The following is a 72,089-nucleotide window of genomic DNA, read 5'->3' as shown; positions in this document are numbered from 1 at the left end:
TCAGTTTTGATACGATTTATGATTTCAAAAAGTGAAAGCCACGAGCGCTATTCACCCCCCCCCCTCTAGCGCGTCTCGATCCAACACAAAGAGTACAAGGCTGATGTGGAGAAACATCTAGGAAAAAGTATCAAGACACTACGATCTGATCGTGATGGCGAATACCTCTTAGGAGAATTTAGGAATTACTTATCAGAGGCTGGGATTCAATCCCAATTGTCCACACCTAGTACACCCCAGCAGAATGATGTGGCAGAATGAAGGAATATGACTCTTATGGAAATTGTTAGATCGATGATGAGTTATTCAGAATTACCAAAATCATTTTGGGGATATGCACTGGAAATGACAGCACACATTCTGAACTTAGTACCTTCTAAATCAGTATCCTCTACTCCCACAGAATTGTGGAATGGGTGAAAGCTCAGTCTAAGACATATTCAGATTTGGGATAGTCCAACACATGTGCTAAATCTGGATGATGATAAGTTAGAATCTAGTACAGAAGTGCTCGTGTTTGTAGGTTATCCCAGAGGAATGAAAGGTGATTTATTTTATAATCCTAAAGACCAGAAGGTCATTGTTAGCACCAATGCCCAGTTTTTAGAAGAAGACTATATAATGGATCACAAACCTAGTAGCAAAATTGTTCTAGAAGAACTTAGAGAGGACACATCTACTTCAGTACCAACAGTACAAGATGAAGTATCATAAGAGACTGCAACACGCGTCACACATGATACACAACCACAGACGGTGCCTCGTCGTAGTGGGAGGGTTGTAAGGCAGCCTGAGATTCATGTTTTTGGGAGAATCTTCGGACTTAATCTCGGGTAAACATGAACCTGATCCCCGAACATATGATGAAGCACTCCAAGATATAGATGCAGTATCTTGGCAAAAGGCAATGAATTCTGAAATAGGGTCTATGTACTCTAATAAGGTATGGGAGCTTGTAGAACCACCTGATGGTGTAAAAGTCGTTGGATGCAAGTGGATCTACAAAAGGAAAAGAGGGGCAGACGGGAAGGTAGAAACCTTCAAAACAAGGCTTGTTGTGAAAGGGTACACTCAGAAAGAGGGAATCGATTATGAGGAGACTTTCTCACCGGTAGCTATGCTTAAGTCTATCCAGATACTCTTATCCATTACCGCTCATATGGATTATGAAATTTGGCAAATGGATGTCAAGAAAGCTTTCCTTAACGGAAGTCTTGAAGAAAACATCCATATGAAGCAACCAGAAGGGGTTAATTGAAAAGGGCAAATAGCATCTAGTGTGCAAGCTCAATCGGTCCATTTATGGACTGAAGCAAGCTTCAAGGTCTTGGAACATCCAGTTTAATGAAGTAATCTAGTAAGATGGATTTATTCAGTGTCCGGATGAGTCCTGTATATACAAGAAATATAACGGAAATGTGGTAGTATTTCTTGTACTATACGTAGATGATATTTTGTTAATTGGCAACAATGTCAAGGTATTATCGGACGTAAGGGTATAGTTATCCAAAAATTTTGATATGAAGGACTTAGGAGAATGTGCACACATTCTTGGGATCAAAGTCATAAGGGATCGCAAGAAAAGAATATTGTGCCTATCTCAAGCTTCATATATAGATACAGTATAAGATACCGCAAAATTAAATAATAAATGTTATTGGACGAAAAATTTTATTGGATTTTTTTGGAATTTTTAGAAATTTTTCAGGAATTAAACGGAGTACATATGACCCGTTTTGAGGGGATGGATTCGGGGTATAGTAGAGGCCTATTTGGAAATACCATTTAAGAGGAAGTTGACTGAGGAATTAACTTTAGGTTTAATTAAATTAACCTAAAGTTGAATTTAATATTTTATTTCTCTCTAATTCCTCTCCCGACCCCAACTTCCACCCGATTACCTCATCTTCACCGACTTCCATTGCTCCTTCCCTTCCCCAATTCTTTTCTTCTTCGCTTCTTCTCGTGCGATCGGAGCAGATGGCACCACAAGGGAATCGATCGCTGAAGCTTGATGCACTGCCGGTCGAGCCTCCATGCTCCCTCTTCCTCTCGAGGAGTGGAGTCTATCCCCTATCTCGCGATTGATCCATCGTTGGCCCTCGAATCTGAGCGGAGCAGCGGCGATTTCGTCAAGGAGGTTCATCATTTCTTCCTCTCCACCAGATCTCGGTTCTTTATCTTCGTCGGCATGGATCTGTCATCGATCCTCCTCTTGATTTCCTCCGCCCGAGCCCTAGCTGCCTCCTCACCAACGAATCTTGGATCATGGATATCCATTTGCCTATCCTGGGTTAACACAGTGGTGCTCTATATTGCCAGTGTTACCCTTGTTGGTGCGGGAAGCATCCGACGATCGAACTCGTGTTTTGATAATGACAAAGAATATAAAGTTAAGATGTTTTGTAGTCTAACAAGTCTACTTGAGGATTTCAGGAAAGTCCTAGCTGCGGTTAGGCAAAGGGTAAAACCCTAGGGGGTGGTAACCCTAGGTCATAGGGGGTGGTAACCCTATGCGGAAAGTCTTGGTAGGTCGATGTCTTCAGGCAAAAGTCCTAGGGGGTGGTAACCCTAAGTGGAAAGTCCTGGTGTCGCGAACCAGGTGAAAGACTGGACTAGCCGGGGAAGCGGATGTCCAGCAGAAAGCTCGGAAGCATCGAGTGCTGAGCAAAAGTCCAGTCGATCTGGAGGATCGCACTGGCAACAGGTAAATCTCCTGAGTGGAGTAGGTGAGGACGCGTTCCCCGTAGAGGGAACAGTAGGCGTCGGGTCGACCAGGGTTTCCGGTTGGAAACCCGAAGTCAGACTCGGACAGTCCGGAGACAGTCTATACTTCATTTATCATGTTTATTGTGCTAACTTTGTGTTGCAGGATAGTGTTTGGGACTAACGTATCTTGCAGGTGCAAAGGAGCAACCTAAAAGCCTCGGATGAACAGTGTCCGAGGCGCCTCCATGGAGCTTGGAGGCGCCTCGGGTGCAAAAGCAGAGCTGGCTGCAAAGCACCACTGGAGGCGCCTTGAAGCAGGCAGAAGGCGCCTTGAGAGGGCTATAAGGCGCCTTGAGAGGATGAAGTTCGACCAGATCAGATGTTATCCACGCGGAAGACCAGGCAGCATGGAGGCGCCTTGAACAGCCTTCAAGGCACCTTGAACACCCTTTATAAGGGGGTTTCGACCAGCACTTCAAAGAATCAAGTTCTGAGCTTTCCTTCGTCTACGTGCTGCTAACAAAGTCATTCCGAAGTGCTGCTGCAACATTCCGATGACCCGGAGCTTCGTTTTTCTCTTCTTTAAGTTGTCGGTACAAAGTTATTCTAATTGCTGTTACATTTGTAATTTGTAATTCTTATTGAGCTTATAGTTGTTGCCCACCAGAAGCGATCAAGGATCGCGGGCCTTCGAGTAGGAATCGCCTTAGGCTCCGAACGAAGTAAATCCCTTTGTGTCTTTGTCTTTATTTTATTCCGCTGCGTTTTAATTACTCCGATAATTTTCTGATAATCGTACAAAATAGCCACGAGCGCTATTCACCCCCCCTCTAGCGCAGTCTCGATCCAACAATTGGTATCAGAGCGGGGTCGTTTTGAATCAGTGCAACCACTGTTCAAAACAATTTTTTCGTGGTATTTTCATTTTTTTTCTCGATTAGAATCTAGCCTCATAACTATATTCTAATTTTTTTTTCGAAACGATTTTTTTCTCAAAGTTGGTCAATACCACTTGAGCTTGTCATTTCTTTTCTTCCTCCAGCACTACTAATCCAAGACACAGTCTTGGAATAGATTTGTTTGTTTTTGTTTATTTAGGTCTAAAATGACGCAACAAGAAGGATATAGCACCGTTCGTCCCCCACTATTTTCTGGAGAAGACTTCGAATATTGGAAGGGGCCAATGGAAATATATCTGAAGATCCAGTTCGACACCTGGATGATAGTCAAAACAGGACTGCAACTACCAATTGGGACAGACGGTAAGCCTACATCCTGTGAGAACTGGGAGCCAGCGTTTATCAAAAAGGTGGAAGCCGACGCTAGAGCCACCTGCACCATCCAGTGCGGACTTACCAAAGAAGAGCTCAACAGAGTCGGTCCATTCTCCTCCGCGAAGGAGCTTTGGGAGAAACTCATCTAACTTCACAAGGGCACCTCAGAAACCAAGGTAAGTAAGCGTGATTTGTTACTGAATAAACTATATAATTTAAAAATGCAGGAAGGCGAAACGTCAAGCTCGTTACACGCTCGAATTCAAGATATTCTGAATTCCCTTCATGGAATCGGGCAGAAGGTAGAAAACAGAGACATAATAAGGTATGCTCTTAACTCGTTTCCAAGGAGTACGTTGTGGGCATCAATGGTAGATGCCTACAAGGTCTCCAAAGACTTATCTTCTTTAAAATTAGATGAATTATTTTCTGAATTTGAACTTCATGAACAAACTAATGCACAGCCTTCCGAGAAGGGTATTGCTTTGGTTGCAGGTACGAGTCGAACACGGGAATCAAGAGTACGGCGAAAAATTGAATCGAAATCAGAAGACGAACCCGACTCAAAAGATTCAGAAGATGAACTGACCAGCGAACTAGTGAATCTCGTGAAGAAGCTCTACAAAAAGAAAAAGGGCTTCAACAAGAAAGATCTAAAGAAGGCAGTCCAATCCAAGGAGGCTCAACAGAACTCAAAGGTAAAGTTCGAAGTCACTTGCTACGGGTGCAACCAGAAGGGGCATATAAAAGCCAACTGCCCCAATCAAAAGGAGGCCAAAAAGCTAAGAAGAAAGAAGGCCCTGAAGGCAACCTGGGATGAATCTTCTTCGGAGGACGAAGACGACGAACTAGACCAAACGAGTTTACTCGCATTGATGGCCCGGGACCAAATCATCGAATCCGAGAGCGAGTCAGAAGCCGAGTCCGAGCAAAGCCACGGATCCGCATCCGTTTCCGAAGGTCCAGACTCCGCTGTAAGTATTCCGAGGCTTAATAATTTAGTCAATTATTTACTTTGCAAACTAGCTAAATCAAACCTTAGGATTAAATCACTTCTAAAGGAAGTAGCCGTCCTTAAAGAAGTAACAAACTCAAAATACTTACCTGATCAAGTTCAAACTGAAGATTCAACTCAAGTTCAACAACTTGAGGAAGAAAATTCAAGTTTAAAAAATCAGGTAAAAGACTTAAAAAAAACATTAGAACGATTTTCTTTGGGCTCCAAGAATCTGGACCTAATTCTTGGAACACAAAGAGCCGTCTACAATAGAACTGGGCTAGGATATAAAAGTAAAAAGAAATATAAATCTTATTTATCCCTAATAAACAAACAAAGTAGTAAATCAGTCCAAGCATGGGTCCCCAAGTCCAAATTGATCAATCAAGTTGGACTTGGCCAATACTGGGTTCCGAAGGATCAAATATACTACCTTGACAGACCATATCTAGGCCGTGATCCAGGGAAAGCTAAATTGAAAACGATCTTAAAAATTCAAAATTAAATTATAATTCAAAATTCAAAATTGGAAATTAAATTAAAAATCCAAAATTAAATTATAAATCTAAATTAAAAATTCGAAATTAAATTAAAAATCAAAAATTAAATTATAAATCTAAATTAAAAATTTGAAATTAAATTATAAATCTAAATTAAAAATTTGAAATTAAATTAAAAATCCAAAATTAAATTATAAATCTAAGTTAAAAATTCGAAATTAAATTAAAAATTCAAAATTAAATTATAAATCTAAATTCAAAATTCGAAATTAAATTAAAAATTAAAAATTAAATTAAAAATTAAAAATTCTAAATTCAAAATTCAAAATTAACAATTCAAAATTAAATTCTATATTCTAAAATTCTAAATTCAAAATTAACAATTCGAAATTAAGTTATAAATTCAAAATTGAAAAATAGATGGAGGATCCAAACTAGCTAGCACCTTCAACTGAACTACCCGACAGGGTAACTGAACCTAATTTACCCGGAATGGGTAAAACAAGAATAGATTACCCGGCAGGGTAATTAAGGTTAGATTAAAACGGGATAAGTTTAACTTGAACCACAGTACTGGTGAAGTTTTTGGATGATAGTACGTTAGGGAAACTTGGGCATCGCATGTCTAGGAAGATATGGATTCGACCTGGTGCATTTGGCGAAGTGGAACTGACCGAAGCTACCCTTAAATGAATCCTAACTAGTTAGACCAAGGATTAGTATTAAGTTTAATGGGTAGGACTATTTGGAAAACCTCGAAGGCATGGTTACTTTAATGAGTTCCTTGTGACTCACCATAGCCCAGAAGTTTATCCAAAGAATGCCTACTTGTTGAACCCAAAGCTAAACCTGAATCTAACACAAAAGTTAAATCATACCCTAAAATTCAACCATAATTCATCTCACAAAAATTATAGGATTCCCTGATTGAAAATTTAGATCGGGTGAGATGACTAAGTAATTAAAATCAAATAGATAATTATTTCAATTTTATTTTGAAAAACTTAAATTTCAAAATTATTTGAAAAACTTAAATTTCAAAATTGTTTGAAAAACTTAAATTTCAAAATTGTTTGAAAAACTTAAATTTCAAAATTGTTTGAAAAACTTAAATTTCAAAATTATTTGAAAAACTTAAATTTCAAAATTATTTGAAAAACTTAAATTTCAAAATTATTTGAAAAACTTAAATATCAAAATTGTTTGAAAAACTTAAATTTCAAAATTGTTAATTATTTTATTTGAAAAACTTAAATTTCAAAATTATTTGAAAAACTTAAATTTCAAAATTATTTTATTTGAAAAACTTAAATTTCAAAATTATTTGAAAAACTTAAATTTCAAAATTGTTTGAAAAAATTAAATTTCAAAATTATTTAAAAAAAACATTAAATTTCAAAATTATTTGAAAAACTTAAATTTCAAAATTATTTGAAAAACTTAAATTTCAAAATTGTTTTAAAAAAAAACTTAAATTTCAAAATTATTTGAAAAACTTAAATTTCAAAATTATTTGAAAAACTTAAATTTCAAAATTATTTGAAAAACTAAAATTTCAAAATTATTTGAAAAACTTAAATTTCAAAATTGTTTGAAAAACTTAAATTTCAAAATTATTTGAAAAACTTAAATTTCAAAATTATTTGAAAAACTTAAATTTCAAAATTATTTGAAAAACTTAAATTTCAAAATTGTTTTAAAAAACTTAAATTGTTTTAAAAACTTAAATTTCAAAATTATTTGAAAAACTTAAATTTCAAAATTGTTTTAAAAAAACTCAAAATTCAAAATTGTTTTAAAAACTTAAATTTCAAAATTGTTTTAAAAACTTAAATTTCAAAATTATTTTAAAAACTTAAATTGTTTTAAAAACTTAAAGTTCAAAATTATTTTTAAAAAAAGCTTAAATTTTAAAACTTTAAAATTATCTTTATCCTGATCAAAATTGCTGAATTACCTAGAAAATCTAAGTAGTCTACTTCAATTAAGCTATCTTTAAATCCATTAAGAACCAATTCAAACTACTTCATGTGTAGGAATTGGAACAATGAATGTTGGATAGTGGATGCTCTAGACATATGACTGGAGATAAGTTGAAGTTTACTAAACTCAAGTACAAGAAGTTAGGATCAGTTGCATTCGGCAACGACGGTAAACTTAAAGTAATCGGAAAAGGTAATATTGAACTTAGTTCCGATTTCATTATTCGAAATGTCTTATTGGTTGAAAATTTTAACTTTAATTTACTAAGTATAAGTCGATTATGTGACAGCGGATATCTAGTCAATTTTGACAAATTTGGATGTCTAGTTAAAAACATCGAAAACCCTGAAATTAGGCTTAAGGGACTTAGGAAGAATAACATCTACACAATAGACTTGTCATTATCCTCAATAAAGTGTCTATTGACACAACAAGAGGAAACTCAACTGTGGCACAGAAGGCTGGGTCACACTCACACCAGACTCATTTCAAAAATGAGTCACAATGGTCTAGTTAGAGGTTTGCCCAAATTAAAATTCATTGAACACTCAATCTGTGATGCATGTCAAAAAGGAAAACAAACCAAGTCAATCCACAAATCAACCAACCTAGAAAGAACCAACACCATACTCGAGCTCCTTCATATTGATTTATTTGACTCACATGGAGCCAAGTCACTAAACAAGAATCAATATTGCTTAGTAATAATTGATGACTACTCTAGGTACACATGGGTAAAATTCCTAAAAACAAAAGATGAAACCTATGAAATATTTAGTAACTTTTGCAAATTAACGAAAAATGAAAAAGATACTAAAATTAAAAGAATAAGAAGTGATCACGGGGGAGAATTTGAGAATCATAGGTTCACCCAATTTTGTAAAATAAATGGATACCAACATGAATTTTCATGTCCTAGAACACCCCAACAAAATAGATTAGTAGAACGTAAAAATAGAATACTACAAGAAGCTGCTAGGACAATGTTAAACGAATATGAGTTAAGTCATCAATTTTGGGCTGAAGCAATAAATACGGCAAATTATATTCAAAAAAGAATTCTAATAAACAAATCTCACAATAAAACACCGTATGAACTCTACTATCACAAAATTCCTAACCTAAACTATTTAAAAGTATTTGGTTGCAAAGTCCACATTTTAAATACTAAAGATTACTTAGGAAAATTTACACCCAAGTCTAACCAAGGAATATTTTTAGGATACTCCTTAACCAGTAGAGCCTTTAGAGTATATAATCAAAACACCTTGAAAGTTGAAGAAACAACTAATGTAATATTCGATGAAGAAAACAATTTACCTAATATAACTGACAATGTCGACATTCATCCAAGAGCTATAGAAGATGATGAAATCCAACCTAATCTTAATGAGGCAGAAGAACCAGTACCTGAACCACAACCAAGACCAACTAGAGTAAGTACTTCTCACCCACCTGACCAAATTCTGGGTGACCCAAACCTAGGAGTCAGAACTAGATCATCCCATAGAAACCTTAGTCAGATTGCCCTAATTTCCAAAATTGAACCTAAAACTATAGATGAAGCTCTTCCTGACCCAGACTGGATCATTGCAATGCAAGAAGAATTAGCACAATTTGAGAGAAACCAAGTCTGGGACCTTGTACCTAAACCCATAGATAAATCAATAATAGACACCAAATGGGTTTTTAGGAACAAGTTGGATGATCACGGTGATATAATAAGAAACAAAGCAAGGTTAGTAGCCAAAGGGTTTAGTCAAGTCGAAGGCTTAGACTATGATGAAACCTATGCTCCAGTAGCTAGACTCGAGTCCATTAGGATGTTATTAGCCTATGCAGCAAATAAAGGATTCAAATTGTACCAAATGGACGTTAAGTCAGCCTTTTTAAATTGTTTTATCAAGGAAGAGGTCTACGTAAGCCAACCTCCAGGGTTTGAAGACATAGACTACTCTAATCACGTATTTAAATTAAAAAAGGCACCATATGGACTAAAACAAGCCCCTAGAGCATGGTATGAAAGATTATCTAATTACTTAATATCCAAAGAATTTAACCAAGGACAAATCGATCCGACTTTGTTCGTGAAAACTATAGGAAAAGACATCTTTATAGCCCAAATCTATGTTGACGACATAATCTTTGGCTCAACTAATTCAAAATTCTTAAAAGAATTTGTCAAATTAATGGAAAGTGAATTTGAAATGAGCATAGTTGGAGAACTTAATTTCTTCTTAGGCTTAAAAATTAAACAAACTAAAGATGGAATCTACATTTATCAAACTAAATATGCTAAAGAATTAATTAAAAAATTCTGTATGGAAAATTCAAAAATTATAAATACCCCAATGGCGACCAACATAAACATTGACTCTGACCCTGAAGGAAAACCAGTTGACCCAAAATACTATAGGAGTGTCATAGGTAGCCTACTTTACCTAACTGCAAGTCGACCCGACATATTGTTTGCAGTAGGTATGTGCGCAAGATACCAATCCTGTGCAAAAGAGTCACACCTATCATACGTTAAAAGAATACTTCGATATATTAAAGGAACTCTAAACGTAGGACTTTGGTATCCAAGAACTTGCACCTTTGACCTTTACGGCTATTCTTATTCAGACTATGCCGGGTGCAAGCTAGACAGAAAAAGTACAAGTGGTAGCTGCCAGATTCTAGGTCAGTGCCTAGTAAGTTGGTCGAGCAGAAAGTAACATTGTGTTGCTCTATCCACCACAGAAGCTGAATACATAGCTCTAGGAGAATGTGCATCTCAACTACTGTGGATGATGCATACACTAAAAGACTATCAACTAGACTATAAAAATACTAAAATCTTTATTGATAATATCAGCTCGATTAATCTGACCAAAAATCCTATTCACCATTCTAGGACTAAACACATAGAGGTAAAACACCACTTTGTAAGGGACCATGTAGCTAAAGGTGAAATTGCACTCAATCATGTTGAGTCCAAATCAAACCTAGCTGACATCTTTACAAAACCCTTACCTGAACTCGAGTTCAGTGGACTTAGAAGGCAAATAGGAATGTGTTGGGTAGAGTAGATATCTTACCATTATTTCTATTACTGTGTTTCAAATTCTAGGAAAAATAGTTTTCAAAACTCCAATTTTTGTTAGATTGTTCAAAAATTGAAATAGCCTAGGTTTTCCCCTAGAAATCATGTTCCCCTAGAATTAAGCCAGAGCATCTCACAAACACCTAGGTTTACATTGATTGTGTTGAAAAATATAGAACGGCGTGAGATGCATAGGGTATAGCCTGGACTCAAGAATGCTTATATCTGTGCATCAATATGAGTCTGGACGTCAAATACGCAATATACATTAATCAAGTTAAGTCCTCCAGCTCTAGCTAAGTCTAACTGGACCAATATAACTTAACTTGACTAACCAAGTGAAAGCTATTGTCCTGTAGACAATGAGCAAGTAACTAAAGGTTAGACAGTTGGTAAAGGATACTCAATTTTCTAGTTAAGAATGTTTTGATCTTTAGGGCTCTGATACCTAGTAAATCAATCTAGTGAACATGACTTGTGCTTGGACTTAAGGATCAACTGAACTTGAATGAATAACCTTGTCCTAAAACTTAAAATATTATTGAAACTAAGTTCCAATTGTCATTAACTTTCAAACCCTGTTGAACTTAGCTAACCTATCGACCTTAGTAAAAACTTGTAACTCAATCAAATATCTATTATTGCCCATTTTTGATATATGGCAAAGGGGGAGAGTAGCAAAAATGTAAACAAAAAGTTAAGGGGGAGCAAAAGTTAAGGGGGAGCATATAAGGCAAATTTGCTTTAGTTACTTTGTACATCTATACTTAGCAGATTTGCCTGTGTTAAAAATGTCTATCTATTCGTTTGTTTACTTAACTTTGAATTTGAGTTGCCATAATCAAAAAGGGGGAGAAATAGTAGCAAAAATGTAAACAAAAAGTAAAGGGGGAGCAAAAGTTAAGGGGGAGCATATAAGGCAAATTTGCTTTAGTTACTTTGTACATCTATACTTAGCAGATTTGCCTGTGTTAAAAATGTCTATCTATTCGTTTGTTTACTTAACTTTGAATTTGAGTTGGCATAATCAAAAAGGGGGAGATTGTTGGTGCGGGAAGCATCCGACGATCGAACTCGTGTTTTGATAATGGCAAAGAATTCAAAGTTAAGATGTTTTGTAGTCTAACAAGTCTACATGAGGATTTCAGGAAAGTCCTAGCTGCGGTTAGGTAAAGGGTAAAACCCTAGGGGGTGGTAACCCTAGGTCATAGGGGGTGGTAACCCTATGCGAAAAGTCTTGGTAGGTCGATGTCTTCAGGCAAAAGTCCTAGGGGGTGGTAACCCTAGGTGGAAAGTCCTGGTGTCACGAACCAGGTGAAAGACTGGACTAACCGGGGAAGCAGATGTCCAGCAGAAAGTCCGGAAGCATCGAGTGCTGAGCAAAAGTCCAGTCGATCTGGAGGATTGCACTGGCAACAGGTAAATCTCCTGAGTGGAGTAGGTGAGGACGCGTTCCCCGTAGAAGGAACAGTAAGCTTCGGGTCGACCTAGGGTTTCCGGTTGGAAACCCGAAGTCAGACTCGGACAGTCCGGAGACTGTCTATACTTCATTTATCATGTTTATTGTGCTAACTTTGTGTTGCAGGATAGTGTTTGGGACTAACGTATCTTGCAGGTGCAAAGGAGCAACCTAAAGCCTCGGATGAACAGTGTCCGAGGCGCCTCCATGGAGCTTGGAGGCGCCTCGGGTGCAAAAGCTGAGCAGGCAGAAGGCGCCTTGGAAGGCGCCTTGAGAGGGCTATAAGGCGCCTTGAGAGGATGAAGTTCGACCAGATCAGATGTTATCCAGGCGGAAGACCAGGCAATATGGAGGCGCCTTGAACAGCCTTCAAGGCGCCTTGAACACCCTTTATAAGGGGGTTTCGACCAGCACTTCAAAGAATCAAGTTCTGAGCTTTCCTTCTTCAACGTGCTGCTAACAAAGTCATTCCGAAGTGCTGCTGCAACATTCCGACGACCCGGAGCTTCGTTTTTCTCTTCTTTAAGTTGTCGGTACAAAGTTATTCTAATTACTGTTACATTTGTAATTTGTAATTCTTATTGAGCTTATAGTTGTTGCCCACCGAAAGCGATCAAGGATCGCGGGCCTTCGAGTAGGAGTCGCCTTAGGCTCCGAATGAAGTAAATCCCTTTGTGTCTTTGTCTTTATTTTATTCCGCTGCGTTTTAATTACTCCGATAATTTTCTGATAAGCGTACGAAATAGCCACGAGCGCTATTCACCCCCCCTCTAGCGCGGTCTTGATCCAACAACCCTACCTTCTGCCTTTACTCATAATCACAGCAGCAGCATTCATTCGAGATGAGTTTATGGAATGGGATTGATTCTTGAAGGTTAGTGATTAAACCTAGCATTTGATTCGGGCATTTGATCCCTTACTTAGTACTGATTTAGGGTGTTTTGTTTGAATGGGAGTAACCAAATGATTCGGTTGATGATGATGAGGTGTTCTTGAGTTTTTGGACAAAAGCTAGCAGGATTGTTGCTGGATTAGTGAGCTGCTTGCTTGATTCCTCTACTTGATCCGATTGATTCCAGTGAGGTGCTGGAACTGTGATCGTGAGGTGAATCCATCAGTGAGGATCTATTGAAGGTGATCTTGGTTCCAGTGGTGTTTCCTTGCCGGCAGCACTCCAACCAGCAGCCTGATCGGCTGTGAATCGAGGTAAATTGTAGGGTAATGGTTATGGATGAATTATTGGGTTTAATCTTAATTGAGAATGTATTGATTGTGGATTGAGTATTGGATTTATGCTAGGTGTTGATTTTGGGCATCTGTTTGTGTTGGACCAGCTGTAAATGGGTGGAGAAGCTCTATTTTTCTCCACAACAAACTTTGGATTTCTTCATCAAATGGTGTGAATTTGTTATGGATCAAGGTGAGTTAGGTATGGAGTTTTGGTTGCATTTATGTGATAGATGGATGAATAAAGATTTAAATCATATTATGTTGGGGATAATGAGATGTTTTGGATAATTGGATTTGATTAGTGTATATTGATTTTAGAACATGATCATGATTAAATTGATTTACTCATGAGTAGGATTGAAGTGAAGGAAATTATGGATTTAGTTAAACCTAATTGGATTAAGAAATTAGGTTAATTTTTTTGATTATGGTTCTTCCCTAATTAGATTGGGAAGTTTATTTAGCTATTTGCTACCTATGTAATTAGCTAAATATATTATCTGATCGCAGGACTTGGATTCGAGATGAGCATCTCGACGTGGGATTTGTGGACACGATCTATGTATTAAGGCGGGTATTTCTTCCTTAGCTCTATGTAGATTTTTATTGAGCTTAGTGCATGATTTTATGTGATGGATTAGGTTGCTTTTCCTTATATCATATTTGTTGGTTGCCTTCCTGCTTGATACTTATGCTTGATCTTTGAGATGTCCTAGTTATATCATATACAGTCTCTACTCTTGATTTCTACTCTGCTGTGATTACGCGTGTAGAGTATGTATTGTAGGGATTGTCGAGTGGTTGGATTTATCATGCAAATTTATGCATATAATGTGGATTGTATGTAGCTTGGTATGTGTTTTAGGAGTCATCATGTTGACCCTACATTTGCATGTTGTATGTACACACGTGTTTGGTTATGTACTTTTGGAGGAGTTGTGTTGATTGTATGTTTGTGGTTTATACACGTGTTTGATGTGTTTATTATTAGAGGATACATGTTGATTGTACTTACGTTCTGTGCATATGTGTCCAGTGGGATTATTGGAGATTTTTGGTTGATTATACGTGTGTAGTTGTGTACATGTGTTTGGTGGGATGTGTGGATTTGTCATGACGATTATATTCATGTTGTGGAGTGCTTATGTGGAGTTAGAGTTTGCATGGATGATGAAGGTGTCTGTATCATGATTATATATATATATATATCATGTTCATCATTCATTGCATACTGACGACTATCGTCTCCTTTGTAGTTGAGAGGGTTGTTAGTTTTTATAGTTGTCCACTCTACCACTGATAGAGAGTGGTATCTGGGAGTGGAGCTATGTCCTGTCGCGCTTACTCAGCTGCTTAGTGTTGTCACTCTGTCAGCCTCGACCACTCTGGAGTAGTGGGTCTTGAGGGTACAGTAGTCGGAGAGCTTGAGTTGTGAGTGGTCAGGGACCCTTAGCTATGTAGTTAGATAACTACATAGTATACTGTCGCCTCAGTCGCTTTATAGTGGTTACGTGCGTGAGGCTTGTACGGTTTGTCACGGACCCAAGTCTCTCGGCCATTCTGGGGTCGTGGTGTCTGGAGAGGTGGCGGGGGTGACCATGGAGCATGCATACGCATTTGCATATGATGCGCGGTGCATCTTGTGGATTTATATTTGCATACATGCCTAGTAGATACTAGTTGCATGTGATTGTGGTTGTTGCACTGTTTGGGATATGCTTGTTGCATATGGTTGTCATGCTGCATACATGTCATTTATTTTAAATGTATATGCAGTCGTATTTATATTGCACAGGTGTCATGGGTATATCTGTTGCAGATCCAGTGAGTTTACTGATCTTTGTACCTTGCGACTATTCCAGATTGGGTATGTATCTATCATTGTGTTAGTTGTGGTTTGTACAGTTTATATGTCAGGTTATTATGTCAGATGTGTTTAGGTGCATTGATTATGATAGTATGATCATGTTCTTTATTCCCTACTGAGACTGTATACTTGTGATCTTCATGTTTGATTATGGACCATGCACTATCTTGTCTATTACCCACTGAGTTACATATACTCACCACCGCATATATACATTTATGTTTTCTGGTAGCTTGTAGATGGTTGGTGTGTCGCTTGGAGTATCCTCTCTGTCGGGTCCTACGTCACATCCGAAGACGATTTCACCTAGTGTTTGTTTTCTTTTGTATATTATTTTCTTATTTTTGGCATTGTATTTGTGTTTAGCCATGTGGCTATCTTATACTTTTGGTGTTGTATTTGTGTTTAAGTCGTGCCGGCATGCATTGTATTTATTTGGTTTGTGTGGGCTTTCATTCATTTTTTCGCTGTGTTTTTAGTACAGCCGTGTGGGCTGTTTTATATATAACTGCGTGGTTGTGATTGTTTCATTCCAGCCGAGTGGGCTGTGATTATAACTGCGTGGTTGTGTATATAAATATTCCAGCCGCATGTGGATGATGTATTTTGTTTGTATTAATGCTTCAGATTGTCACCGGTACAGGGGAGATGCTGCCTGATTTTTGTCTGGCAGAGACTCCTTTGGGGGCGTGACAATTTAGTGGTATCAGAGCAGGTATGATGCTTGTTTTGTTTTGTGCTTTATTTTTGAGTTAATATGATACCAATTTTTGGTATAAGAGCGGGTACGATACCTATTTTGCTATGTGTTCTGGATTTTTTATATTTATCTGATACCAATTTTTGGTATCAGAGCAGGTACAATGCTTGTTGTTCGTGTTTTCGGATTTCGTGTTTTCGATTTTCGTGATGTGACTTTTCGAGTTTTGGGACCAGGCAGCAGCAGGACATCTCCAAGCAATAGGAGGTATGTTTGCATATTGTTATCTTACATTTCTGTTAGTTCATGCATAGTTGTGATGTGCGTTAGTTCTCTCTTGTTAGTACTTGCCTAGTTGATTGCATCATGCATTTCATGTGTTGGGTCAATCACTGATCACGGTTGACCCTATTGGAGATCAAGGATTATAGTCTTAGGGGAATCATCATATCATACTACTTATAGTTTTGGTGTCTGTTACTATTAGTTGATTGAGAGTTAGAGTCATATACCAGTCTCTGTTATTGTTATTATTAGCTGGGTAGTGGAGGACATTTGTATACTCATATTGACTCAGTTAGTAGAGTACCGGTTTACTCCTGTTGAGGATTGATTTATTTGGTTGACTTGTGTAGTTATGGTTTGACTTATTATCCTTGTTGACTTGGACAGTTGAGAATTGACTTATCTTAGTTGGTTTTGTCAGTGACGTACTGATTACTCTTGTTGGATCAGATAGTAGTTGATCGATTTATTTTGCTAGTCCGACCAGTAGGGGACTGACTTACTCTGTTTTTAGAGATTCCTATCTATGGGTTATTCGTGCTTGGTTAGATATTTTGAGAGACATATTTGAGTACATGACTTGTACCGTCATGGAAAGGACTGATTTAGCCGCATACCATTGTTGACTTAGTCAGTCTATAGAGGATTGTTGTATCCTATTCCATGGGGACTTTGACCATGGATTGTCTGTACTTGGTTGATTGACTTAGAAGGTACATTCGGATAGGATACCTCCACTGATGTGGAACAGTGTAAATCTGTTGGATTTTTCGGGCCGCGAAAACCGCTTTTCGCGTCGCGGAAACCCCGAATCACCCAAGCCACGGATCTCGTGCAAGGTAAAACTTTCAAAAAATACGAGTACGAGTTTAAAACATGATCGACTCTTAGATCTATGAGGGAAAAACATTTACCCTTGATGCGTGCCCTTCGTAATCCCGCAACGTCCAAAGGTAGCCGGATCTCGAGACCGTCAAGCGAACGGTCCTCTAGCGGTATCCACACGAACAAGGAGTGGTCTTCTACCACTCAAAGATGGAGAGGAGAACCTGTTGGTGCAACCTTAGGTCAAGGTTGACCTGGTTGACCCGACTCGAGTTGACTTGACTCGAGTTGTATTTTGATGTTTGACTTGGGAAGATTGTCGGTGCAACCTTAGGTCAAGATTGACCTAGTTAAGTTGCATGTTGATGTTTGACACTCGTGAGAGAATTCTATTCTTGATATGGGACAAGAATAGATGTTTGGGAGATTATTAGTGCAACCGTAGGTCAAGGTTGACCTGGTTGACTGATTCGGAAAAAGTCCAAGTATGGAGACTTGGCATGGAAAAGTCCAAGCAGGGAGCTTGGCAGCGAAAAGTCCAAGTATGGAGACTTGAGGGAAAAGTCCAAGTATGGAGACTTGGCCTTGGAAAAGTCAAGTATGGAGACTTGGCACGGAAGTCCAAGCAGGAGCTTGGCACGAGGAAAAGTCCTAACTGGGATGTTAGGCGGTGTGGAAAGTCCCGTGAGTAAAGCCGAGGCGGTGGAAAAGTCCTAAGCGGGATGTTAGGCAATGAGAAAGTCCTAAGCGGGATGTTAGGCGGTGTGGAAAGTCCCGGTGAGTGAAGCCAGGCGGTGGGAAAGTCCTAACTGGGATGTTAGGCGGTTGGAAAGTCTGGTGAGTGAAACCGGGCAAGGAAAATCCAGATGGATCGGGGATGATCGGACTTTGGTGTTGGAAAATCCAGATGGATCGGGGATGATCGGACTTACGGTGTTGGAAAATCGGATGGATCGGGAATGATCGGACTTACGGTGTTGAAAAGTCCAAGTAGGTCAAAGGATTGACCGGACACTTGGTGGGAGTCTTAGCAGGTCAAGGAAGTGACGGATGCTAAGCATGATGAACCAATAGGTCAAGGTTGACGGATATTGGTTTGGACTTGGTTTGGGCAAAACCAAGCTCGGATCGGTCTGGACCGATCCGTGATACGATGTCTCATCGGTCCGGTGACCGATCGATTCCACTCAGTAGCATACTGTGGAGTTCTTGATCGGTCCACAGACCGATCGAACCTGATCGGGCGAGAAACCTTCTGATCGGTCCAGGGGACCGATCGGTGTATCTGATCGGTCCCCACGGCCGATCGAGGCGAATCGCGATTCTGCATGCGTGAGAGCTGGGAGGCTGGGATCGGCGGGGACCGATCGGGAATGACTTTGATCGGTCCGCACCGATCGGATTGATCGCGACACCTGATCGGTGCGGGACCGATCGGTGTCGAACGAAGCTCTTGCGCCTGGCGATCGGTGCGGACCGATCGAGTTCTAGTTGCGACGCGGCTAGTTTCTTCTGTTTCTTCTTGGTATAAAAGGATCAAGGGCATCTTCCGTGTGACTCCTCTTCCTCCTTCCTGCTGAAGTCTTTCTGCTTGAGCTTTGTTGAGCTCGTCCAAAGCTTCGCGTGAGCTTCCGACTGGAACATCTGCTGTTTTTAAGTTGCTGCTTCATCCGGACTCCAGTCGACGAGAAAGCAAGATTGGTAGAGTGCTTGAGTATTCTTATTGTATTTCTTGCTTATTCTTTGTACTTGTACTTTTTGTTTGCTGTTGCAAACGTTTGTGGCGAGGTTTCTCCACCCACAAGGAGTATATTGTATTAGCCGGTTCTCCGGGGACTCATCCACCGACGGATTGACTGGACTCGTCCACCTTACGGACACGCCGAGGAGTAGGAGCCCTAATCTCCGAACCTCGTTACATCCTTGCGTTGAGGTTTGATTTCTTCTCCTGTTTTCGTTTCTATTTGTATTTCCGCTGCACTAACCTAATCGTAGGAAGAAACGAGTAATTTGGGGTCGGCTATTCACACCCCCCTCTCTAGCCGCGTACGAAGGATCCTAACAAGTGGTATCAGAGCGAAGGTTCGCTCTTCATCGGATCAACACCCGTGGGAGCAAAGCTAGAGAATGGATCTCTATGGAGAAGACGTCACCATTCCACCCTTCTACGAATGCGGCGACTTCGCGTATTGGAAGGTAAGGATGAAGTATTTTCTTATGACTAACATAATGAATTGGTTTTGTGTACAAGAAGGATTTACTCCTCCGGTGGATAAGGAAGGAAAACCACTTGAGAAGAAGGAGTGGACAAGAGAACAAATTCACAAATCCGAAATCAACGAAGAGGTAACGAAAATAATTGAATTTTCATTGCCTACTAACATCTTGTGTAAGATAGGTTACAACAATGCCAAGGAATTATGGGATAACTTGGCTAAGTACCATGAAGAGAGCTCCACTTCAAGCCATGAAGAGGAGCCTAGTGAGCCAAGTAGCTCACATCATGGAGGGAGCAAATTAGAAGTTGAGGGTTACTCAACATCTAAGGACGAAGAGGAGGAAAGTTCTTCTTCAAGTTCGGAGCAAGAAGAAGAAGCTTCTACCTCCGAAAGAGATGAAGAAGAGAGCTCGCATCCACCCTCAACCCTAGGTAACTCGAGCAATTTAAGTTCAATTAAATTACACATTATGTGCTTTGAGTGTAGGGAACATGGACATTACAAGAGTAAGTGTCCAAAGAGGGTAAGAAAGACTCCACCGGCGCCAAAGGTCAAGGTAGCCAGAGTCCCGACACGCAAGGGCAAGGAGCACGTGGTGTGCTTCCAATGCAAGCGAAGGGGACATTATCGGAGTCATTGTCCGAGGGGGAGGCAACCTCACAAGAGCAAGAGACCGAGCACTTCTATAGGGGGAGCTAAGGCAAACCCTAAGGTATCATTTAAGTCTCATTCGTGCAATACTAGTAAGATGCATGCTAGAAATTTTATTGCACTAGTCAATAATGATAAGCATGATAACATTAGAAATCGATACACATGCTTAGGTGCCAAACATGTGAGCCTAGATAAGGATAACACTAGGAAAGCCAACCCTAGAATTACCTCATCTAAGGTTAAGGAGAACCTAGGTAGGAATCCCAAATCAACTAGACACATGCCTAGGAATGCCTCAAAGAAAAATGACAAATCAAAAATTGAGGTACTAGAGAAGGAGAATCAAGTCTTGAGGTCAAGACTTGATACTTTGGAAAATGCTCTTAAGAACTTGGAGAAGTCATCTCTAGGGTTTAAGGGTCAAAAACCAATGTCCAAGGACAAAAAGGGTTTGGGTCACAAACTTAAGTCCCAAGTGGTCAAGCCCACTTATCATAATGTTCCATTCGATTATGGAACAAAACCTAGGGCTAGGAAGACCAACACCAAGGTCACAAGGGGAGTCACCCCTAGAGTTGATCTTGATGAGTCCCAAATGGCCAAGGCTTTAAAGCCTAAGAGGGTCATTAGGAGGGTTGCTAGGGAAGTTATCCCTAGTGAATATTTAGTGAACCCAATGAGCTCAAGTAGGTATTGGGTTCCTAGGAGCATTTTCTCTACCCCATAGATGGGTTAGAGAGTGTCAACTCCAATAAGAAGGGTAGTTAACCCAACTTTGAGGAAATTGACACTCAAGGAGCATTTTCAAGGTTTTGTTAACCTTTGAAAATGAAATAGAATTACTAGTTACTCCTTGAAGAGCTAAATGTGCCTAATGGTGGAAATATCATTTTTAATCTTAAGTGGCACAATTTGAGGAAAACCTAGGGAAATACCATAATTGGGATTTTGGTTTCCCTTAGGGATATAAGGGCAATCTAGGATTAGATGTTAAATTAGCTAAGTGATTAAGGATACTTAGATAGGTAATCTAGGTATTTCATTTGTGCTAACTTACCATGATTGTTTGCCATATGCCATGTCATGACATCATATTTATTTTATTATCATTTGAAATGTCATGATATGATAATGCTTAGGTTATCTATATGTCATGCTCTAGTCAAGTTTCATACTTTATGCCATGACATCATGACTTTGGCACATGTTTTCCATTTATGATATCATTTATGCCATGTCATCATCTCTTGCATTAATAATCAATGAATTTGATTTAAGGATAAAAACACATTTTGATATTGAGATCAAAGTGTAGTTTAGAAAATGCATGAGAACTCTGCCTAAGTTGACCTTAATCCATATCTCACATCCAATTGACTTGAATGCGGTTTGATACACCTTAGATGTGTGTGAGATATTAGGATCATGAGTTAGGATCAAGGTGCATTGTCCTTGTACCTAGATGACCCTAATTCAAGAAATTAAGGATCATAGGGAAAGCTTGTGTACAAGTCATGTACATCTAGCCCTAAGATTATGGTCCTAAATTCAAATGGTTTTAAAAGTATTTTAAAATTGATTTGAAAAACCTTGATGAAGCTTTCCTAGTGATAGCATTCATCATTGACCGAAGTGATACAAAGTTGAGCTAAACTTGAACTATTTCAAAGTTTTTGAACTTTGTATCAAGATTGAAAAATGGAAGTTATTTTCATAGAAAACTATTTTTCCATGATAGTGTATGATATGAGGAATGTATCCTCAAAGTTTCGTAATTTTTGGAATTTTCTTGAATTTATTAGGAGTTTCTGAATTTCGGAAGGAAAATCGAAATTGATTTCAGTGTCTGGATCGGTCCGGGGACCTCAGAGTGTGGATCGGTCACCGGACCGATCCAGGGAAGTTCTGATCGGTCTGTGGACCGATCAGTGACGATCCAGTGCGATCGGTGAAGCGTGGATCGGTCTGGGGACCGATCCAGGGGGCTTCTGATCGGTCTGGGGACCGATCAGGGCGTGCCGAATTTCTGATTTTTCAGCTGGTGTCTGAAATTTCAGTTATGGAAGTGGTGTTTTTGGATTTCTAAAGGTTTGGAACTCTCTAAGACATTGTTGGTGCAATGGTCAAGGGGGAGTTGACCTTGAGGGGGAGTTTTACCTAATTGTCAAGAGGGAGTTGACTTTTAGGGGGAGTTTTTACTCCAAAAGACTTTTAAGGATTAGTGATATAGATTATCACTAAGTTGATTGTTGAGTTTAGTATCAAGGAGGAAATTAAGAGTTTCAAATGAAAGGTATGGGACTTTCATTAGGAAGAAACTCTTGACCTTGATACCCTCCTTGTTCTTTTTGATGTGTGTGTCAAAAAGGGGAGAGTGTTCATTGGAGAATTATCAGAAAACCCAAGTTAGGTTATCGGGTTAACCTAAGTTAGGGAAAGAATGTCAAGGAATGTTCAAGGAAGAACATTGGAATTCTTTTTGATGTGTGTCAAAAAGGGGGAGAATTATTGGAGAACTCAAGTTAGGTTATTGGGTTAACCTAAGGGGAGAATGTCCAGAGAATGTTCAAGGAAAGAACATTGGACATTGGAAGATGATTGAAAACCTAAGTTAGGTTATCGGGTTAACCTAACTTGATTATGGTTTTGTCAAACATCAAAAAGGGGGAGATTGTTGGTGCAACCTTAGGTCAAGGTTGACCTGGTTGACCCGACTCGAGTTGACTTGACTCGAGTTGTATTTTGATGTTTGACTTGGGAAGATTGTCGGTGCAACCTTAGGTCAAGATTGACCTAGTTAAGTTGCATGTTGATGTTTGACACTCGTGAGAGAATTCTATTCTTGATATGTGACAAGAATAGATGTTTGGGAGATTATTGGTGCAACCGTAGGTCAAGGTTGACCTGGTTGACCTGATTCGGGAAAAAGTCCAAGTATGGAGACTTGGCACTGGAAAAATCAGGGAGCTTGGCACGGAAAAGTCCAAGTATGGAGACTTGGCAGGGAAAAGTCCAAGTATGGAGACTTGGGAAAAGTCAAGTATGGAGACTTGGCACGGAGAAGTCCAAGCGGGAGCTTGGCACGAGGAAAAGTCCTAACCTGGGATGTTAGGCGGTGTGGAAAGTCCGGTGAGTAAAGCGAGGCGGTGGAAAAGTCCTAAGCGGGATGTTAGGCAATGAGAAAGTCCTAACTGGGATGTTAGGCGGTGTGGAAAGTCCGGTGAGTGAAGCCGGGCGGTGGGAAAGTCCTAACTGGGATGTTAGGCGGTTGGAAAGTCCCGGTGAGTGAAACCAGGCAAGGAAAATCCAGATGGATCGGGGATGATCGGACTTACGGTGTTGGAAAATCCAGATGGATCGGGATGATCGGACTTACGGTGTTGGAAAATCCGATGGATCGGGAATGATCGGACTTACGGTGTTGAAAAGTCCAAGTAGGTCAAAGGATTGACCGGACACTTGGTGGGAGTCTTAGCAGGTCAAGGAAGTGACCGGATGCTAAGCATGATGAACCAATAGGTCAAGGTTGACGGATATTGGTTTGGACTTGGTTTGGGCAAAACCAAGCTCGGATCGATCTCGACCGATCCGGTGATACGATGTTTCTGATCGGTTTGGTGACCGATCGGTCCTGATAGCATACTGTGGAGTTCTTGATCGGTCCACAGACCGACGAGCTACTGATCGAGCGGAGAAAAAGCTCTGATCGGTCCGGGGACCGATCAGGTGTACTCTGATCGGTCCCCACGACCGATCGAGACAAAGCGATTCTGCATGCGAGGCTGGGAGGCTGGGATCGGTCGGGGACCGATCGGGAGCCCGATCGGTCCGCACCGATCGAGATCGATCGCGACACCTGATCGGTGGGGACCGATCGGTGTCAACAGAGCTCTTGCGCCTGGGGACGGTGCGGACCGATCGAGTTCTAGCGTTGCGCAGCGGCTAGTTTCTTTCTTCTTCACGGTATAAAAGGATCAAGGGCATCTTCCGTGTGTGCTTCTTCTTCCTCCTTCCTTTGCTAGGTCTTTGGTGCTTGAGCTTTGTTGAGCTCGTCCAAAGCTTCGCGTGAGCTTCCGGCTGGAACATCTGGGTTTTTGAAGTTGCTGCTTCATCCGGACTCCAGTCGACGAGAAAGCAAGATTGGTAGAGTGCTTGAGTATTCTTATTGTATTTCTTGCTTATTCTTTGTACTTGTACTTTTTGTTTGCTGTTGCAAACGTTTGTGGCGAGGTTTCTCCACCCACAAGGAGTATATTGTATTAGCCGGTTCTCCGGGGACTCATCCACCGACGGATTGACTGGACTCGTCCACCTTACGGACACGCCGAGGAGTAGGAGCCCTAATCTCCGAACCTCGTAACATCCTTGCGTTGAGGTTTGATTTCTTCTCCTGTTTTCGTTTCTATTTGTATTTCCGCTGCACTAACCTAATCGTAGGAAGAAACGAGTAATTTGGGGTCGGCTATTCACACCCCCCTCTCTAGCCGCGTACGAAGGATCCTAACAGAACCCACAAGTGTGCTAGCACTTTCTAGGGCTCTCGGATTGGATCTAAAAGGTGAGAAAGGAGAGAAGGGAAAAGGAACTCACACACTCCTCTAGGTACTCTCCTTTTGTGACCTTCACACCACCTAGTTGCTTGGAATCAACTCTCACTTCTTCTCCACCATGAAGCCACGACCATCAGCAAGCTAGAGAGAGGGAGAAGCACCCAAGGAAGAAGAAGCATTGAACACCATTCAATTACCACCAAATGAAACCCTCTCCTCACTTAGTGTGGCCGGCCACCACATGTGTAACCCCCACATTAATGTGGCCGACCACATTAAGAGGATTAATGGTGTGTAACCTCCATGAGGTGGCACACCATTATATAAGGGGATGATGTGGCATGCCATGTAGGATGAGTCATCCTCATGATGTGTCAATTCATCAAGTCAAAACTTGATGTGTCAACCTCTATTTGGTCAAGTCAAACTTAACCAATGCTCTTCCTAGTTGAGTTAAATCCAAGCTTTGATTCAAGTCAATTTTAATTTAATGAATCTCAATTCATTAATATAAATTGGCTCATAAATCAAATTTAAATTAGACTCATTCAACAATTGAATCTAATTGAGTCTAACTCAATAAGTCTAATTTGAATCCAATCTTTGATTCAGCATATGAATCTAATCCTATTGGTTCATCATATGAACCTAATCTCCATGCACATGTTCTTTCTGTGTGACCCAATAGGTTCTTGTAACGTTGGCAATGTTATAAACTCCTTTAAAAACATAAGCAATGAGCGACATCTAGCAATACATCATTGCTACCCAAGTTACAAGAAATGTTGAGATCCAACATCACCTTGTGACTACTAATTGTGACTCCTCACAATATGTGACAAGTGTCCTTCTATCTTAGACATCTAGATTGATCAATGTGAGGCATAAACCGTGTCATCCTCTGACCAATCTAAATCTTGAACTCCGAGTAGACTCACTCAATCAAATGAGCTCAATATTTCATATTGACTCATTTGGGTATGGCCATACACTTCGTGGTCTCACTCTATCAAGAATATCGATGTCTCTCCCGTCGAATGAGATGGAAGCGCCGTAGTATGTGCTTGGTCCGCTGGTGTGAGCGAGGTTCCTTCGCCTGTGCTATAGCTCCATTGTTGTCACAATAGAGCTCAACTGGGTCAGCGATGTTAAGAACCACCCCAAGTTCAGTGATGAACTTGCGAATCCAAACTGCCTCCTTTGCTGCCTCTGATGCAGCAATGTACTCGGCTTCTGTTGTAGAATCAGCTACTGTATCCTGCTTCGAACTCTTCCAGCTGACAGCACCACCATTAATGCAAAATACGAATCCCGACTGCGATCTATAGTCATCCTGGTCGGTCTGGAAGCTAGCATCACTGTAACCCTTTACAGCTAGCTCATCATTGCCTCCATATATAAAGAAATATTCTTTAGTCCTTCTTAAGTACTTAAGAATATTCTTGACCGCTATCCAGTGACTTTCACCTGGATCTGACTGGTATCTGCTCATCATGCTCAAAGCATACGAGACATCAGGTCGAGTACATAGCATGGCGTACATGATCGATCGTATGGCTGAGACATAAGGGATCTGATCCATGCGGTCTCTCTCCTCTCTAGAAGAGGGACCTTGAGTCTTCGAAAGACTCACGCCATGTGACATCGGTAGAAATCCCTTCTTGGAGTTCTGCATGGCAAACCGTAGGAGTACCTTGTCAATGTATGTACTCTGACTTAGGCCAAGCAATCTCTTAGATCTATCTCTATAGATCTGAATCCCTAGAATGCGGGTTGCCTCACCTAAGTCCTTCATTGAGAAGCAACTCCCTAGCCAGGTCTTGACAGACTGAAGCATAGGGATGTCCTTCCCAATAAGTAGTATGTCATCCACATACAATATGAGGAAGACAACTATGTCCCCTACAACCTTCTTGTTGACACAAGGCTCATCTTCGTTCTTGATGAAACCAAACTGTTTGATCGCATCATCAAATCGAAGATTCCATCTCCGAGAAGCTTGCTTTAGTTCATAAATGGACCTATGCAGCTTGCATACTCTACTAGTATGTTTTGGATCTACAAAACCCTCAGGTTGTGTCATGTACACATCCTCGAGTAGGTTTCCATTCAGAAACGCGGTTTTGACATCCATCTGCCATATCTCATAGTCATGGTAGGCTGCAATAGCAAGCATGATCCGAATGGACTTAAACATCGCTACTGGAGAAAAGGTTTCATCATAGTCAATACCATGAATCTGCTTGAAACCTTTAGCTACTAAGCGACCCTTATAGATAAGTCCATCCATGTCAGTCTTTCTCTTAAAGACCCACTTACACCCAATGGGTTTTACCCCTTCAGGTGGATCAACCAAAGTCCATACTTGGTTGGTGTACATGGATTCCATCTCGGATCTCATGGCTTCTAGCCATTTCTCGGAATCTGGTCTCATCACAGCTTCCTGATGGGAGGAAGGCTCATCCTCTATGAGCATAACGACATCATGGTCAGACAAGAGAAATGAGTATCTCTCAGGCTGACGACGTACCCTATCAGACCTGCGAAGAGGTATGTCTACTTGAACTGGTTGTTGTTCCTCAACTCCTTGTGGAACAACATCATCCACAACACTTTGTGGTTCCAGTTCAATTTCCATCGAGGCATCAGTGCTATTGTTCGCATCTTGAACTTCTTCAAGATCGAACGCGCTCCCACTAGTCTTTCTAGAAACAAAGTCCCTTTCTAGAAAGACCCCAGTCTTTGCCACAACTACCTTGTGCTGACTGGGAATGTAGAAGTAATATCCCTTAGTTTCCTTGGGATATCCGATGAAATAACACTTGTCAGATTTGGGTCCTAATTTGTCTGAGACTTGACGTCGTACGTAAGCCTCACAACCCCAAATCCTCATGAAAGACACCTGGGCATCTCTCCCAGTCCATATCCTATATGGTGTCTTTATCACGGCCTTGGATGGAACTCGGTTGAGAATGAAAGCTGTCGTGTCTAGAGCATATCCCCATAGATATGTCGGAAGATCTGTGTGACTCATCATAGACCGTACCATATCTAATAAGGTACGATTCCTCCTTTCGGATACACCATTCCATTGTGGTGTTCCAGGAGGAGTGAGTTGGGATAGAATCCCACATTCAGCTAAATAGTCACGAAACTCATGGCTTAAGTATTCACCACCTCGATCTGATCGAAGTATCTTAATACTCTTGCCAAGCTGGTTCTGTACTTCATTCTTGAATTCTTTGAACTTTTCAAAGGATTCAGACTTATGTATCATCAAGTACACATAACCATATCTACTGAAGTCATCAGTAAATGTGATGAAGTATCTATAACCGCCTCTAGCAGCAACATTGAAAGGGCAACATACATCACTATGTATGAGTCCTAACAAATCAGTTGCTCTCTCGCTGTGCCCACTAAAGGGAGTCTTGGTCATCTTGCCTCGTAGGCATGACTCGCATATCTCATACGATTCAAAATCAAATGAGTCCAGCAAACCATCCTTATGGAGCTGGGATAAGCGCTTGTCATTTATATGACCTAAGCGACAGTGCCAGAGGTATGTTTAGTTCATGTCATTTGACTTGAACCTCTTGGTATTTATGTTATAGATAGGGCTCTCTAGATCTAGAATATAGAGTTCGTTTATCAGAGGTGCACTACAATAGAACATATCGTTTAAATAGACGGAACAACATTTGTTCTTTATTATAAACGAAAATCATTTCTTGTCCAAACAAGAAACGGAAATTATATTCTTAGTCAAGGCAGGCACATAACAACAATCATCTAATTCTAGTACAAGCCCAGAGGGAAGAGATAGATGATAAGTTCCTACAGCAATAGCAGCAACTCGTGCTCCATTGCCTACTCGTAGGTCTATCTCACCCAATGCCCTGCTATTCCTCAGCGCTTGTACATTAGTACAAATGTGCGAAGCACATCCGGTATCTAATACCCACGATGAAGAAATAGAGAGGTTGACTTCTATAACATTTATACCTGAAGTAGAAATCTTATTTATCTTCTTCTTAAGATCTTCCAGGTATTCTTTGGAGTTCCTCTTCCAGTGCCTTGCTTGTCCTTGATATAGGTGACAAAGATGTTCAACCATATCGTAAGCTCTCATCAACTCATGTTGCTTCTGAAGCTCAGAGTTCATGGTTGCGAGCATAAGACAAGACACATCTAATGCGTCATCTTGATGCTTCTTGTAAGCATCTCGGTCTGCTCGCGTGGCAGTGGCAGGAGGAGCCTCCGGAATGGGCTGCTCCAGAACGTACAGTTTACGTTCTTGGGTGAGAACTATTCTCAGGTTCCTGTATCAGTCCAGGAAATTTGCTCCGTTGAGCTTGTCCTTCTTAAGGACAGATCGCAGAGAGAAAATATTCGTATTTGACGTCATGGTTATCTACAACAGAAAATTTGCAGAAATAAATATCATATTCTTTTAAAATCATTTAATTAGGCCTTTAATTAAATGATGCTCCCACTGAATTCTATAATTCTTGTGGGATAAGATCCACATCATACTAACCCTTGAGTTAGCTTTGGCTAATACGCCCAAGGCTTAGTATGATCGGTAGGTAACGATTACCAATTACATCTCTATGCAACTCTTGTTTATAAAATCAATATCCGCATTTATATTAAAACTCGAGTTAGCTTTGGCTAATACGCCCGAGAGTTAATATAGATGTGATTTTGATCTATCTTTTCCAACCGTTGGAATAATGCCTATAGTTGACTCGATCCAACCGAGTAACTAGGAACACTCAATCTAATTGAGCTTGTATTCACCCATGCGTTGATAGGCGGGACCAAGATTGTCCCTCCGTACCCTACCAAGATAATATGTATTGCTCTGCTTTGGCAGATTCAACAATACATATGATCGAGGTAGTGATAGGTATCACGGCACGGTTAGGCATTTAGAGTTGGTTCGATCGAGATCTAATCTAATCGAAAAGGATGCATCTTGTGCATACTTAGATCTAATCTAATCGCAAGGGTGCATCATGTGTATGACTTAGATCTAATCTAATCGTAAGGCACTAATTAATTAATTACTTATTAAACATGCATCACATACATAAGCAATTAATTAATTTATTTGTGATTTAGTCATGGGCCTACTACGATCTTCTCAAGCCAATGAGAAGATCGATTGGTCAACCTAGGGTCAACAGCTTCTCCAAGCTCCTCCCTTTGACCACCTTGTGTTGCTCGTGCCCGCCTCGGAACTCCGTCTCGTGTGGACCCTCCACCGCTCCAATTTGTACATTACAATTTGAAACTCGAGTTACATTCGAGTCTAAATCTAATTTACAACAAGAATATAAGAGAAGGCACGAGCGCAGGTCGCGCAAACACATAACGGCACGCAGGCCGTATTATGAATTACAACACAATCCAATCATATTGGGTTTTTGGGCCATGACTATCACAAAATTAATATATAATTCAAAATTATATACTTTCATAATTTTCTATAATTTTTAAAATAATTTTTACAATTTTACGAGTAAAATTTCGCGGCGGTCCCGTTTAGCGGTTTCGGGCGCAATCGCGGAACGGATCCCCTTGCGGGGCCCAGGGGCAGCGCCCCTACCCGCGATCTAACCATCGCGAGGGTTCGTTTGCGATCCAACATCACCTAAACCCGCTGTGCCAAAACGATTTGGGCCGAGACATTGCCGTTTCGGAAAAATCTTCCCGGCGGATTCATTTTTAAGCGATTTCGGGTGCGATCGCGGAGCAAATCCCCTTGCGGGGTTAGGGGCAGTACCCCTATCCACGATCTAACCATCGTGAGTTGCTCCTTTGCGATATAATGGCACCCAAGCCCGCTGTCCCAAATGGATTTGGGGCGAAACGAAGCCGGTTTTTAAAGATCTTTCCGGTAGCCGAAGCCTACAAGTGCCGAGACACTTGTGCTTCGCTTCTACGGAAAAATTACCAATAAAATCATAAAAAACTAATTTTTACAGAAAATCACAGAAGGGTTTTATTTTTCATAAAAATAAAAACAAACTCGTACAAGCCTTGCACGTGGCTCTGATACCACTGTTGGATTTTTCGGGCTGCGAAAATCGCTTTTCGCGTCGCGGAAACCCCGAATCGCCCAAGCCACGGATCTCGTGCAAGGTAAAACTTTCAAAAAATACGAGTACGAGTTTAAAACATGATCGACTCTTAGATCTACGAGGGAAAAATATTTACCCTTGATGCGTGCCCTTCGTAATCCCACAACGTCCAAAGGTAGCCGGATCTCGAGACCGTCAAGCGAACGGTCCTCTAGCGGTATCCACATGAACAAGGAGTGGTCTTCTACCACTCAAAGATGGAGAGGAGAACCCACAAGTGTGCTAGCACTTTCTAGGGCTCTCGGATTGGATCTAAAAGGTGAGAAAGGAGAGAAGGGAAAAGGAACTCACACACTCCTCTAGGTACTCTCCTTTTGTGACCTTCACACCACCTAGTTGCTTGGAATCAACTCTCACTTCTTCTCCACCATGAATCCACGACCATCAGCAAGCTAGAGAGAGGGAGAAGCACCCAAGGAAAAAGAAGCATTGAACACCATTCAATTACCACCAAATGAAACCCTCTCCTCACTTAGTGTGGCCGGCCACCACATGTGTAACCCCCACATTAATGTGGCCGGCCACATTAAGAGGATTAATGGTGTGTAACCTCCATGAGGTGGCACACCATTATATAAGGGGATGATGTGGCATGCCATGTAGGATGAGTCATCCTCATGATGTGTCAATTCATCAAGTCAAAACTTGATGTGTCAACCTCTATTTGGTCAAGTCAAACTTGACCAATGCTCTTCCTAGTTGAGTTAAATCCAAGCTTTGATTCAAGTCAATTTTAATTTAATGAATCTCAATTCATTAATATAAATTGGCTCATGAATCAAATTTAAATTAGACTCATTCAACAATTGAATCTAATTGAGTCTAACTCAATAAGTCTAATTTGAATCCAATCTTTGATTCATCATATGAATCTAATCCTATTGGTTCATCATATGAACCTAATCTCCATGCACATGTTCTTTTTGTGTGACCCAATAGGTTCTTGTAACGTTGGCAATGTTATAAACTCCTTTAAAAACATAAGCAATGAGCGGCATCTAGCAATACATCATTGCTACCCAAGTTACAAGAAATGTTGAGATCCAACATCACCTTGTGACTACTAATTGTGACTCCTCACAATATGTGACAAGTGTCCTTCTATCCTAGACATCTAGATTGATCAATGTGAGGCATAGACCGTGTCATTCTCTGACCAATCTAAATCTTGAACTCCGAGTAGACTCACTCAATCAAATGAGCTCAATATTTCATATTGACTCATTTGGGTATGGCCATACACTTCATGGTCTCACTCTATCAAGAATATCGATGTCTCTCCCGTCATATAGGAGGGATAGATCCCATCTACATCACTCACATCTCTCTGCATAATTTGTTATATACCCAGTAATCACCTTTATAGTCCACCCAGTTACAGGTGACGTTTGACGAAACTAAAGTACATAATTCCTTATGTAGGGATCCATGGTGACTTTAGGTCTAAGGACTAATAGTCATACTAATAGCCACATGAGAAAGTATATGACACTCATATAACGATCCATGATACTTTCTCATGGCGGGTCATTCAGTATACATTCTCTAATGCATACCCATGTGTCTGCTTGATATCTCTATATCCATGACTTGTGAGATCAAGTCATCGAGCTGACCTACATGCTAGTTTTATTGTATTAACATTGTCCCTTAATGTTAATACTCGACTAGGAATGATTTAGAGTAGTGTTCCCTATATCATCTCACTATCGATTCAACTAATCGATTGATATAGGTATGAACCTTCTACTCAAGGACGCTATTATACTTAGTCTATTTGGCACTAATACAAATAAGTATAATAACCAAACAAATGCCTTTATTAATATACAAGAATATGATATACATGAGTCCATACAAGCATCAAATGATTGGCTTTAGGGCTCTAACTAACAAAAGCTACTTGCTTAACACTTATGAGATACAACCGTTACTAGGGTGTACGAGTTGGACAGTACATTTGGATATATGATTTGTATTGACGTGAGAGAGTTGAAGTTAGCTGCTTAACCTTTACGTGACCCGGTACCATGTGAAGGAAGAAGCAGAGAATGTTTTGGAGATTAGGTCATCACTTAGTGATTTCCTTGAGGTGTTTGGAGAGAGAGTAGTTCTCTACTTCTTCGTTAGCATGATGGATTATAAGGCAATGATCAGTCGACTCGCCTAACGTTGTTCCATGGGAGATCCTGACTCATGGAACTATTGGATATGATTAGATATCCATGATGTACTTAGTGAAATATACCCCGCAATGGTACGGAGGAAGTGGTATTAGTTGAGTAATACCTAGGAGATCCGACCGTAACTAGGTATAATTTCAGATGACGATCTTCGAGGGGTAGAGCGTCGATTGACAGATATTTTGATCAGTTATTTAGTTGTAGCGTTCCTCTATCTTTGTGTTCATTGCTCGATACAGGAGGTTACTGAACCTCAGGGTGGAGCAATCACAGTACGATGGGGTACAAGACAATGATTAGATGACTCAGCTAACATTGTCTCTATCAAGTAACTCAAGACCTTGACCCAATGATCATCTTACCAGGTCTTGTAGTATATATCTCATGTTAGAGGGTTTAATCTTTTATCGATATTTGTCGAGGGACATATATAGGATGATTATGAGGGTTGTGGAGATACTCTCTTGATGGGTGGACATTAGTCAGCGGGTTGTGTGACCCTTTGACTTTATATTTACATTCTTTTACTGTGGATATTTGATTATCAAAAAGGATGAGATGATGAGATTGGACGGACTTTATGGATACATTTAGTTTGTTGGCAGTAGGTGTTGAGGGTTGGATGCTTTCGTTTTTCTCTATCATTGTTTAGGAGACTATCTAGTATGATTGATTGATATTGAAGATGATTTTGATTGATGGATATTAGGAGATCAAGTGTGGTGATATGTGTTGGAACCCCAAGGTTGTTTTGGTGTGATCAACAAGTTAAGTTAGGTCCTGTGTGTATTTAACCTTGTGTCTAAGTGTGCAGGAGCTTAGGAACATAGGTACTCGAACGGAAGATGCAGCTAGTGAGAATGACGGCACGCTGTGCGTCCGAGGGATGAGGTGCTGCGGAAGAGTACACCGGCGGACGAGAAGGAAGTGCGCGCGGTGGTTCCGAGGTACGAAAGCCGGAGCGGAAGATTGCTCGGGGAGCAAGAGACGCAGCTAGCGCGAAGGTCGGCACGAGGTGCGACCGAGGGACGAATTCTGCGGATGAGTACGCTGGTGGACGAGAAGGGACACGCGGCAATTCAGAGGGACGAGAAGCCGGAGGGAAGCACGCTCGAGAAGACCGGAAGATGGGTTCGGGTGAGCCCTATTCCGGATGTCAGAGATCACCCAAGCAAGCGGAGCCGGAGCAGAAAGACCCGGACCAGAGGCGAGCTGAACCGGAGAAGAGAGCACGGACCAAAAGTCAATTGGGTTGACTTTTGGCTCCGGGGCGCCCGGAGCTGTCTGGGGCGCCCAGAAGTGACTTCTTCACAGGATCAGCTTTGACTCGATCCAACCGTTGGGGGATAAATTTTATCCCCCCAGGGCGCCCGGAACCCTTCCAGGCGCTCCGACCAAGGCTATAAATATAGCCTTGGTCCAGAAGCAATTAAACAATCACGATAATTCTATTTCCAAACACTTGTATGCTTTAGTTGTAGTTAAGCTTCTGTTTTCTGTGCCTAAATGCTGTAAGAGGCTTCTCCGCCTGAAGGAGTTTTTGAGCTTAATCTTCCTTGGATTAACAACCACATCGGTTGTAACCAAGTAAACATCTGGTGCCTCGTCTTTTCTTTTATGCTTCTATTTATCTGCTTAATTCATTTTACAAGTGTTAGCTTAATCGTTCGAGGAAGGGTTGTCTGTTTTTAATTGGCAGGTTATTTACCAACCCTTCTAGCCGGCCCAACGGTCCTACAAGTGGTATCAGAGCCGAGTACGCCTCAGAAGGACTAACCGTCGTTTGAAGCAACAAAACAATGGCCGGAGCTAGCGACTACCCACCAACATTCGAGGGGGAGCTTGCTTCTTGGAAGCAACAAATGAAGGTATTTCTTAACTCTGATATTGATATTTCTCTAATAATGAAAACAGGTTATGAAGCACTGAAAGACACGAACGGAGAGAAAATCGGCATACGCCTCTAGAACGAGAAGCAACGTGAAGAGTCCATGGAGAATGCTCGGGCAGAGTTTCACATTCTAAGCGCAATACCAACTAAAGATTTCGACAGAGTCGGAGAGTACAAAAGCGCGAAAGAACGTTGGGAAAAGTTCTTAATGCTCTACGAAGAACCGGTTGTAGTCGTCTCCTCAATAGACATCGAGCTGTCATCAGAAGAATCCGAGACGGAAGAAATTACCAAGACAGTCCCAACAGCCGAAGTACATCCTGAGATCGATAAAGGGGGAGAATCTTTGGAAGAAATTAAGTCAACAGGGGGAGAACCAACGGTCGACGAGGTAAGTACGGTATGTCCTCTACCCTCTGAACAACTGATTCAATTAATCAAATTACCTGAAGATTTTTGCGAACCAAAATTTGAATTATCGAAAGAACTTTTCGGATTAGAAAATCTTCGGTCGAATAATTGTTGCAAATTACAAAATATTTTTACGAAAGAATTATGAAACTTAGAAATATTATCGAAAACTTTTCCCGGATCTAAAAATTTCGAATTACAAATTACTTTACTGAAAAAGTTTTGTGAATTAGAAATTGATTCATCAAACAAAATTTTCAGATTAAGAAATCTATTATTAATAGATTCCTGCAAACTCTTATTGTTAAAAAATTCTTGCAAATTACAAAATATTCCTTCAAACGAATTTTGCACATTACCGAAAGAATTGTTTATATTGTCGAAAAATTTTATCAAGTTAAAATCTATGCCATCTAAATATTTCTGTGAAATTGAAATTCAAATAGGAATTAACATGATACAAATTTCTGCATGTATAATCTTTGTGGCATTAAATCTAAAAAAGATTGATTTAAGAAATTATGATAAGTTAAAATAGAAATTTAAAACTTTCTGATAAATAGAATTAAGAACTAAATAAATAAATAAATAAATGCATATAATTTTTTTTAAAATGTTTAAATTTTCTTGCATAAAAGTCTTTTGGGTTTAGAAAGTTTTTTTTAACTTAAAAACTTTTCAAAAAGCTATTGTTGACTTAGAAATATTTTAACAGATAACTTTTCAAAATTTTCTATGTCTTTGAACCCTTAGAATTTTAAACCCCATTTTTATTGTGATCAAAGGGGGAGAAGAAGAAGTATAAGTCTAGGGGGAGGTAGAGGAAATTTTCTGTTGGAATTTAATTTTTTCTATCCTATTGCACTTAATTGCAATATAAGTTAGTTTATGTTTTATGTCTATTTTTTTTCCCTAGCTTAACTTGGGTTGATCACACCAAAAAGGGGTAGATTGTTGGAACCCCAAGGTTGTTTTGGTGTGATCAACAAGTTAAGTTAGGTCCTGTGTGTATTTAACCTTGTGTCTAAGTGTGCAGGAGCTTAGGAACACAGGTACTCGAGCGAAAGACGCAGCTAGCGAGAAGGACAGCACGCTGTGCGTCCGAGGGACGAGGTGCTGCCGAAGAGTACACCAGCGGACGAGAAGGAAGTGCGCGCGGTGGTTCCGAGGTACGAAAGCCGGAGCGGAAGATTGCTCGGGGAGCAAGAGACGCAGCTAGCGCGAAGGTCGGCACGGGGTGCGACCGAGGGACGAAGTCTGCGGATGAGTACGCTGGTGGACGAGAAGGGACACGCGGCAATTCCGAGGGACGAGAAGCCGGAGGGAAGCACGCTCGAGAAGACCGGAAGATGGGTTCGGGTGAGCCCTATTCCGGATGTCAGAGATCACCCAAGCAAGCGGAGCTGGAGCAGAAAGACCCGGACCAGAGGCGAGCTGAACCGGAGAAGAGAGCACGGACCAAAAGTCAATTGGGTTGACTTTGGCTCCGGGGCGCCCGGAACCCTTCCAGGTGCCCCGACCAAGGCTATAAATATAGCCTTGGTCCAGAAGCAATTAAACAATCACGATCATTCTATTTCCAAACACTTGTATGCTTTAGTTGTAGTTAAGCTTTTGTTTTCTGTGCCTAAACGCTGTAAGAGGCTTCTCCGCCTGAAAGAGTTTTTGAGCTTAATCTTCCTTGGATTAACAACCACATCGGTTGTAACCAAGTAAACATCTGGTGCCTCGTCTTTTCTTTTATGCTTCTATTTATCTGCTTAATTCATTTTACAAGTGTTAGCTTAATCGTTCGAGGAAGGGTTGTCTATTTTTAATTGACAGGTTATTTACCAACCCTTCTAGCAGGCCCAACGGTCCTACAATATGACGTCTTTTGATGATTTATTCGTGGACATATGGCTCGATGATCTATTATTTGGTGTTTGATGTTGATAGTGACATGAAGTGTAGTATGTTTGTGATATATATGGATTTGTAGTTGGGGATCAGATTATAGAATTATCGGGGATCTTATGGTTGAGAGTGTTTGTTGTACGGATATTATGAGTCTATGGTTTTATCGTTTAGGCTTACAGTACCCTAGACGTTAGGTTTTCATGGACTCGATGTATTTGGTATTATTAGGGTGTTAGATTAGTTTTCATTGTCTCCAATGACGATGTTGTGATCTATTTTCGATCCGAGGTGGATTACGTACACTATCTTTGCATAGTTCTAGAGATGTTTCTACAGGAACATCTATATGTGAAGTTAGTAGTATGTGATTGTCTTTTATGAGTTTTTGGGACACGTTGTGTTTAGTAGAGGATATCGGTGGATCCACAGGAGATAGAGGCTGTTATCAGTTGGGAGTAGGTGTAGTCTATACCGGAGATTCGCTGTTCCTTTCGTGGTCTGGCTGGATATTACAGGAGATTGGTTGAGGGTTTCTCTAGCATTGGTATGTCGTTGACTGGATTGTCTAGGAATGGTATGAGACTTTCTTGGATGAATGCTTGTGAGATCAGTTTAGATAGTTGCACATGTCTTAGCTGTACCTTCTAGTGTAGACGGATTTGTACTCTACACAGATGTATCGTATCTGGGGTTTGGTTCAATTCCGATATAGCATAAGCGATGAAGTTTTATGCCAGTATATCGAATTATCTTGTAATGAGAATGAAATTCTTTATCTTCGTGGGAGATTATGTGTGTTTCCAAGTCATTTCTGATCCGGGAGAAGTTACTGCAGGAAACACATTGATCTAAATTTGTGATACATTCGGGTGACATCTGATGTATGGAGACATTGGAGCACTCTTATTGGTGGAACGATATAAAAAAAGACATCGCGAATTTTGTAGCTTGATGTCTATTATGTCAGCAAGTGGAGGCTGAACATCAGAGATTAGTAGGATTATCTCCGTTGATTTGGATACTAGAGTGGAGTTGGGAGTATGTTCTGACGGATTTTGTTGTAGGATTACCCAGGACATGGAGAGGATATGATGCTTTGGTTAATCATTGTTGGTTGACGAATTGACTCTTTAGCTATTGATTTGTAGGATGTATCCGTTGGATTGAGTAGCAGAATTATATGGTAGAGAGATTACCGGATCTTATGATATATCTCTAAGCATTGTATTGGATGGAGATCCACGATTTCACATCATGGTTCTGAACGAGTTTTTATCAGATTTTGGGTTAGGAGATTTACTTTCGTATAGATTTTCACCCTCAGACTGATGGATAGTTTGAGTGCCCTATGCTGATGTTGGATGATCTGTTGGTAGTGGATTTTGGTTTTCAGAGGTAGTTGATTTATCCCGTAGATGGCTAGATTGAAGAGTGGGAGTAGCGGGAGTAGGGTGAGTTCATAGCTCACAGAGTCGTCGCTATTTACTTGGAGATGGATTGCCATGTTTGGAGATATGTTTATGATACTTGGATGGAGTGGTATAGGAGTATGTTGTTTACTTGTTACCCTTGGATGAGGATCCCTGAGTTGACCAGTAAATTTGGGGACCAAATTTTTATTAGTGGGGGAGAATGTAAGATACCGCAAAATTAAATAATAAATGTTATTGGACGAAAAATTTTATTGGATTTTTTTGGAATTTTTAGAAATTTTTCAGGAATTAAACGGAGTCCATATGACCCGTTTTGAGGGGATGGATTCGGGGTATAGTAGAGGCCTATTTGGAAATATCATTTAAGAGGAAGTTGATTGAGGAATTAACTTTAGGTTTAATTAAATTAACCTAAAGTTCAATTTAATATTTTATTTCTCTCTAATTCTTCTCCCGACTCCAACTTCCACCCGATTCCCTCATCTTCCCCGACTTCCATTCCTCCTTCCCTGCCCCGATTCTTTTCTTCTCCGCTTCTTCTCGTGCGATCGGAGCAGACGACACCACAAGGGAATCGATCGCTGAAGCTTGATGCACCGCCGGTCGAGCCTCCATGCTCCCTCTTCCTCTCGAGGAGTGGAGTCTTTCCCCTATCTCGCGATTGATCCACCGCCAACCCTCAAATCTGAGCGGAGCAGCGGCGATTTCGTCAAGGAGGTTCATCATTTCTTCCTCTCCACCAGATCTCAGTTCTTTGTCTTCGTCGGCATGGATCTGTCACCGATCCTCCTCTTGATTTCCTCCGCCCGAGCCCTAGCTGCCTCCTCACCACCGAATCTTGGATCAAGGATATCCATTTGCCAATCCTGGGTTAACATAGTGCTGCTCTATATTGCAGTGTTACCCTACCTTCTGCCTTTACTCATAATCACTACAGCAGCATTCATTCAAGATGAGTTTATGGAACGGGATTGATTCTTGAAGGTTAGTGATTAAACCTAGCATTTGATTCGGGCATTTGATCCATTACTTAGTACTGATTTAGGGTGTTTTGTTTGAATGGGAGTAACCAAATGATTCGGTTGATGATGATGAGGTGTTCTTGAGTTTTTGGACAGAAGCTAGCAGGATTGTTGCTGGATTAGTGAGCTGCTTTCTTGATTCCTCTACTTGATCCGATTGATTCCAATGAGGTGCTGGAACTATGATCGTGAGGTGAATCCATTAGTGAGGATCTGTTGAAGGTGATCTTGGTTCCAGTGGTGTTTCCTTGCCGGCAGCACTACAACCAGTAGCCTGATCGGCTGTGAATCGAGGTAAATTGTAGGGTAATGGTTATGGATGAATTATTGGGTTTAATCTTAATTGAGAATGTATTGATTGTGGATTGAGTATTGGATTTATGCTAGGTGTTGATTTTGGGCATCTGTGTGTGCTGGACCAACTGTAAATGGGTGGAGAAGCTCTATTTTTCTCCACAAGAAACTTTGGATTTCTTCATCAAATGGTGTGAATTTGTTATGGATCAAGGTGAGTTAAGTATGGAGTTTTGGTTGCATTTATGTGATAGATGGATGAATAAAGATTTAAATCATATTATGTTGGGGATAATGAGATGTTTTGGATAATTGGATTTGATTAGTGTATATTGATTTTAGAACATGATCATGATTAAATTAATTTACTCATGAGTAGGATTGAAGTGAAGGAAATTATGGATTTAGTTAAACCTAATTGGATTAAGAAATTAGGTTAATTATTTTGATTATGATTCTTCCCTAATTAGATTGGGAAGTTTATTTAGCTATTTGCTACCTATGTAATTAGCTAAATATATTATCTGATCGCAGGACTTGGATTCGGGACGAGCGTCTCGACGTGGGATTTGTGGACACGATCTATGTATTAAGGCGGGTATTTCTTCCTTAGCTCTATGTAGATTTTTATTGAGCTTAGTGCATGGTTTTATGTGATGGATTAGGCTGCTTTTCCTTATATCGTATTTGTTGGTTGCCTTCCTGCTTGATACTTATGCTTGATCTTTGAGATGTCCTAGTTATATCATATACAGTCACTACTCTTGATTTCTACTCTGCTGTGATTACGCGTGTAGAGTATGTATTGTAGGGATTGACGAGTGGTTGGATTTATCATGCTGATTTATGCATATAATGTGGATTGTATGTAGCTTGGTATGTGTTTTAGGAGTCATCATGTTGACCCTACATTTGCATGTTGTATGTACACACGTGTTTGGTTATGTACTTTTGGAGGAGTTGTGTTGATTGTATGTTTGTAGTTTATACACGTGTCTGATGTGTTTATTATTGGAGGATACATGTTGATTGTACTTACGTTCTGTGCATATGTGTCGAGTGGGATTATTGGAGATTTTTGGTTGATTATACGTGTGTAGTTGTGTACATGTGTTTGTTGGGATGTGTGGATTTATCATGATGATTATATTCATGTTGTGGAGTGCTTATGTGGAGTTAGAGTTTGCATGGATGATGACGGTATCTGTATCATGATTATATATATATATATATATATATATATATATATATATATATATATATATATATATATATATATATATATATATATATATCATATCATCATTCATTGCATACTGACAAATATCGTCTCCTTTATAGTTGAGAGGGTTGTCAGTTTTTATAGCTGTCCACTCTACCACTGATAGAGAGTGGTAGCTGGGTGTGGAGCTATGTCCTGTCGCGCTTACTCAACTGCTCAGTGTTGTCACTCTGTCAGCCTCGACCACTCTGGAGTAGTGGGTCTTGAGGGTATAGTAGTCGGAGAGCTTGAGTTGTGAATGGTCAGGGACCCTTAGCTATGTAGTTAGATAACTACATAGTATACTATCGCCTCAGTCGCTTTATAGCAGTTATGTGCTTGAGGCTTGTACGGTTTGTCACGGACCCAAGCCTCTCGGCCATACTGGGGTCGTGGTGTCTGGAGAGGTGGCGGGGGTGACAATCGAGCGTGCATACGCATTTGCATATGATGCGCGGTGCATCTTGTGGATTTATATTTGCATACATGCCTAGTAGATACTAGTTGCATGTGATTGTGGTTGTTGCACTTGTTTGAGATATGCTTGTTGCATATGGTTGTCATACTGCATACATGTCATTTATTTTACATGTATATGCAGTCGTATTTATATTGCACAGGTGTCATGGGTATATCTGTTGCAGATCCAGTGAGTTTACTGATCTTTATACCTTGCGACTATTCCAGATTGGGTATGTATCTGTCATTATGTTAGTTGTGGTTTGTACAATTTATATGTCAGGTTATTATGTCAGATGTGTTTAGGTGCATTGATTATGATAGTATGATCATGTTGATTATTCCCTACTGAGACTGTAACTTGTGATCTCCATGTTTGATTATGGACCTTGCACTATCTTGTCTATTACCCGCTGAGTTACCTATACTCACCATCGCATATATACATTTATGTTTTCAGGTAGCTTGTAGATGGTTGGTGTGTCGCTTGGAGTATCCTGTCTGCCGGGTCCTACGTCACATCCGAAGACGATTTCACCTAGTGTTTGTTTTCTTTTGTATATTCTTTTCTTATTTTTGGCATTGTATTTGTGTTTAGCCATGTGGCTATCTAATTCTTTTGGTGTTGTATTTGTGTTTAAGCCGTGCCGGCATGCATTGTATTTATTTGGTTTGTGTGGGCTTTCCTTCGTTTTTTCGCTGTGTTTTTAGTACAGCCGTGTGTGCTGTTTTATATATAACTGCGTGGTTGTGATTGTTTCATTCCAGCCGAGTGGGCTGTGATTATAACTGCGTGGTTGTGTATATAAATATTCCAGCCGCATGTGGCTGATGTATTTTGTTTGTATTGATGTTTCAGATTGTCACCGGTAAAGGGGAGATGCTGCCGGATTTTTTTCTGGTAGAGACTCCTTTGGGGGCGTGGCATACAGTCCTTGTTCGTTTTAGCATGCAGAACTCCAAGAAAGGTTTTTTACCTTTTAGGCATTGAGTAACCTTATCTAAAGAGATGTCTCTGAAAACATCAAAAGAGATGGAGGAAATGAAGGCAGTCGCTTATGCTTCGGCTGTAGGAAGTCTTATGTATGCAATGCTGTGTACAAGACCTGATATCTATTTTACCGTGGGCATGGTCAGCAGATATTAGAGTAACACTGGATAAGGACATTGGACTGCTGTAAAGCATATATTGAAGTACCTGAGAAGGACTAGAGATTATATGCTAGTTTACCAAGCAGACGATTTGCTCCCTGTGGGTTACACAGATTCGGACTTCCAATCAGATAGGGACAACAGTAAGTCTACGTCAAGCTATGTGTTTACTCTAGGAGGTGGAGCCATTGCATGGAGGAGTGTTAAGCAGAAATGCGTCTCGGACTCAACCATGTAAGCTGAGTATGTGGCAGCCTCTTAGGCAGCCAAAGAAGCTGTATGGCTCAGGAACTTTCTAATGGACTTAGATGTGATTCCTGGTTTGCCCAAGATCATCACAATTTATTGTGATAATAGCGGTGCAGTTGTAAACTCGAAGGAACCACGAGCTCATAAGGCAAGTAAACATATAGAGGGCAAGTACCACCTGATACGAGACATCGTCAAGCGAGGAGAAGTTGTTGTCGCCAAGATTGCATCAGTAGATAACCTGACAAATACTTTCACAAAGGCCCTTCGGGCAAAAGCTTTTGATCGGCATGTGGAGGGGATGGAAATCAGATGTATGGCAATAGATATGGCAGCTTAGTCTTTTAGTATAAGTGGGAGATTATTGGAGTGTATACTAAAAGCCTAGCTTTTGTAAACATTTATTTTTGAAATAAAAGAATCACATTGGTCAAATATCTGCATTTATTTGTTAAATGTAATTGTTCAATTAATTTATATAGTAGATAACATGGAGTGTGGTGTCACACTCAGAAGATCATGTTGTCGGTTCTCTATAAATTATAAACAGTTGCTCACGACTAAGATGGAAAGGAACAAACCATCAGAATAGTCGTAGTGTAATTAAGTATTAGTTTATCTTGACTAATAAGTTACACTGATACACTTTAAGTGTATTGAGTAGGACCATTGAGGTAAGTTCTTTTTGTACTGACTTAGTAAAAGAACTAGACCTTAGTTATTATGAAAGTGTGTGCTCTTAATCCTAATATAATAACAAGCACATATATTTAATATTTATTTCTTTGACTTATCAACGGGTGAGGTTTAGCTCGATAAATCAATGTGCCCGATAAGTTGGGAAATGATATTACTTATAGTGTGTGTTGTTGATTATAGAAGGAATTTGTGTCCTAGTTATATAGGTTGAGAATACCCCCAAGAGGAGCTCATAAGGATTGTCATGTTAAACCCTGCAGGTGGACTTAGTCCGACATGACAATGAAGTTGAGTGGTAATACTCTTGGAGCTAGATATTAATTAAGTGAGTAGTCAGTAACTTACTTAATTAGTGGACATTTGTTATCTTAAACATAGGGAGACTAACACACTCATGATAAGAAGGAGCCCATAATGTAATTTGGGATTGGTGCGGTAGTGCGATAATAACTCTCTAGTGGAATGAGTTATTATCGATGAGCTTGAGTTGTGTGTTCGCGGCGAACACGGGATACTCAAGCTCATCGGAAGGCCAAAATCAATTTCTCCTCTAGATCCCTGTCATAGCCTCATTATAGCCTCAAGTCCATCCAAATGTAAGGCTCTTTTTGGTGTCTAAGAAGGGGGCCGGACCATTGCTTGGTGACCAAGTAATGGCCGGCCACATCCTCTTGTAGAGGCCGGCCCTATTGCTTGGTGACCAAGCTTGTAGGGGCCGACCAAGAATAATTCAAATAGGTGGGATGTTTTGAATTTTTAAAATTTTCTCTTTGTAGGAAACTATAAGTTTTAAAAGAAAGATTTTAACTTTCAAAACTTTCCTTATTTGAATTAGGTCACATGTTTTAATAGAGAGTTTTAAAAGTTTTTTAAACTTTCCTTTTTTAACTCCTACTTTAGGAAAGAGAGCTTATAAATTTTATAAGAAGATTTCTTCTTATAAAATTTTTTAAAAAATATATTTCCTTTTCTCTTGATGAGGTAGCCGGCCACCTTGCTTGGTGCCCAAGCAAGGGGCCGACCATATTTAAATATAAAAAATCATCACATAAATTAATGATTGGTGATTGATTCAATCAAGAGGAAAGAAAAGGAAAAATTAAAAGGGAAAAGGAAAAACTCTTGGATGATTTTATTTTTTGTAAAAAGTTTTTCCTTTTTTGCCTTGGGCAAGTAATATAAAAGAAGGGGTGAGGGGGCTTCATGAGATACAACTCTTATTCCTTGGCTTGGAGACTCTCTTGGTGGCTGGCCCCTCTCTCCCTCTCTTCTCCCTTTGCTCTGTTTTCTATTGTAGTGGTGGTGGCCGAATATTACAAGGAGGAGAAACTCTTTTGGGTGGTGTTCATCTTGGAGGATCGTCGCCCACATAACGTCCAAGGCGAGGCGAGGAATATGGTAGAAGATCTCGAGGTCATTAGCTTACAAAGAGAAGGTATAACTAGTAATTTTCTTCCGCATCATACTAGTTATTTTCTTTGTAAGAATTCTAAATACAAGAGGCAATTAGATCTAGTTTTTTGAAATATTTTTTCGAGTTTGTGTTTTCTTCTTTTTCGAATTTGTGATTCGATTGTTTTTTTTGGTTAACGTAGAGTTATTTAAGGAAATTAAATATTAGCTTTCCTTAAAAGGTTTGTCTAGGTGGTGGTGGTTGCTCCCATATCCAAGAAGGTCATGTGCCTTGCCATGCAGTCCTGGAAGTCAAATTTGGAAATTAATATTTAATGAAATTAATAACTTAGGTAGATTTGAATCAATAGTGTTAAGTTCCGCTTGTGATTCAAATCTAAACAATTAAGAACAGATAAGTTAAATTTGGAATCAATGATGTTAAGTTCCGTCTGCGATTCCTAATTTAACTTCTAAAGAACACAATAGGTTATTTAAGGAAAGGTTTGACACTTGTACAAAAATTTTTGTACAGTGGAATCGGTACGTTTTCCTAGGACTAACCAACAGGGACAATAACTCTGGCGCTATCAAGATTCCAGCAGTAACTATTACTGTCTGGAATAGTGCTTCCAGTGGCGGATCAAGGGTTGTCCGGCAGGACAACATGGACAGCAGCTCACACTGCTGTTCAGCGGTGAAACTCACTATTGTCAGAGGTGTAGTTCGCGGTAAGAGTGTTCAGGGTCACCAGGTAACCACCTGGAGGAAGCAGATGGACGGTGTTGAAGTTGGCAAGCAACATAGCGGTGGTGGCACGCACACACAGCAACAGTTCGTTGCTGTTCACACTGGACAACAACTGATTAGCAGGTGTCGGACATCTGTCAGTCAGAGCTACTCACAAACGGTGATGGATGCCCCAGAACAATAGTATCAAGTCCTACTTGTCGGCATGTGGTGGAGGACAGCAAAGAGGAATTGACTCTTGCTATTTGGGCAATGGCAGAAACCTCTGTTGGCGATAGAGTGGCTCTTGGCTAGCGGGAGGGCCACTGGTTGGCATCAGATGCTTGCCAGTGGTGCTAGCCTCCTCTTCGTGGACGACGACACATAGAAAAAGGAAGCCCCTTTTTCCTTGTGTAGTGACAGGAAACGCGAGAAAGAGGAGGAGAAAAAAAAAAACCTTATCTCCAATCATGGTTCTCTGCTTTACTCTCTTATATATATATATAAAACAAATTATATATATATAATCTTCTTATTGGATTTGGATCAAATCCAAATCTATATCCATACCAATAGCCTTCAGTTTGGTTCAAAATCAAATCATATTACACGGCCGTGGCACGAGATGTGTGGTGCTCGTGCCCTGCTTTATAAAAAGGGATTTCTTCCCCTTTCAAAGGGGAGGAGGTTCTCCCTTTTGGGGAGATTAAGTTTGGGGCCAACCTTCACCTTCTACAGCCTTGATCTAGCATTCCAAAGCTATTTCCATCTCTGATTCAACTTCAGAAGCTAGGGATTGGTTCCAAAGATCACTCCTCATCACTAAATAAGCATTTCTATTCTCTTCTCTTGATTGAGATTGAAATATTTGTGATCTCTTTGTCTTCGGATCTCTATCTTTATATTATAGAGTAGATTCATTGTTCTAGGACTACGCGAGTATTTGTGGTGTGATTTAATATAAGAATCTCTTGGATATGCCAATTGTCTATCTCAATGATGTTGTTATATTTTGTATCCATTTGATATTGTGTGGATTATTATGTTTGGATTTAATTACCATGCTTGATTGGATGTTTGTGATACTTGTGGATCTTGTAGAGGGATGCCCTAGATCGTATGACCGAGGGGCGCTAGTGATAAGCTGCCCCGCTAATGGACATTTAGGGGATCATCTTGAAAGGTGAAGCGAGTCTTTACAAGGAGGAATAGTTGAGTGCATTTATCCCCTATGCCTTTATGTGGATTGAATGGTGATGTGTTTCTATGTCGTATGACTAAGGGGCGTTGGTGACAGGCTGCCCCGCTAACGAACTTCATAGGGATCATGACTATTAAATTACTAGAGGTATAGATAAAAGTTCCTTGCAGGTTGATTTCTGCAGGAAAAAACAGACAACTTCCTGCAAATGCATGACAATTGAGGAAAAAAATTAGTAGACCACCTTACATTGATAAATATCACAATGAAACCAAACTCTTAGAACTTTCATAAAACCCAAGTTCTTACATTTGCTTTTCTATTTTTATTTCTATTTCTAGTTGCTACTTAGTACATTCGCTTCCTTTGTCGATTGTTTAGCTAATTCGTTGTGAGACATCTCTAGTGCTTATAACAAGTCCTTGTGGATTTGATATGTTTTTATTACTTACGACGAAACCGTACACTTGCGGTTGCATAACACTCATCTTATACCCACTTGGTTCAGGACATAGTCTATGTGTCAGTCCCCACTAGGCTAACTATGTCATATCGAGCCCAAGTAATACTTTCTCGTTCTACGGATTCAAATTTCTTGTACATGTGTACAAGAGTCTCATACTCTTAACATGCGATGCTTTGGGTAAAGCCTTGAGTAATAATCCTAATGAGTTACCATAGGGTAGACATCTCCTCGTAAGGAATGGTGAATCATTTGTGGGATATCTAAACACATTCACACACTTTGACTTATACTCAATCATCTCGAGTCTACATCTTTAAGGAGATGTTTGCTTAAGATGTCAAATTGTAAGCCTCCATGACCAAGGTGACTTGTATACCTCAAGTCGAAGGAAACTTGCACTCGAGCTATAGTAAGAGCTTCACAGACATATCTATATATATGTAGAAAGCCATATGAAGTCTTACAACATGTCTATTATGATTCCGCAAGTGCACAGATTCGTCATCAGTAATATAAAAGATTGTCAAACCCAAAAGGACTGGTTATAATCACTAGTGATGGCACACTTAGGATTAGCTACACTATTGATGGTTGTAAGTAATCTAAGAAAAGAGATTAGAAAACGGGGAATGAGAACCAGCAATGAGAAGAAATCAACCTGGTTAATGAAGAGTTCTAGGAGTTCGGTTTTATTGTGGTGGTATTGATGTGTCTCATACTATCCTATACTCATTGTCCATCGGCATGCATTCCCCGGAAGCTAAAGCAACTATCCTTGAGCACCAAGCAAAGACGATCCCTATGAAATCCTATTACGGTTAACCCCTGTCACTAGGGCACCTCGGTAGATCACAAGGACACAACTCTTATTGATGTTATCAAAGATAGAATTAAGAAGCTTAGTTTGGTCCCTTACTTCCTTGTGGAGGCATCGCCTCTCCTTTCAAGGAAGTACCCTAGATGTCCATGAACGGGTTACCCCTGTCACTAGGACACCTCAGGTGTACGATCTAAGGTATTCCCTCTACGAGATTGGCAATCCCTACACAATCAATCAACACGACAAAGAGATTGAGTAGTCAAAACAATGCAAGCGAAATCATCCAATGAACATAAACGTAATATGAGTTTTACAACAAAATCAATCCACAATTACTCCCTCATCCTAGAACAAGGACTCTACTCCATAGACGCTGGAGAAAAACCAGAAGACATAGTAAATCTAAACATACAATCCTCAAAAATAAAGAGAGAAACAAGAAGTATGCTTATCCAATGACGATGAGTGATCTTTGGATCCAACCCATTGCTTCTGGAGTTGATGTGGTGATGAAAGGTTGCTGGATCAATGTCCTGGACAGCGTGGAATGATACAGAGTGATTCTCCTCTTGACGACTCGCCTCCCGGCTCCCCCCCCCCCCCCTTAGAAAAGGGGTTAAAACCCCTTTTATAGGCCAGGGTGCGACGAGCAGCACCGCCATGCAAGGATGGCACGGTCGTGCCCTAACTCGACTCTGGATGTGCTGCATGATCGTACCAATTGGCACGACCATGTGATGCTGGGACTCGACTTGTGGGGCACGGCTGTGCAAGGTTGCACGACCATGTGTTGCTTGGCCTCAGTCATAGGGGGCACAGTTATACAGGGTTGCACGACCGTATTCTGATCCACCTCTGGATTGGCCGCACGGCTGTGCAAGGGTTGCACGGCTATGCATTTCTCCTCTTCTGGTTGGCCCCACGACCGTGCAAGATTTTCACGGCCGTGTTCTCTTGCTCACTTCGGTGCGTCGACAAATGTTGTTTTCACTCCGAAAGTTGTTCCTGTCAACACAAAACTAAACAAAGAGTAGATATCTGTGCAAAAGAATATATATGATGAATACATGATAAAAGAGGTGATCATTCAAAGGATACACACGTATAAAGCAAGCGAATGTACGTAAAAGCATGCATAAACTATCATAATATTTATGCACATCACACACCCAGACTTGAACCTTTGCTTGTCCTCAAGCAAAACACTACAAAGTATGTTCATGAGCGTCTGACAGTGTTTCTTAATCCCTAGTGCATTTGCCTAACTCTATCAACTAGTTTCATTGATAAGCATGATTGTGGAGTTACCTAAGTATGGCCTAAGCATAAGTTCTTTGTGCTCGATGCAATAAGTAGCTCAAACTCTTCAAGTTTCAATTTTTTTTCCTAGTTAAGTCGTCATACAATTGAGTTCCTAATGTTCCCGGTGATAGGCACTTACCTGCCACACACTTGGTTCGTTTTTCTTAAGTTACACAAGGTCTCAAAGGATACTTCTCAGAATCAAGAGAAACATAATATTCATTTCCCTAGTAACCTAACTCGGTCTCAAAGGGGTGAATTGTTAGTTTCCACTCATGACAAATGTTTTTATCCCTTATTTTATTTATTTTTTTTTAGTTTTTTTTTAATTTTTTGGTGCTATAGTGTAGCACTAATCACACATGCGGGATGCATATGTTGGGATTTAGATTTTTCTAAATGAGCTTCCATGATCCGAGGTCGCCTAGTAACCATAATGTAAATAAGAAATCCCCATGGGAACACAAGTACTAACCAATTCGGATGAATCATAACTATTCCAAAAATATTTCTACTATTCAAGCTTAAGTACTTAGGTGTTGTGTAAATAAGATCCTTAAGGTTAGGCCAAAACTTATACCAAACTCCGTACAATACTTAGCTTATTTCATGCTACTAGAGATAGAGAAAGGAGATATACCAAACATACCAATACTATCTTGGCAACTCATAAACTAAGAAAATGCTAGTCATTTTGCTATCGGACAAGTAGTAGAAAAAGTAGAAGGTTTGATGTTCTCAAATATGCGTCAAAACTAGAAATGCGAATAAACAAAGCAAAGTGTAAATGAGATGCAAATAAAAACATGAAACTAGAAAAATGCAGATAAACAAAATAGACTAAAAATAAAAAAATATGCAAAGAAGAAAGAAAATGCAAAAAGAAAAGAAAACTCGAAAACTCGACTCAGGTTGTGGTGCAGACAGATACAACACCCCCCAGACTTAGACTTTTCATCGTCTCGATAAAATCAATACGGTGGCGGGGGTGGGGGATAAGGGGGTCCCCGATGTGTGTCAGGGGGAAATCTAGGCATACTAGGAAGATGGCCAGGGTGTTGATGATATTGATACAGGACATCTACTTGTTGTCTAGTTAATCAATTTTCTCATTCTTTCCTGGTCAACATCATAGTCCTGAACTAACCCTATCACCTGACTATAGAAGTCCCTAGTGAATTGAAAATGATCCTGTACCTCCCTAAACTAGTCGTTAGATAACTCGAAGTGACCCTCCAACAATCATTGTTGGGTATTTTGCTTTTCATGAAGGGAGTCTAAAGAGGTACGGAAGTCAAAAAAATCAAACCTAGAGGATCCCGTGCCATATGCAAAAGTGTGTCTAGGAGGGTCCGGATGTCCAGAGGGCTGCGAGAATCTTGATGAAGAGGGCTCTTGGTGGTACTCGGTTTCTTCTACAATGGAGGGTACAGTTTCAGGGTGTAAATCAGTAATCACCCAATTCGCGGGGTCACGAACTGAAGTGCGCTTGGGGCAAGGAAGGGGTAGTGGAAAATCATTGATTATAGGGAAAGAAAACCCATTCTCATCCCGACAAATCGTCTTCATAGCAAGACTAGAATCGATGTCAATCTTGTCATTACCATGAATCACCTCTAATCCATCAAGTGCACAACCCAGATTGAATGCTACTTGGGTGATCAATCCACCAAACACTATCATCCCCAAAGATGCCTTAGCTGCCCTCCATCTAAAACTTGGAAATTTTATAACATACTTTGAGCATACCAAATTCTCTAATCCATAAGGGAAAACATTTAGGAAAATATGAAGAAAATGGTTGTGCAACATCATGATAAATACTCCTCAAATCAGTGGTTAAACTTATCCTATAAAATCCTAAATATGGTAGTCTTATACTATAGTTAGGTCATGTAAAGTTCTTCGATTTCAAGGGATAAACACATGGAAAAGCATGAAGTGTAAGGATCTAGCGCGCTAAACACGCTTAAGTGCAGCGAAAAATTAACTAGATCCTCTCCAGAAGATCCATGCTAAGGAGAAAATAATCATATACTAAGTTTTACATGAGAGGTATACCTTTGTTGGGTGCCCTTCACTATCCCAACAGCAACCTTTTTCTTTAGATGCAGATCTCAGTGCGATCAAGTGTTCGCACCTCTACGGTATCCACACAAACACATCCTTTGTTATTCACATGAATGAAGCCTTCGGAGAAGAACCACCTTCATGGTGCTAGCGACTCATGGAGGTTCGGCCAAGAGCAAAATCGCCCAAGGAGGAAGAAGAGGGAAGATAAAGAATCACCATTTTCATCTTTTCCTCATCTAATGAAAAATTCATTCCAAAAACCTATTTATATTCATCCCATGAATACTAAGGGTTTTTGTCTCTTTGTATTCCTCTTAATGGGTTGGATTATTATATTGGATTAACCATTAATCCAATAACCCAACAAGTCTAACCCATTGAGTCTAACTCATTAATCCAATGTGTCTAATTCAGATTGGACTCAATCCAATGAGTGGGTTCATTTGAATCTAACTCAATGAGTAACCCAAAAGGTCTAATCATCTCATGATTGACTCTTAGGGCTAATTACTAACATGAAGCTATTGTTATGATTTGTCAAGATAATTAACCCCTAAAATCAGTGAATAAAACTCCTCCAAAAGAATCTGAAACTTAGGAATTCTATAACATGAGTTGAGCACACTAAGTTCTCTAATCCCTAAGGGTAAACACATAGAAGGACATCAAGCATTTATGGAGTTATCCTCAAGATAAGGAACTTCTAAAATTAGCGGTTAAAATAAGATATATCCCTTTCATAAAAATAGAATTTGCAACTATGATGATTAGCCACAAAACTAGATTCAACTATGAGGATGGTGCACATAAACTTTGAATAAAAACACAAGGTTCATAAGCTAAACAAGGGGTCTTAAAACCACTACTTACAATATCTCAAACTCAACATCTATCCAAGAAAATTGGAGAATAAGAAAAGAACCAAACTATAGCACCACACTCACAAGGAAAACAACCAAGACATCAAGCTATAGGATCTAAACTACACCAAACATAGAACTAACAAAAACATAACTCAAGTAGAGAACATGCCTTCATATATTCTTGGGAAAATGACTTGGAAAAATGCATATATTCTTGGGATCAAAGTAATAAGGGATCGCAAGAAAAGAATATTTTACTTACCCCAAGCCTCATATATCGAAACAATCCTTGCTCGTTTTATGCATGCAAAACTCCAAGAAAGGTTTCTTACCTTTTCAGCATGGAGTAACTTTATCTAAAAGAGATGTCTCCAAAGACATCGAAGTAGATAAAGGACATGAAAGCAAATTCCTTATGCTTCGGCTGTTGGAAAGCCTAATGTATGCTATGCACGAGATCGGATATCTATTTTGCCCAGTGCATAGTTAGCAAATATCGAAGTAACTCAGGACCGTGACACTAGACTGCCGTAAAACATATATTGAAGTACCTGAAAAGGACAAGGGATTATATGCTAGATTACTAAGCAGATGATTTGATCCCTGTGGGTTACACGGATTTTTGACCTCCAATCAGATAGGGACAATAGCAAATCAACATCGGGGGTTTGTATTTACTTTAGAGGTAAAGTCATAACTATGGAGGAGTGTTAAGTATAGGTGCATTTCAGACTCCACTATGGAAGTTGAGTATGTGGCGACCTCAGAGGCAACCATAGAAGCTGAATGACTCAATAACCTCAAGATGGACTTAGATATGATTTCTGGTTTGTCTAAAGATTATTACAATTTATTGTAATAATAGTGATGCAGTAACAAACTCGAAGAAACCATGAGTCCATAAGTCAAGTAAATACATTACAGCGCAAGTACCACCCAATACGTGAAATCATATAAATGAGGAAAAGTTGTTGCCGCCTAGATTGCATCAGGTGATGACCTATAGATCCTTTCACTAAGGTCCTTAAGGCAAGAGCTTTTGATGGACATGTTGAAGTGTTGGGAATCAGATGGATGGTAGCATTTATGGCAACATAGTCTTTTAGTATAAGTGGGAGATTGTTAGAGTGTATACTAAAAGCCTAGCTTTTGTATAAACATTTATTTAGAAATAAAGAATCACAATGGTCAAATATCTACATTTATTTGTTAAATATAATTTGTTCAATTAATTTATATAGTAGACAACATGGTGTGTGGTGTCACACACAGAAGATCATGTTGTTGGTTCTTTATAAATTATAAACAGTTGCTCGCGACTAAAATGGAAAGGAACAAACCGTTGAAGTAGTCGTAGTGTAATTAAGTATTAGTTTATCTTAACTAATAAATTACACTGATACACTCCAAGTCTATTGAGTAGGACCATTTTCGGTAAGTTCTTTTTGTACTAACTTTATAAAAGAACTAGACCTTAGTTATTATGGAAGTGTGTGCTCTTAATCCTAATATAATAACAAACACATATATTTATTATTTATTTCTTTGACTTATCAATGGGTGAGATTTAGCTCGATAAATCAATAAGCACGATAAGTTGGGAAATGATATTACTTATAGTGTGTATTGTTGATCATAGAAGGAAACTGTGTCCTAGTAATCTAGGTTGAGAATGACCCCCAAGAGGAGCTCATAAGGATTGTCATGTTAAACCCTGCAGGTGGACTTAGTCCGACATGACGATAAGGTTGAGTGGTACTACTCTTGGACTAAGATACTAATTAAGTGAGTTGTCAGTAACTCATTTGATTAGTGGACATTCGATATCTTAAACACAGGGAGACTAACACACTCATAATAAGAAGGAGCCCAAAATGTAATTTGGGATTGGTGTGGTAGTTCAATAATAGTTCTTTAGTGGAATGAATTATTATTGAAGAAATTAAGTTATGTGTTCGGGGTGAACACGGGATGCTTAATTTCATCAGAAGACCAAAACCAATTCCTCCTCTCGGTCCCTATCTGTAACGACCCGCCTTCTACTGACTAAGTTGTAAGGCCGAATCGTCACATTATGCTGTGCTAACTATTCCATGACCATCATTAAACCTAGTTGCGAAACTGTACTACTTAAAATTTTGCTAAACTATCATCATTTCTTGGTTCTACATGTGCTAAGGGGTGTAATCTAAACTATTCATGACATATATTACATCCCCCAATGGTCAAGGAACTTAACTAAGAGTTTCTTGCTGATATCAGGCCTCCCAATCGATCCATGGATCGATTGGAATGGCTGGATCGATCCATTGATTGATCCAGGTGGCTACTGTATGCGGAAGTCAGGTTGGATCGATCCAGTGATCGATCCAGCACGCTACTGTGCTCGGGCCAATATTCTGGATCGATCCAGACTGGCCAATCGATCCAGACTGGCCAATCGATCCAGTGATCGATCCCAGAGCCTACTGTTCGTGACAGAATTTGCTGGATCGATCGGCTGATCGATCCAGAAGCCTACTGTTCACGGTACGAACTCCCAAATCGATTGGCTGATCGATTGAGAAGCCTCCAATCGATCGACCGATCGATTGGGGTTTCTGATTTCATACCAGAACTCTGATTTCAGCACTGTTTCGTGCCAAATTCATACACGTGAGTTCTAATATGGCTATAAACATACTAACAACATTTAACTGACATTCTAAGCACGATTACTAACAATCTAAACAGGTCTTTCATGATTCATGCATCAAAATAACCAAAAATGTGTATATAACGTTATATAAAACTAAAGTTTTAGTTTGCTAGTTTCTCCAAGATCTCTACTCCAGGTTCCTTCCACACACATCTTCATCACTGCATTGACCTCCATCCTCCGCTAGTCCACATTTCCTTTACCTTTATCTGCAGTATAAGGAAAAAGCATCTGTAAGCTCGAGAGCTTAGTAAGAAACCATCTACCTCACTAAAACATGCATACGATGAGTTCATGCTTTTGAAAGATGTTGATTGAAAACATGATGGAGAATGCTAGGCATGGCATACTATCATACTAAACATAGAAACCAAGAGCTAATCATGGCAATAACTGAAGTATCAACAGGAAAGGACTAAACTGAAATATAACTGAGTTAAACTAGAGCTGAACTAGAACTGATTTTAAAATATAATCACATGACTGATTGTGAGTTTGGAAAGCTATTATCATAATAGATTAAAATACATAATCATGTTGCTAATGGGCCTGGCAACTGTACCTGCTGTGCGCGAAGCCTTAACTAGACCCGGGGTTGCAAATCCCGAATGTAGTAAGGTTTACTAGGTTATCTAAACCTAGGGACCGACTATGGGAGCCGAGCCCAAAGGACATCTAGTCTGTACAGTGCCTCTACTGAAAGTAAAATACTGGATCATAGCTAACTAATTTATCTTACTTTTACTAGGTTATCTGAACCTAGAGGCGACTGTGGGTGCCCACCCATTGGACCGTAGTCCCATATATGCTGTAGCAAGACTAACTAAGCTATTTTAAATGCTTCTATTGCATTTACTGAGCTATTAAAAATGCCTACTGTAGCATTTTACTGAGCTAAGCATTTTATCGAACACTTAGTGTGCTCCAACTCTCCCCTCTACTAGGGAGACCACCTCTAGGCACCCGACGACGTCTAGAATCCCCAACTGAAAGGAGTAAACGTGTCTGGCCCATCTAGAGGTGCTCAACTAAATCCCTAAATCTGCGAGGAGGGTTAAATACACCCTATGCGTCGAACACGACTGGCCTGAACACGAGAAGGTCAAATGCGCGTCGTTCTACCTTACCGGAGATGCCCGGATGTGGTGGGACCGAGTAAAGGAGAAAAGACAAATAAACCAGATGCAGTGGACGGATTTTGAGACAGAGTTCTTTGAAGAATTCTTCCATATGCAAGTGACCAACAAGCACTATGACGAGTTCACTGAGTTCCGGCAAGGTGATCTGTTAGTTAACGAAGCCGTCAAGAAGTTCAACCGCCTAGCACGTCTGTGCCCAGAACTGATCAGTACTGAAAAAGAAAGGGTCCGGTTAATGTTAAAGATGCTTCGACCCGAGATAGCTCTGAACGTAGCCGGCGGAGTTAATAGACCGCAGACTGCAGAGGAGCTAGTCAGCAGTGCCCTGATTACCGAGCACTACCAGAATGCAATGAACGAGGGTAAGAGCCAAGCACTGACCGGAGGACAAAAATCGCACAATACCAGAACCGGCTGGAAAGGAAACTCAGATGGAAAGAGGAAACAGTGGAACAACACAAAAGGTGGTCCGGCCAATAAGCAAACCAAGTACCCTCAGTGTGCCACATGTGGAAAGATGCATTCTGGAGTATGTCTCCTAAGCACCAGAAAGTGCTACAACTGCGGAAAGGAAGGACATTTGGCAAGAAATTGCCCTACTCAGTCTCAGGGAGTACCTCCACAGAATAACCAGAATAGGAGTACCCCCGCACAGCTTCATCAGATGCAAACTGCCATAGAAGGGACTTCGATCAGCCAAGGAAGATTGGAAGCCCCTCCCATTATGATGAACGCCAGAGTCTACTCTCTTACCAAGGAAGACGTGGCGAATGCCTCTACTGTTGTCACAGGTCAGCTACTTATTTACAATCAGTATGCTGTAGTATTATTTGATACTGGGGCAACACACTCGTTCGTCTCGATATCTTTTATGAAGAAGCTGGATATACCACCCCGAACTCTAGAGGACACATTCTTAACAACCTTACCATCCGGGGAGATTATGCCATCGGACCATATGCTGCAAGCAGTACTCATTCGGATCACAAACAAAGAACTCTACTGCGATCTGATAGTACTTAATATGCAGGATTATGACATAATACTGGGTATGGATTTCCTGAGCAAGTACGGCGCTTCAATCGAGTGCCGCAAAAGGAAAGTGATTTTCCGACTCGAAACTGAACCAGAGTTTGAGTATTACGGGGAACCAAAAGGAACGGAGAAGTTATTGTCATCTATTAAAGCACAAAGGATGTTAGATAAAGGATGTATGGGGTTTCTAGCACACGTGGTTGATACCAATCAAGTCAAAGACCCGAAGCTAGAAGATGTCAGGGTAGTATGCAACTATCCAAAAGTATTTCCTGATGAACTACTAGGGTTGGCCCCTGACAGAGAGATGGAATTCGAGATCGAATTGATTCCTGGTACTCAGCCGATCTCAAAAGCACCTTATCGTATGGATCCGGCTGAATTAAAGGAGCTTCAGGAACAGTTATCCGAATTACTCGACAAGGGACTTATTCGTCCTAGTCACTCTCCATGGGGAGCTCCAGTGCTGTTCGTAAAGAAGAAGGATGGGTCTATGCGAATGTGTATAGACTACCGAGCGCTGAATAATGTGACAATCAAGAACCGGTACCCACTCCCACGGATCGATGACCTGTTCGACCAACTGAAGGGTGCGACCGTTTTCTCAAAGATAGACCTACGATCCGGTTATCATCAAGTGAAGGTGAAACCAGATGATATACTAAAAATAGCATTTCGAACCCGATATGGACACTATGAGTTCATAGTTATGCCTTTCAGAGTAACCAACGCTCCTGCAGTATTTATGGACTTGATAAATCGGGTATTTACGGCATATCTTGATAAATTTGTAATCGTCTTTATTGACGATATACTTATTTACTCGAGAACCCCAGAAGAACATACTGAACACCTGAATACTGCACTACAGATCCTTCAAGAGAAACAACTATATGCAAAATTCTCCAAATGCGAGTTTTGGCTTGACCGGGTAATATTCCTAGGTCATGTCATCTCCAAAGATGGAGTTATGGTGGATCTTAGCAAAATCAAAGTTGTAAATAACTGGAACAGACCAAGGAATGCCAGCGAAGTTAGGAGTTTTCTCGGGCTAGCAGGCTATTACAGGAAATTCATAGAGAATTTCTCCAAAATTGCAGCCCCTATGACAGCTCTCACCAAGAAAAATACAAAGTATGAATGGACAGAAGCTTGCGAGAAGAGTTTCGCGGAATTAAAATGGAGACTGACCAGTGCTCCGATTCTTACTCTCCCGGAAACCAACAGAGGCTTCAATATGTACAGCGATGCTTCCATCTCAGGACTTGGAGCTGTACTCATGCAAGACGGCAAAGTCATTGCCTACGCTTCTAGACAACTTAAAGAGCATGAGAAGAATTATCCCATTCACGACTTAGAACTAGCAGCCGTGGTCTTCGCTCTCAAAATATGGAGGCATTATTTATATGGAGCTCAGTGTAAGATTTATACCGACCATCAGAGTCTGAAATATTTTTTCACACAAAAAGACCTGAATATGAGGCAACGCCGATGGCTCGAGCTAATTAAAGATTATGACTGCGAGATTCTTTATCACCCAGGAAAGGCGAACAAGGTGGCCGATGCACTCAGCCGGAAGTCCAGTGCCACCTGATGTAGCTATTTTAAAGTTCGAGACGAAAGGGTATTCTTGTAACACCCACTAAGCTTTTAAGATAAATATGAGAATGATGAATTTGCCTTAGAAAAAATATTAGTAGAATGTTGAACCAAAAAGAAATAAAAAGAAATAAAAATAGGGAGTGGTCAAGGATTGAACCTTGAACCTCTCATGATGTAAATGATAGGATTAAGGGGTAATAACCAGTTGGGATAGGAATGATATATTGATAGCAAAGGAGGGCAACTCATGATAAGGATGAGAGTAAAAGCTAGCCAAAAGAAAGCAAGAAAAGAGCAAGAGAAAGGCAACTTGCCTTCCTTCTTTTCTCTCCCTCTTCCTCTCCCTTTGCCGTGACTTAAAGAGGACAATTAAGGGATCCCCCTTGTTTCATCATGAATGATGAGAACAAATAAATAAATAAAAAAAAAAGGGCTAAGGGAGAAGGAAAGCAAAAACTAATTTTGCTACCTCTTCCCCCTTAACATAAAAGGGAGCATGTAAAGAGAAGATTTTATTTTTCTCTCATTTCTCTCATTCTCTCCTCTCCACCACCGAGAGCCTCAGCCCCCTCTCCTCCATTTTCGGCCCCCAAAACAAGGTTCCTCCTAGGATACAAGGAAGGCTACCAAGGGAAATCAAAGGAGGAGAACAAGAAGAAGAGACCCTTTCTTCCATCACCACACTTTAGAACCACAAGTGAAAAGGAAGTAAGTATCCCCTCACCTGTGGTACAAGTGGTTTTAATGTGTTTTTGGATTTTATGAGGATTTTAAAACCTAGAAACAAGTTGTGAAAATTCGGCCAAAGAAAGGACTTGTTGATCCTAGGAATGTTTAATATAAGCCTTGATTCATGATAATTTTTCTATGCTTTGTAAGAAGGTTTTATCACATATTTTTATATATATGTGATGCTGGATTAGAGATGTACCTAAACCTAGAGTTTCGGCCAAAAAGGTTTTGTAAGGGCTAGGGAATTTATTTGTTTACCTAACTTGCACAAAACCCTCTAAATAAATGGTTAAGGATCCATTATTTTTTTCATACTTGAAGGTTACTTGGAACCAAAAGTACCCCACTCACAAGTTTCGGCCAAGGAAGGGTTTAGGGTTAGGAAGACTTTGAATTTAATCTCACCATGTTTATATGATAGAATATAGAGTTTCTTAAAGAGTTGCATGCTTGTATGTTGATAGAAACTCATGAACATCACTTTTAATGTTTCGGCCATGGTAAGGTGGATGGTTTAGAATAGCTTAAAAAGATTTTTTTTTAACATGCTCAAAACCTCCATGACAATAAGATATGAAAGTTGTTTGATGCTCCCATGCTTAATTAGAGTATAGGAAAATTGGTTGCATGATATATGATAATTATGACCACAAGGGTCCTAGCTTGTTTGTGAACCAAACTTATATGTATAGTTCCTTTGATGTTTTTGCCATAAAACTTGTTTAGGTTTTCCATACTTTAGGCCACCTAAAACCTAGTTTAAAGACTTGGAAGGTTTCGACCAAACATATGCTATGAGATAAAGAAAGGAAAAACCTAGGAAACCTAAGACACAATTTAAATGTATGCTTATAGTGCTTGACTTTTATACATGTTATGAAATGTGTTATGACTTTCTATGCTTTTATGCCATTTGAACAAATTCCATGCTTGATGAGGTTCGGCTATATAGGGTTTAAAGACCTAGAAACCTTAAAATTTAGACCTCATGTGTTAAAGATGCTTCTTATGAAATTGAGATAACATGTTGATTGTGTTCACATGCTTATATATTTAACTATGATTCAAATGGACACCTTAAAGTCTCGGCCATGAAGGGATACATGCCTTAGAAACCCTAGAACTTACATTGAACATGCTCATGTCACTCTCCATGGAATATGAAATGTAGAAAGCTAAAAATTCACATGCTATATGTTGTTAGTGACCTAAATTGATGCTAAGGGAAGTTTCGGCCATGACCACTTGTATGATGCCATTTATAAATTTATACATGATGTTAGAGTAAGTTCACATGCTTGTATGCTTGCTTGAAAACCTAAATGAGTACTTGTAAGTTTCGGCCATGACATAATTTTAAGGGCTTAAAGGATTTAGGATTAACTCAATTGTGCTTACCATATTCCTTGAAACAAATGCTATAAATATGGTTAAGGTTTCCATGCTTTATGTCATTTAGAACCTTGTTTCACACTTGTTAAGGTTCGGCCAAATGAGGTTTAAGGACTTGGAGAACTTAGAGTCCAAGTAAATCTTGTTTATAATACTTCCTATGAAAATGATATGTGGATGAATTAGGTTCTACATACTTGGATGTTGTTTAAAACCTGAATTGGCACCTAAGAGGGTTTCGGCCAAGATAAGAACCCAAAGGATTAGGAAGCTTAGTACCCAAATTAATCATGTTACATTGTTCCTTATGATTGGATGAGCACATGATACACTTTTATGCTTAGACATGTATGCTTGTGAGCTATACAAGATGAGAATTTCTACGATATGTTATGAGTTCAAAATATGCATGCTTTATGTTATGATATGTGGGTAAATTTTACATGCTTTGATGATATGATATGAGCTGAAAATATGCATGCTTATGTTATGATATGTGGTTAAATTATGCATGCTTTGATGCTATGTTTAGTGCTTAAAATATGCATGCTTTCATGATATGCTATGTGGTTAAATTATGAATGCTTGATGATATGCTTTATGCTTAAGATATGCATGTTTTTATGATCTATGCCTAAGTGATGCATGTTGTTATGATATGATGTATGCCTAAGTGATGAATACTTTTATGGTATGATGTATGCCTAAGTGATGCATACCTTTATGACATGATGTATGCCTAAGTGATGCATACTTTTATGATAGGATGTGTGCCTAAGTGATGCATGCTTTTATGATGTATGATATGTATAAGTATAACATGTACTTTACTTTATATGGCTTGTATCAAGGGTGGGCTCCATAAGCGCCCCGGGGTCGATGGAATAAGACTCGGGCCTCGTTAGGGATGGGCTCCTAAGTGCCCCTTGGTCGATGGAGTAAGACTCGGGCCTAGTATGTTGCCTTGTAGGGTTCAAGACTTGCTACCTTGGACCTACATAGGTTGCGCGCAATATGTAAGTGGTACATAGCCGGGATCCCCTTTAAGTTGAGATTATGTTCAAGTATATATGTAAGAAGAAATGGTTTTAAAGATCATGAGACATACACATGTTTTTCGGATACATGTTTTTTTTTTCAAAATCATATTGCATATACCTTATGATAATTTATGATATGTCATGGTTAGATATGATTATGTTATGTTCCATGATATGTCCATGTGTAGGATATGCCATGACTCCTTATGACGATATGCCATGATTAGATACGATTATGTTATGCTTCATGCTATGCTTCACGCTATGATATGCCATGACTAGTTATGATTTCTTCATGTTGCATGATATGCTTAAAAGAGTATGTTACATTATGTCATCACTAGTTGAAATGATGTCATGTTGAGACATTCTTTGATTATACTATGATTTTCGGTTTTAGTGAGTAGGAAAGGAACTTACTGAGCCATGAGTGCTCACAGCTTACTGTCCTTGTACCACAGATAAAGGAAAAAGCTGGATGAGCTAGAGGAGCAGCAGGAGAGGCAAGGAGATGTGTGTGGCAGTGGCTAGGCAAGCAAATAAGAACCTGTTTTAAAAAAAAAAAAAAATTTGTACATAGAGTATCGTAGCCCCGTCCCTTAGGGTTAGCAGGGAGGGCAGGCGTTACATAGGGTTTGCCTCTGTGTATTTTGAATTCAAATAGGTTATGCACATGTCATACATAATTTAGGCAGGGTAATAGTAGGATGTGCTAACTTTTTGGTTGCAGACTCCAACTATTATGGCTTATAGATGTTATGTGTGATTGGACCCTTGGACATGTCAAGGGCATTATTTTGTGTGTGCATGATTGTATGTAACTAATATAGCAGGAGCTGTATTAGCCCTAGGATTTTAGAATTTTATTTTTGATCTAGATTACATGTACATTCCCTCGAGTAATATAGGATCGATATATGTAAAATTCTATTTTTGTCGCGGATTGAATGCTTGTGAGGCGTGGTACTTTTGGAGCACCAGAGGCGTAGCGGAATAAGAAGCAAGATGGATGCGATGATTTGACCTTATGGCGGTGGCTAAAGATGGCAGCAGCTAGGGTTGGAGCACACGGAGGATAGTGATGGAAAAGGCCATAATAGTTGGAAAAATAATTTCCATATTTATTGCTTTTATTTACTGTGATGTGTATATATGCATGTGATGTATGCTAGGATAGTTTAAAATTCCTTACTTTAAATAACTAAGTGGGAGAGGGATTTATTTTAATAAATTCCACGGTCTCCATTACTAATTTGTAAGTGATGCAAACAAACTTGCGCGTTGGCTCTGAGTGCCTTCCTCCATATCGGATGAGTTTGTTTGCGGATCACTAGATCAAACTTCCATTTAGGATGACTATAGGAAATTAATTAAGAGCATGTGATCTTCCCCATCAGAAGGGGCACAAACTTATTAATGGACTTAGTGTCAAGTAATGGTATACACTTAGGCACGTCTAATAGTATCCTCCCCATCGGAGTCATTGCTATTATTTGTGTGACCAAAGGAAAACCAACTATTAATTTGTCAAAAAGATAAGTTGACAAGATAATAAAATTAAAACCCCCTCTTACAAATGTCGAGTTGTTGTATACGTCCACACTATCGTGGCATACAAAATTCATGGTGTATGAGGTAATTTTATTTGTCAGGATGACAAGAAAATAAAATTAATGGGAAAAACTCCTCTTATATATGTTTGGTTTTGTATACGTCCACACTATCGTGGCATACAAAATTCACAGTGTTTGAGGTAATTTTATTTATCATAAAGATTTGTTGACAATATAATTAATGGGTAAAACCCTCCACTTACAAATGTTCGAATTTGTATACGTCCACACTATCGTGGCATGCAAAATTCCCGGTGTTTGAGGTGTTGGTGAATTTAAATAATAATGTTTGAGGAATCAATGTTATTTTAAATTCAAAGTTTTGAACAAAATATTTGATCAAAGATAGACCAGCTATTAATTTTATTTGTCATGAAGTTAGGATGATGAGATAATAAAATTAATGGACAAAATTTCTTTTTTGAATTTATATACGTCCACACTATCGTGGCATACAAAAATTCACGGAGATTTTAAAGTGTTGGTCTTGATCAAATATTTTTGTGATTCTTAGGATGTCAATCCCTTAGTTGTTATACTAAAGAAAAGACTTAGTAGTCCCAATTTTAATGATAGGTGATCATGTCTGAGAAGCTGGACACGACGGAGATCCGGAAGAAGGAAACCCACCCCGCTGATGAAGAATAATGTCCGCAGAATACTGATCTGAGAAACCCAAAGCGAATCGAGAGAAATAGAGTCACCTAAAGTCCTCCTCGCACGAAGACCTGATGACGAAGAAGAAATCCAAATTTGAAGAGAAGAAACCCAGATCCAAAGCTTTCGAGACTTCTTGCGCACAAGAGACCAACCAACGCTATCGTCAGTGACCTAAGACCAGGGTGGAAATCCCTGGCTAGGCCCTCCGACGCTCAAGTCAGTGATCTCTCTTGGTGTGGAAGAAGGAAGAAGAAGATGAACAGTAGCTGGAAATTAGGGTTACGAATGTGTGCAATGATGTGAACTTACCTAGCCAACGGAGAGGATTCCCCTTTTTATACCACTTCATATAACCTCCGTAGTTATGAAGCGGACCCCGGTTTGTTAGAGTTTGTTATGAGATGACGTCAGCTGTGTACTTGCAATAAATGACTTTTAAGGAATCTTTCTTGTACCCCAGATGTACCTCCTTTGTCGTTTAGCATCTGCAACATAATCTAAAAGCACATTTCCCGCCGAAATAAATAACACCTGTCATGTGATTACATATTGCAGATATCATCATTAATTATCCTATTTGAAATATTCATCTCTATTCTTTCTTATGAGGCTTTTGTCCACGACCTTTTATGTTATTTATCCTACCTAGTAATAGGCCATATTTTGTCAGGTATTTTTCCAAGGTATTGGTCGATTTGGTTGATATTAACCTTCCTTCTTCAGGGTATGTCGCGATCGATACTAATCTACGTGCTTCAGAAGCCTCTCCCGACCAATATTAGTCTACCTCCTTTGAGGTATATAGATCTTCCTCCTAGGAAGCACATTTCGATCAATATAGACTTACCTCTTATATCCCGGCCGATATTGGCCTACCTCCTTTGAGGTATATAGATCTTCCTCCTAGGAAGCACATTTCGGTCGATATAACTTTAACTCTTATTGAGGTATGTGCCGGCCGATATTGGCCTACCTCCTTTGAGGTATATAGATTTTCCTCCTAGGAAACATATTTCGGTCGATATAACCTTAACTCTTATTGAGGTATGTACCGGCCGATATTGGCCTACCTTTTGAGGTATATAGATCTTCCTCGTAGGAAGCATATTTCGGTCGTTATAGCCTTACCTCTTATTGAGGTATGTACCGGCCGATATTAGCCAATCTCCTTTAGGGCATATTTCGGTCGTTATAGCCTTACCTCTTATTGAGGTATGTACCGGCCGATATTAGCCTATCTCCTTTGAGGTATATAGATCTGCCTCCTGGGAAGCACATTTCGGTCGATATAACCTTAACTCTTATTGAGGTATGTACCGGCCGATATTGGCCTACCTCCTTTGAGGTATATAGATCTTCCTCCTGGGAAGCATATTTCGGTCGTTATAGCCTTACCTCTTATTGAGGTATGTACCGACCGATATTAGCCTATCTCCTTTAGGGCATATTTCAGTCGTTATAGCCTTACCTCTTATTGAGGTATGTACCGGCCGATATTGGCCTACTTCCTTTGAGGTATATAGATCTTCCTCCTGGGAAGCATATTTCGGTCATTATAGCCTTACCTCTTATTGAGGTATGTACCGGCCGATATTAGCCTATCTCCTTTAGGGCATATTTCGGTCGTTATAGCCTTACCTCTTATTGAGGTATGTACCGGCCGATATTGGCCTACCTCTTTTGAGGCATATTTCGGCTGGGGTTAGCATACCTCCTTCGAGGTACATCCCGGCCGATATCAGCCTATCTCCTTGGTTTTATTATCTCCTTTTCTTTCCTTATCGGGGACCCACAAAACCTAACCTATATCACTAGCCTTCCCTTCAAGTCTAGTCGAAGGAGGTGTAAACGACTGACTAGACATAAGTCTGGTTTTGTCTTTTCCCACCCGTGACTCTGCTCCAGATATTGAAATGACCTCACAGATTTTGAGTACAACTGTCTCATCAAACCAAGTATAGTGATCCTGTGAGCCTTTTGATCCTTTAAATAGGGTCACAACCTTCTCTTCATCCGCCACCCATCTCAGTTCTTTTCCTTCCTTGCCGCCTTTTATGGCTAAGGTTATAGTCTTGGATCCTCCTCTTTGGGGGCGACTTTTGTTGGACAAGGTGAGATCTATATATGAGTTTATTGGGATTTTTGCTCCGGTTACCTCTAGGGTTCAAGGGATTATCTTAAGAGATGAAGCTTCACAAGTCATATTTTTCATCCAAAGATGCCGATGCTCTGAAGGACTCAAGAAACTTCAGAGAGATTTTTGCTACTCATAGAGGGACAACCAAATGACCCATGGGTGCTATGTCAAGGGCACAGCACATGTTACCCTTGGGCTATACTTGGTTGCTCCACTTGCAGAGCTCTAGGGCTTGAGAGGGGAAGTGGTTTTTACATTTACTTTTCCGTCATGGTCTGTATGGACCTTTCTCCTTCCCCCTGCCCTTGAGTCTTTCTACTTTGTTGCTTTCTTCGTCCCAAGCAGAATATTGCCACTTATTTGCCTTGACAAGCCTGGGTGAAGTAAACTATTTCCCTCTCTGCTCCATGGTAAGTTTGAATCCAGTGGGACTGAAATTTTCTAAGCGTTTCAAGAGCTTATATTTGTAAACTTTGTCATCTATCTGAGGCTTACTGTTCCGAGGGAAAATGTAACGTTATGTACTTGATCAGGCTCTAAGTGTAAAAATAAACTCTTGTATTGAATAAAGTGATTCTATTGAGTCCTTCTGTAATTTACAAGAATAAATATGATGTTGTCTTCATTACCCCTCTGTATATCCTACGTGTCATTTATCATGGCTGAGGCTATCTCAACTGTTGGAATACTTCTATATTATAGCTAATATTGTTGATTGACATCAGTATTATACTTACCCAGCATAACCAAAGATATATCGGCTAATATAAAATTATTTTGATCAATATTAGTTTGCATTTCATAAGAACGTTAATTCAACATCTGTTATTCGCCTAACTCTCCATCCTTAAAAGTTTTTGTTCTTAGCTTGGACTTAGTCAAGAAAATCAATCCTTTTCACTTTATCATGTCCAGTTAATTACGTCTTCTTTCGAAGCTTCCTAGCTGGTGATTGGCTCTTCTTTGGGTGAGAGAATATTAGAGGCGTACCCCGAGGCGTTACCAGCCCCAGCGTGATCCGATCCGTCCTATCCAATATAACTATTTTTTATGATGGTATGGCACACACTTTTTCTGACCGCCATGTCACGTGGGCCTCTAGCCTTTTTCTTGTGATTCTCATCGTCCGGTGAGAAAAAAGGTTTTGATCTGACGATGGTCGTGTGCTTTTCAAACCCCCTTCGTCTCCTTTTAAACTTTGTCCCTTCTGTTCTCTTCTTTAGAGTTCTTTTCTTGTTGCAGTCTTCGACCAAACCCCATGCTCACCATTTCTAGGCGATCTTCTTTCTTGTCTTCAGTAAGTAATCTATTGTTTCACTAGCCGATACTTTTTCCCATGGCTGAGGAAGCAATTGCTCTTTGATATGTCCATATGTCTTCTTCCTTTGATAAAAATGCGAGGCTAGCTATCCGTCATCAGTATGAAATTCCCCGAGAGTATGACATCGTACTCCCCACATCGGACGATCATCCTCATCGTCCTCCTGTTAATTGCGTAACCTTTTTCAAGGACCAATTGATAGGGGGCTTAAGGTTTCCTATCCCTCCTTTCTTGATTGAACTGAGCTAGTATTTTGATATTCCTTTACAACAATTTGCCCCCAACGCATTTCGTTATCTGTGCGGTACTTACATGCTTTTTCGTTTGCGGGATATTCCTCCTACTCCTCAAAATTTTTTCATGTTCTCTTATCCCAAATGTTCAGAACCTAGGGTCTTCCTGTTTCATTCGCGGACTAAAATGGTTCTTTTTGGCGATATGCCCTCGTCCCTCAAAGCTTGGAAATCTCGTTTTTTTCTTCTTGAAGTTTCCAGAACTCATTCCTTGGTCTCATGCTTGGAAATCTTTCTTGCCCCCCTTGCCCGACGTCAAGGAGTTTCATCTTCATCCTTCTTTCCCTATCTATTGTGAAAAATTGTTAAATCATCGACTTTCTATTCTTAAGTGGCTACGGGTTGATCTCCTATACCTGTTTGGCTTAAGCCATGTCAGACCTGATACTCAAGTTCCTTTAGGTAACACCTTATTTCTTTCTTCCTATTTTTAACTAACTAAACTAATTTTCTTTTCTATGTAGTGGATAGCTTCTATGATGCTTTGATTGGTGAAGAGCTACGTCTGGAAGAGGATGTTATTCGTGCCAAAGAAGCTGAACTTCTGGCTACTATTATTCTTCCCCCTCCAATCGAAAAACCAGCTCTTTTAGCTGAAGTACTGAGTTCTTTAGGTGCTCTTGAAGCTCTTGAAGCTCCTGGAGATCCTTCTGCAGAGATCCTTGCCAATCCTTTACCCGCTGTTACTTCACCAGCAGCTGCTATTGTCTCCTCATCTGCTCCTCTTCCCCTCATTGAGCTCACGTCTCCTTATAGCTCTGGTAAGTCGATAACTGAACTTTCTAAGGGTAAACGCCCAGGGCGCAAACTTACCAGAGCTCCTCCATCAAAAAGGAGGCTCATCCTCCCTGCTGAAGAGCTTGTTTCAGAAGGTTTTGCTACGGCTGACCTTCCTTCTGATGAGCCGACGTTGGCAGAACTCTATCCTTCCCTTAGTTTTCCTGCCTCACCCTTTTCTAATGTCAGTGCTTCTGGTGATGTATCTTTCACTTTTCCCCTATCTATTCCGACTTCTGGGTCTTTACCTTCCTCACCTTCTTCTTATTTAGTCTTTACTCCTCCATCTATTCCTACTTCCTCCTTTTCTACTGGTTCTTCTACTATTCCTGTTCTCCCCATACTTCTAGGAGGTTCCTTCATCGGTGATTGGGATAAAGTTCGCCCTATATTTGAAGAACTCAATACTCCTGAAACAATCGACCGTTTCTCCCATAAGGAGAATCAGGTATATCTATTAACGTCTACTCTTTATTTCTCAGCAATTATATTATGATCTTTTATCATATTTCCAGCGATGGATAGAAAATATGGGTTCTTCTCGATTGCTGCACAACTTATACACTGAAAACAAGCGGTTGAGGTCTGAAAATGATAAGTTAAGACAAGAGGTTGCTGAGTTATCTTCTGTTGCGTTTTCGGCTGCTGCCAAGAAACAACTTGAAACACAAATTAAAAGTCTTCAAGCACAATTTAAATCGGTTACGGACCTTAACCAAGAATTGACTTCCAAACTTGGCGAACTAAAGGATAACTATGAGGCAGAATTAACTGAAAAACTCAAAGCCCTACAGCTAAAGGAAGATGAAATAACTTCCTTGAACACCTCCCTTAACTCAGTCAAGACCGAGATTTCCGCAAAAGAAACTGAATTGAAGACTTCTCAAATGGCTTTGGTGGTTTATAAGGGTAACGAATATATCCGTTACAGGGAGCGGGCCACTGCCATGATCAAATCTCCTGAATTCAACAGGCCGTTCGTGAAGTCCATCTTGTCAGCTTTTACTGCGGGAGCTCAAGGGGCGATTCAACAATTAAAAGAGGAGAGCTACTTATCTCGTGACCTTCCTCCTAATTTCTTAAATCGACGCAAACTCATTGAGAACAAACCCCCTGATCTGTACCCTAAGCTGACTTTGACTTAAATTAAAATTCTTGTAAAGAGGAGGGCAAAAACTCTGTAATGATGATCTCACGTAATGCTGATTATTCTCTTTTTGTTGTTAATTTTACTCTTTCTCATGATAGTTATCTATTTTTATATAAATGTGTCCAATGTTGCTTGGTTTGTCACCATACAATCTTTCCCAACAGGTTGTCACGTCTTAGGTCGTTTCCTCATGACCGGACGATATATATCAAGATTGATAAATATCGCCCAATATTTCATAGCACAGTTATGTCTTGCCCGATTTAACACAGCTCTATCATGATGTCCTTAATATTGGTCGATTTATTTTACTCGACCGGTTTACCCCTATGTCTTCATATGCTCTTTTTACATATTAATCAAGTCTCATGGGGTTTTATTATAGTGTATATTATTTGACTCATTATGATAATCTTTTGGTCGACATACTAGCTTGCTCTTTGTCTCAGCCGATCTATCAGGACCGCCCGTTTCGTATTCACAGACAGTATCCAATATCCTTTAACCAAGTCTCATCTGTTAACTAATATCTGGTGTTCAAATTTTTATTTTATTATACCCATACCCTAAACTTATGATTACTGGACTAATTTTTCTCTATACTTGTCAGGCTCTCTTACGAATTACTTCTAGGGAAACTTCACACATTTTCCGAGGTGGATTACTTAACTTTATCTTTTTCTCTTGATTTTATTCTTTAATATTATTATTTATGACGATTGGAATTCTAAGTACCTTTTACTCTCCTTTTTCTTTCTGTTGTTTCTGTTTGGGGGTTTTAGCACAAGGCCAGAAGAAAATCAAGGGTTTACAAGGTTTTCCTCCGCTCTCCTCCATCTCTTGCCCTTTTCCTTGGTTCCTCTTTCATTTTACTGTCGCTATATGGCAGCTTCTCCTCCCGCATGGTTCCTCTCGTGTGTTTCCAACCTTATAGATACAGAAGAAGTGGACTTGCAGGCGACCTATGGTTTTCCTTCTTATATAATCCGTCCTGCTCCTCATGAGGGTCCGCATCTCCCTCCTTTAGGGTGTATATCTATCTTCCGAGACCAGGTCTTACAAGGTTTTCGCTTTCCTCTTCACCCCTTTTTCTATAATGTTAGCCATTATTTTAATATCCCACTCAACCAGTTTGTCCCTCAATCCTTTTCTATTCTTATGGGTTTTATTGGGGTATCTAAACTGTTAGATTTTCCCTTGTCCCCATGTCTTTTTCATCACTTCTTCATTCCTCGTCGAGTGGATGTGGGTGTTTTTAAATTTCAATCTCGTCCCAAGGCTATCTTGTTCAACCGCATTCCTCCTCAGGGGGAATGGTATCACAAATTTTTCTATATGCGTCTTCCCTCTCCACCTCCGTTTCCTATCCAATGGATACATGACTTGCCTCCACTTCCTAGCACCCATGATCTTCTTGACGATCCTTCTGTTGCTTCTGCCCTACCTAAACTGAGGGGAGCAAAATTCAGTTTGCCGCACCTAATTGTGGAGGGTTTAATGTTTCCTTTCGGAATAGGCAAGATTGACACCCCTCTGGATGGATCCTTTGGTATGTAAAAACATCTCAATCTATATTTACTGATTAATACATCTCTTTTGTAATGATGTTTAACTCCTGTGTTTCAGTCGATGTTCTTCTTCCAGCCTTTATGTACAAGAATCCTGTCATGACTAAGTCTTTTGTGAATAATCTTGGAGAAGAATGGTTACGCGACCGCCGATCGGATCACAATTTTTCCACCTTGGGTTTACTATCTGAAGAAGAACGGCGAGCAGAGGGTGTTGCAGCCATGGAAGAGGAAGAAGAAGAACCCTTTGTTACCTTAGTTAAAAAGCCAAATCTTACTTCGGCTTCTCCCTTTAGTGATTTCTTTGGTACTTTTGTGCAAGCTCCTCTTGTCCCGACACCCATTTCTCTCGAGAGAGGTAAGGCACCGACAACTCCAACCCATATTATCTCTAATCCTGCTCTTAGGATGATGAGACCCGGTCTACTTATCCCTTCTTCTTCTATTATTTCAGCTCCCTCTGCTTCTGCTTCTGAGACGGCCGTTATCCCTTCTGTATCCTCTGCATCTTTGGCATTGGCCTTGCCTCCCTTGGCTTCTAGGCCTCGAGCAAAATGGACACCTTGCCGGAGATCTTCTCCTAGTGTCATTCCCTCGACTGTTAGTGTTCCCCTAACTGCATCAGCTTTCCCTACACTATCACCTTC

Source organism: Zingiber officinale, chromosome 10A (assembly GCF_018446385.1).
Source record: "Zingiber officinale cultivar Zhangliang chromosome 10A, Zo_v1.1, whole genome shotgun sequence".
In the NCBI taxonomy this organism is placed as follows: Eukaryota; Viridiplantae; Streptophyta; class Magnoliopsida; order Zingiberales; family Zingiberaceae; genus Zingiber; species Zingiber officinale.
This window is presented reverse-complemented; position numbering follows the sequence as displayed.